Here is a 63,167-nt window from a genome sequence, read left to right as displayed (position 1 = left end):
GGTTCAACAATTCCTAACTTGGGGTTACAAATTACTGTAGACGCTCAAGCCCTAAATTAACAAATGTAGGGTCTGCTAACTTGAGTTCTACTAACCCTGGGCTTGCACTGCAGTGGAGACATACCCTGTGTGTAGACAGAAGGGGGCTCTGGGTTCAAGCTTGAGTCTGAACCTGGGCTTAAATTGCAATGTAGACAAACCCTTACTAACTAAAGAGTCAAAGCCCCCTGGACTGCCAGGGAGACCCAGTGCCGAAGGTGCGCTGCCAACCCGCACACATTGAATTAAAAAAAGGAAAATGGTGGTGAGGTGCCTTTTTATTTGCCCTCTAGTTTCTGAGTCTTTAGGCTCTACTTGGGTCACATTCTCAAGCTTTATTAATCTACAGATTATTGAAATCATGCAAGGCGGGAGACATGTATTTGCTAGGCCATAGATTTCAAAGGGGTGTAAAGGTTACAAAAAGGTGGGCCTCAGAGAAAGAGATACTGGATTTTAAGGGTACAAGTACATGGTCCTGATCCTGCAAACCCTTACCAAGTAGTCTCATTCACTGATATTAATTAATTGGAACAGAATCCAATCAATGCTTCTTGAACATAGGTCAGCCAAGATAGAGGGCACATTAGGGGAAAAGTTGATTAAAAAAACATGGTTGTATAACAGATGTTACAAGTGGAAGCAGAATACTTAGTAGAAAGTAGAAGCCACCTCTTACTTATACATTCTCATCTATTGACTGTCACTAGAGGTAATCCTATAGTCCTTAATCCTTTGAAATGTCTATAATTGGCACCATAATCTGCAGTCTGAACCAGATTAATTAGCTTGCAAACAGAATAAAAGACAATACAGTTCCAAAGATATTTGGCTGAGCAAAAATGAATCATTATCAGAATTATTTTGTAAAAATAAACTCTCATATTTTGCTATCTATACACACCTCAGAAACAATCAGACAGTTACATATTGCATAGTATGTAATGAATGTGGTTAAAGTTGAAACTACTAAGAATACATTTCTTGATGCATTATCAAATTAAAATAAATTACCCAGTAACTGTTTTTAAACATCTATTTAAAAACAGAGCTCTTATGTGACATGATTTCGTCGTAGGCTGAGTCTCAGGCACAATCAGAAAGATGAAAGTTCATTAACACATTTCATTGTAAATAGAAATAAGCCAAGTTGCTGCTGCTGGTAAAATGATGGTGCAGCTAACATCCTTGACAGGAACTTGTTTATCAATATACCTTGGACTGGTGTATTCCCTGTTTGTGGGCTCTGTAATAATGTGTAGCCTCACAGCACTACCCAACAAAACTGCACAGCCCCTAAAATCGGGTGTTTTCCCCACAAATTGCATTGCTCTTGTAACCCTTCTGCCAGGTGGAGTCAGCAGCAAAAAATGTAAGGTTCAAAATCTAGGGGTCCCTCTTAACAATACAACACAGAACTGGCTCGAGCCCCCACCCAGTAATCTGGGAAAATTAAACACCATTCTTGGGCGCCTCTAAGAGGCCATACTTCCCCTCTCGCAAGCACTGAGTCTGTGTATAGCAGAGAAAACTTTTTATAAAAAGTGGAAAGGAACCTTTGGAATTTGGAGATTTGGAAAAACACCACAATCATGATTCCAACACATCTCACCATGAGCAAAACTCCCAACCCAGAGTACATCAGGCAGTGTTCTTTGCCTCCGTTTCTCACCTTGCAGTGTGAAAGTCCAACAACCAGATATCCCTTTAACATGCCACTCCCCTCTCCCTCCACCGCACCCCACTCACCGCTGCTGTTCTTGGTCATCGAAGACCCAGAGTGCAGAGGTGCGTTCACATGAGTTCACCCGGGGGAGGGGCGGGCGGTAGAGGTTACAGGACCAGGAGGGCCTTGGCCCCCCACTTTTAAAAGTGGGAGGGCCATGCCTGCCCATTGTTTAACATGGGCATAGTAGCCTTGGGCAGGTGCAGAGGGTGGCAGCAGAGGCTACACTTCGCAGCTGTGGAGCTGATCAGGTGAAGTGCAGCCCCTGCCAGCAGTGCCAGCCTCTTCTCAGTTAGGGGCTGAGGTGGACCTTAGCCCCCCTCTTGCCATGGGACCTCACCCCTTGCTCCTTCTCTTCCCCTGGAGGCCCTGGCCCCTGGCCAGGCTGGAAGCCGGAGCCGGGCTGTGGTAAGAGCCACCTGGGGAGCCCCGGACCTTCCACCTGCCCTAGGCAGTACGCCACAGGGAGCAGGGACATGGGCTGGGGGCTGCTCTGGGCGGGCAGGCCCCAGGGGAAGAGGAGGAGCAGGGTGTGGGACCATAGCTCCAGCACCAGTGGCGTCATCTACTCCACCGCAGATGGCCCTGCCCAGTCACCTTCTGCTGCCATCTGCTTCTCTACTGTGACCTCTGTGAGTCAATCTCTTGAGGTTCTGCTCAATGATTTCAGCAGCTCGTGGGGGAACCTCACTGCTAATGCAGGCTGGGCAGTCTCTTCCACAGAAATGTTGTCCCACAGCAGGTCTAAGGCTTCAGCACTTAGACCTGATTATCAGTTATTTCTGCTCTAGTGATCGCTGAACAAAAGACTCTGAATTGAGCCTAATCAGCTCTGTCTTTAAACAGTGGAGAGGAGCGTGTCAAATGATGCCTATGACTTTTAGGCAAAGCCCACACTACCAGGCAGAAATACCTGTCATAGAATCATAGAATATCAGGGTTGGAAGGGACCTCAGGAGGTCATCTAGTCCAATCCCCTGCTCAAAGCAGGACCAATCCCCAACTAAATCATCCTAACCAGAGCTTTGTCAAGCCTGACCTTAAAGACCTCTAAGGAAGGAGATTCCTCCACCTTCCTAGGTAACCCATTCCAGTGCTTCACCACCATCCTAGTGAAAAAGTTTTTCCTAATATCCAACCTAAACCTCCCCCACAGCAACTTGAGACCATTACTCCTTGTTCTGTCATCTGGTACCACTGAGAACAGTCTAGATCCATCCTCTTTGGAACCCCCTTTCAGGTAGTTGAAAGCAGCTATCCCCCTCATTCTTCTCTTCTGCAGACTAAATAATCCCAGTTCCCTCAGCCTCTCCTCATGTCATGTGCTCCAGCCCCCTAATCATTTTTGTTGCCCTCCACTGGACTCTTTCCAATTTTTCCACATCCTTCTTGTAGTGTGGAGCCCAAAACTGGACACAGTACGCCAGATGAGGCCTCACCAATGCCGAATAGAGGGGAATGATCACATCCCTCGATCTGCTGGCAATGCTCCTACTTATACAGCCCAAAATGCCGTTAGCCTTCTTGGCAACAAGGGCACACTGTTGACTCATATCCAGCTTCTCGTACACTGTAACCCCTAGGTCCTTTTCTGCAGAATTGCTGCCTAGCCACTTGGTCCCTAGTTTGTAGCAGTGCATGGGATTCTTCCATCCTAAGTGCAGGACTCTGCACTTGTCCTTGTTGAACCTCATCAGGTTTCTTTTGGCCCAATCCTTTAATTTGTCTAGGTCCCTCTGTATCCTATCCCTACCCTCCAGCGTATTTACCACTCCTCCCAGTTTAGTGTCATCTGCAAACTTGCTGAGGGTGCAATCCACGCCATCCTCCAGATCAGAAGATATTGAACAAAACCGGCCCCAGGACCGACCCTTGGGGCACTCTGCTTGATACTGGCTGCCAACTAGACATGGAGCCATTGATCACTACCCGTTGAGCCCGACGATCTAGCCAGCTTTCTATCCACCTTATAGTCCATTCATCCAGCCCATACTTCTTTAACTTGCTGGCAAGAATACTGTGGGAGACCGTATCAAAAGCTTTGCTAAAGTCAAGGAATAACATGTCCACTGCTTTCCCCTCATCCACAGAGCCAGTTATCTCATCATAGAAGGCAATTAGGTTAGACAGGCATGAATTGCCCTTGGTGAATCCATGCTGACTGTTCCTGATCACTTTCCTCTCCTGTCCCCACCCTCTCTCCCTTCCACTGGGATCTGGGATCTGAACCCCCTGCTTAGTGAGTTCAGTTCAGTTCAGGGTGACCCCCTCAATCAAGACAAGCTAAGTATAGTCTTGCTGCTCTTTACTCATGCAATAAGGATAACAACATTTCATTACCCCTGCATTCAATACTAAAGGTGAATTATAATCCAACACCAGCCAAAATTGATCATTTGGGCAACACAGCTCTGTCTGTTGTTTACCTAAGTAGAATAGGTTCATGTAAATATAGTTTGGCCCTGAAGTCTTCCTCTCCTTACCCCCCCCCCCCCCCGCCACCCCCACAGCTCATCACTAGATGTCAGGGGAGAGCTCATTCAGACCTTGCTTACTCCCAATGGATACCAATAATTGCTATCCCCCTATAACATATTCACACTCGGTTTGTTAAGTCAGCCCACACCTTTGCAGTCCTTTTAGATTCCTCAGTGTTATTGGTTGCCCAAATAGCCATGGAAGCAAAAAATGCCAACTCCCAGTTCCAACTGGCCAAAAAATCCTGCCTAATCTTATCATCTTCAGACTTGGCCACGCACGGATGACTGCCAGTCTGGATTACTGCAACTCCTGTCTAGAAAAGGAATCAAATGCCTTAGTATAAAATGCAGCAGCCTGTCTGCATAGCATCACACATCACTGGGAGCACATTCCCCAATATGCTTTTCTCTGCACTAGCTCCTCACTGAATATAAAATCTAGTTCTAGGCCTCTGTTCTAATATTCAGCTGTTGGATTCAATCTAGCAAGCTAAGAGATAGCCTCTTCCAATGTGACTATAACCACCTGTGAAAGTTACATTTCACTGGAACCATGGAATCCATTCATCAACAAAGGGAGGCACATGAGCACGGGATACAGAAATTTCAAAGGAGCTGGACCCATACTATGGAAGTCATTCATGCAAAAGATAAGAATGGACAGAGGACTCACCAAATTCAAAACTAAGTGCAATGCTCACTTATTTGACTTTATTTTTCTTCATTCAGGTCTTCAGATGCACACTCACACAAAGCAAAATGCAGTTAATCAAACTATTGCTCTTCCAGGCTGGGAAGGAAGAAGAATGAGATTATTATTTTCTGAACTGGGAAGTTCTCAAATAAGATTGTGATGGAGCCCTTATAAACACCTAGACAGGTAAGACAGATAGATAAGATCTAGTCCTTAAATCTAGAGTCCAAACACCTGCAATACTTTTTTCTTACCTATATTATTGGTTTAATATACTGTGCAAACCTTAATTTTTAACTCCCATTCCAAGTAGATGGCAAAAACATAAGTGCAAGCAAACAAAACTGCAAACCTTGTAATGGAAAACACATGTGAACCAGGCAGCATTGTGGCAGGGCTTTTCAATAAAAGGTGCGTTGAATAGTTGAAGTAACCTAAGGCCCTCATCCTGCACCAGCAACTTGGAGGGGCTCCAGGCTGGTTCTGGAGTCTGCCTATCTGGTTCTCAGTGCAGAAGCCAGGCTTAATACTGTAATTCATTTTTCATCAATATCCTCTCCTGCAATAACAACATGGTCACAGTAACATTTTGTAGACCAAGATTTCAAATGTTGCTTTGCAACAGAGAGAAGCCTTAAGACATTCAAAATGCCATTAGAACACATAACATTCTCAGTCTTATACTTCTTCAATATATATATGAATGCTAAATGCCTTTTATTAAAGGATCTCAAACAACTTTACAGACATCAGTGAATTGCAACACACTAGTAAAATACATCAGTATTTGGCCTCTTTTATACAGATGAGAAAACTGATGCACAGAGAATTTAAGGCCATGTCTACCCTGGGGAAACTTAAAAAATAATCCTGCAGGTTCAATTGAACTCATGTTAGCAATAGTGGAACCCTACTATAGACAAGGCTCCTGCAACCAGACATTTTTTCACCACCATTTTAGTTAAGCCAGTAGAAAGCTAATGCTAATTGAAGCATTGGTAAAAATGGGCGTCCAACTGTGGGAACCTTATCTAAAATGGGGCTCCCACCATCACTTCCACTAATTCAGCTGAATTTGTGTTAGAACCAGTGGAGATTTGTTGTTGTTGTAAATTTCTCCAATATAAAAATGACTTTAGTGACTTGTTCAAGGCATACAACAAAACTGTGGCAGAACCAGGAACAGAATCCATATTTCATTCTCACTCTTCTGTTCAACAATGATTCCATTTAATAACATTTGGAATCATCATAAGAAATGAAAGCGTAAAATGGTCTCCGAAAAGTGACAGGTCTGTCCCAGTCTAGCCCAGTAATGGAATCTCATGTGTTCATAACAAAATGTTAAGATTTGAAGAGCAACAAATTTTAAGCTGATGAAGGGAAATACTTTTTACACAATGCATAATTAACTTATAGAACTCCTTGACACAAGACATTATGGATGTCTGGGCCCAGATCTTCAAAGGGAGTTAGGTGCCTAAATAACTTTGAGGATCTGGGTCCACATGCTTAGTAGGATTCAAAAAGGATTAGACGTATATGGATAAAGAGAACCCAAATTGATTAGTAGGGATAAAAAAAAGTATAAAGGAGATAAATTCTCATTTTTCAGGGCATAAAACAATCACTACCTGACAAGGATTAGAAAGAAACTTCTTCTCTCTGAGCAGGTCAGTTCACAATTGTCCACTATGGAGTTTCTTGCACGTTCCTCTGAAGTATCTGGTACTGAGCACTCTTGGAGACAGGATATGAACTAGATGGAGCACTGGTCTGATACTGTTTGGCAGTGCCTATAAATGTATCATGCTATTGCTTCTTTTGAAGGAGTAGATAAGTATTATTTAATACTAAACAGCAGAAACTAAAGTGTTAGCAATGGCAGGAAATTATTTGCCCAAACCCCTAATATAGACAAGGGCTCAGAGACTAAAATTCAGTTCTTAGGTAGCACTGAGACTTCTGAGTTTAGGATTACTACATTCTCCCTTGCTGTGACCCAACATTAAAAAATACAGTGTCATGTTGTTTAGCTTTTATCTAAAGAGGGGAGTTGCAGGAAGATGGGATGGAGAGGGGGATAGAAGAAGGTTGATTGCTTGCAGTAGATGCTGAAAGCAAGTGGATTGGATTGTCTGTAGAAAAAAGAAAGGAGGGGTGCATTTGGAACATGTTGGTTCACTCGTCCTCCTGTTTTCTCTCCCAGTTGATAGTTTCTCCTCAGATCCCTTCCTTCTCTTCACTACTTACTAGCTATAAAGTGGAACAAGATCTGAGAGTGCAGCTCAGTGCAGACCCACTCTCTCACACACAAAGAAATTTAAGGGTATTTTCTTTGAATGCCTTTGATCAGATAAATCACAATTCAGCAAAAGCTGCTGTATCTCACAAAAATGTAAAGATGCCAGACATGGTATAACAACTGTGAATAACATGGGAAGTACACCATGTCGTTGTTAACACTCATGTACTGTCCTGTCTATCAAAGGTACTCCAAAGAAAATGAAGAAGTGAAAGAGTTAATAATTTGTTAGTTTTGCCTAAGTGGCCTGTTAACATTGCAAGCTCAATTTATTGTTATTTCTGTTGTAAATTATTAGGGGTTTCTATAAAATGAACAAGCTGTCAATATTTGCTATTTTCAAAGGTTTCATAGTTCCACCTAAAAACCTAGCCTCCTAGCCATAAAAGATTGTCAATTTATGGCTCTGTTCGACTTCTCCCACAAAATATTAACTGAGAAAATACTGGGAAAGTACTGTGTTAACTGCAACATAAATATACACTAGTGGTATTCATATAACAGAAATATTCCAGTACAAATTTTCTGACATGAAAAAATATTCCATTATTTCAAATCTAACCCAGTTTACTGAATCATAAAGAGAACATTAGGGAAATGTAAATATATATTTGGAGCCTAAACTGTAGTTATGGAGGTTCAGTATAGTTCAATGTCTACTACAGTACAAAATACTGTTAACAGAATTTCATCGATGAGCAGTAGTGGATTAAAGATTTTGCAGGGTTCAGTATGAAAATGAGTAATATTAGGCAAATGGGTAGACAGCTGCATTTTTATGAAAGAAAGTGAATGTTTTCATAAGCAATAATCTATGAATTCCTGGCTGTCTTGCAAAGTCAGACTCCACTGACTTCAGCAGAGCTACTCCCTATTGACATCAGTGTGAATGAGAGCACAATCAAGCCCTGGATTCAAAACAGTTCCTTCTGCAGTGGCCTGTTCAGTATTGTAGGCTTTGTCCAGAGCACAATAAGAGCTGTGTTGTTAGCACATCTGAGGTACCTAACATGGTCAAAGTGTAATGTAGACAAGATAAAATATAAACACATGCTAAAGTGGACAAATTAAAGTCTAAGCTTCGGCTACCTGCACTTTAACTTGACCAGTGTCGCCCATGTGAAGGTAGTATGTCTTCTTTACACTAGACTTAAAGCATGTTAGCACCAATTAGCTAATGTGCTCACATCACACCTTTAAATCCTAGTCTAGACAAGACCTTACAGGTAAGTGTCATCTGGAGCTTGTGTTTGCTGTTCCTGATGTTTTTCATTGCCACGAGCAGGTGGGCTTATGTTATTTCTGTCGGTGCACAAGTAAGCACTGTTAATAGCATTTTGGATGTTCTCAGAAAACATAGGCTGAAATTCTGGCCCTGTTGAAGTCAAGGGGAATTTAGCCATTGTCTTCACTGGGACCAGGATTCCCCCCCTTTCTCCCCCCACCCAGGGTCCTCATTTATTTTGTTTAGATGCAAGATCAACCTTGAAAGATCATTATGATGTATAACTTTGGTGCAGATGGTAAAGCTGTTACCTTGGCTGGCTGGATGCCCACCCCTTTCTCTTCAAAATCAAACATTCTCTCCCATTTGCAATCATGAGGCTCCTGGGGACAGCCCTGCAAACAATTACAGTGTAAACAGTTGAGACAGACCAGCTGAGTCAGTGTCTACCTCTGCACCCTGACAAACCATCTTTGCCTTGCTGGACCCCTAGGGACCATAACAAAAGGAGAAGTTAAAGGAGAACAGACAGTGAGTGTACCAAAGGTGGAGTCATACTCACCAGAAGTAAAAATCCTTGCTAATGAGATCCATTAATCAATATAAGAATTTTAGTAGAAGTAACATATTTCCACACCATGTGGAAAATATATTGGGTGGGCATAGGGGGCATATTACTCCTTTATTCCTGCTTACATTGATTTTGCCCAGACTCAGTCAATACTGAAGATAGATGTGCCTGGTGAGAGGAAGCACCAGCAGTGAAATTCTGGTCCCATTGAAGTCAAAATCAAAATGCCTATTTGATGTTAATGGGGCCAGGTTTTCCCCCTAGGTATGGAGCCAATGAGTAAATTGAATAATCCCATGTAGCCTCACCCACACTACCATCTCATAGCTCCAGAGCAGTAACTGTATGCCGAGAGAGGGCCTAGTGGGACCTTGGCCACCTGGGAGTTACAGAGGACAATAGGCAAACTTCAGTCCAAAGGGATGCTGTCCTCTCCCCAGAAAATATTTCATTTAGGAGCTTTCAGCTGACACAGAAGTGTCTTGGAGCCAGTCAGTCTCTCCCCAGCAGTCAGACAAAGCACCCTGCCCTTCCTGCTGGCACAGAGGGGAGCCAATGCTTTCTCTGATGTCAACCCCTAGTGCTTTGTGTCAGCTGGATGACTCTCTTCACTCCAGCTCCCCACCTGCCTTCTGCTGGGGTGAATCACACAGAGACAGAAGGAGCCTCTCTGGTACCACATTCCATATGTCAGCTTCTTGTGCCTGTGTAGCAGTTCCCCTGTGTGGGTGTCCTAGGGCAATAAAGGCGTTGTCATGATGGACAACAATGCTATCGGCTAAAACATAATGTTTATCAAGGCACCAAAGTCAGCACCGGTGACTAGAAAATGAAGCGTATTTTGTTAAAAGGGCATCACATATCAAAGTGTTTCTTCATGTGGAGTTACAGTACCCTAGCAATTAATCTGTTGAGGCAGCAGGCTTTATCCTGCATACAGAGTGCATTTGTGATCCTCTGACATATTTTACCATATGACTGCTGGAGATAAAGCAGCCTACTTTAAAGTATATTCTATCACCCACAGTGAGTGGTGCTAAGCACAGCGGTATCTCTCTTACTGGAATTACTTTTAATTATTTCAATCCCTCTCACTGAAGAGACTACTAAACTTCATGGCAGCTCTTTACATATTCATTTTAAAGAGTCAGTGGACAGCTTAATTATACAGCTATCCTATGTTAATTTGTTTAAGAGTTGTATAAAGCCGGTAATCCCAATGGCAAGTGACTGTATGTAAAAAAAAAACCAAATGTTTTATTCAGAGAAAAATCAATAGCAGCTGCTATTCTCTGCTACTGCAATTTGCCCAATATTTTAGTCATTTCTTTTCCTTTTCCATGAGAAAACTCTTTCAGGTTTCTCAGACCTTGGATACTTAGAAACCCACTGGCCTTGTTTACACTGGGATGAATTTGGACATTATTATTATGCATTATTTGTATTACATTCACAGCTCGAGACTCAGTCCAAGATTGGGGCCCCATTGCGCTCTGTACAAACACAGAGTAAGAATTAGTTCCTGCCCTGAAGAACTTAAGAGGAAGACAGTAGAAGGAGAAATGACTTACTCAAGATCACAACAGCTGGCACATGGCAGAGCCAGGAAGAGCTCTCCAGGGTCCCAGTTTAGTGCCCTATGCACTGGGCCACAGTGCCTTTCTTACCTCCCCCATTGGTAACAATAGTGACCATGCTAGTATGGGCTCAGGCATTTTTACCACTGTGTTGTCTAGATTTGTTCAGAGCAGGCTAGAGCACTTGATGGTAAACTCTCCATGTCCTGTACACTGGTGATGCTATTACAAGTCGAGCTGCCCTTAAGGCAGTGCAATAGTAGGAGGATTACCCAGATGAGACCTCTATGGAACTTCTCTCATTTATAAGCTCACGAGAAAGGAAGTACTTACACTGTGCACTCCAGGGTATCATTGCAATTATAACAGCTGAGGCGGCCTATGGAGGGATATCAGAGAATGGACAAAGTGATATAGTTAAAATATTCATTGCAAATGTGAAATAATTTATATACTTAGCAAAATCCAACCTTTCTATTTACTCTTTCAGGAGTACAATGTGTATAAATAGAATTCCTGATTCCTATCTGGCCACTGACACCTTATAAAAATAACTGAGTGTGATACTGAGGTGTAAATACCTTAAGCAAAGTGTTACAAATCTATCATGTCCTGATGTTGCATTCATTTGAACTAACGTTCCCTAATAATAAGACTACAGGTTTTTAATTGGCTACAAGGTATTCTGCTGATGATAATTGAGACATTTATTTCAGTTCTTAGATACTAAGGCAAAAGTATTTATGTGTTTATATTATAGTGTTGTTTTGCAGTGTAGCAGGCAGTAGTTTGTAGGTCCTTGTCCCCTATTATGGGATTTTGAGACTTTACTATAAAACTTGGTTTAACCTAATAAAATTGTGACCATCCTTGTGTCTTACCATGGAATCTGGTATTCACATATCAGAGATGAGAAAACAAAAGGAAAAACCCTTGCAGAAATTTCACCTTCTCTCGCTTGCAAATTTGAGGGCATAGATAAATCACTACACATACTATTCACATTCCACCCAGAAACAAACTACTATGTTCTGCATCCTTATGTGGGCTCAGCACTGTTTTCACTGAATGAGTGGCACCTTCACCCTTAGTCAGGCAAAACGCACATTGAAGCCCCAGGCTTTGTCCCTCGCCCATTGAAAGCTGAAGGCATTTCCTAACATTGTATTAAAAATGCTTTTGGTGAACTTCTATAACAAGTCCTTGGTGGGAACAGGGTCAGATGGATCGTCATGGTGCTGTGATTGCTTTCACAGCCCTGCTATAGTGTGTGAGCTTTTAGTGAGCACCTGAAACCTGCTGTTAATGACGAGTACGAATCACTGAGATAAATCTAAAGCAGAAAAGCTGTATCCAAATATGAAGATATTTTAAAGTTTAGCATAATGGGACTAAAATCATGAAGGGTCTATGCTTGCTTCTGGTGGAGAGGCCCCCAACTGTGGTAAGGTCACTAGGCAGGGACTTTGGAGTGGCACAACCTCCCATGAACCAGAAAGGCCTTAGGGGACCAACCCTGCCTAAAATGTGAGTAGTAGTGTCTGGGAAAGGGTATTGTCAACTTGGTCAGAGGATGCACTGAATCATTGTATCCCCTCAGCAGCCTCGGCTAGCAGGGTTCCTGCAGAGCTCTTTTTGCCTCCCTCGGGTGTGGCAGAGTGGGGTAGGGGGAGGGTACCCCGAGGGAAAGCAATAGTGAAAACACCTCCTGTCTTTGGGATGAATCCTCCCCGGATATAGCAAACCTCAGGGGTACAGGGAGATGTACTTACAGCTCTCCATGGCAGTTTCAGTGGATCTGCACTCTGGAAACTTTATTTTATTTTATTTCTGCCTCCAAAATTGTAAAGTTCCAAGTCTGTGTCTTCTGAAAAACTGCACAAAGCTAATGGAGCAGTCTCAGCTGCTCATCTCATTATATGAAAATATTGGAGCGCGCCCTGGAAAACCATCTGACACCACCTGTCCCTTATTAGTTATTTAAGTAGTGTCACTTGTGCTCAGTGCTTAATTTGTAATGAAAGAGGTGCCGGGGCTCAAGCACTTTTTTACATTTATAACTGATGCAGCAAGCCCAGAGGTCCTGGGGCTATGAACTGCCAAGCCTAGAGGTGCTGGGTCTCAGCCCTGGCAAGCCCTGGCGCCAATTAAGCACTGCTTGTGCTCAAAGAATCTACTAAAGGGCCTGTTTCTCAAGCAAACTTAGGCCTAAGTAATTATTATAAACAGCGATCTTATAATATCCTCTTTGTTAGGAGCTCTCCTATGAAAAGCGGTCACTCTAATAGGATTGGGCAGTATGTTTTTTCATGCCAGACCATTTACTGTTAAAATGCTTTATTATATTTCACCATAGCCCACTGCCTGCCCACAAAACACACACGCCACGCAGTAATGTCTTTTGTGTTTTGACATCTAAGGGTATGTCTACACTACGAGAGTAGTTCGATTTTAGTTAAATCGAATATGTGCAATCGATATTAGAAAGTCGAACGTGTGTGTCTACACTAAGGACAGTAATTCGACTTTGTCAGTCCACACTACCAGGGAAAGCGTCGACATTGGAAGCAGTGCACTGTGGGCAGCTATCCCACAGTTCCCGCAGTCCCCGCTGCCCATTGGAATTCTGGGTCGAGCCCCCAATGCCTTCTGGGTAAAAAAATGTGGCGAGGGTGCTTTTGGGTAACTGTCGTCATCCGTCAGTCACTACCGCCCTGCCTCCCTCCCTGAAAGCGCCGGCGGGAAATCAGTTCGCGCACTTTTTGATCAGTGACAGCGCGGACGCCACAGCACTGCGATCATGGATCCCGCTGCGACCATCGCTGCAGTTGTGGCCGTTCTCAACGCCTCGCACCTTATCATACACCTTTCCCACAGGCAGATGCAGAGAAATCAGGCGAGGAGGCTACGGCACCGCCGTGAGGGCCTGAAGTCGGAGAGTAGCACAGAGCTGTCAGAAACCACGAGCCCCAGCGCCCAGGACATCACGGTGGCAATGGGGCATGTGGATTTTGTTGAACGGCGATTCTGGGCCCGGGAAACAAGCACGGACTGGTGGGACCGCATAGTGCTTCAGGTCTGGGATGAATCCCAGTGGCTGCGAAACTTTCGCATGCGGAAGGGGACTTTCCTGGAACTTTGTGACTTGCTGTCCCCTGCCCTGAAGCGCAAGGACACCCGCATGCGAGCAGCCCTGACTGTCCAGAAGCGAGTGGCCATAGCCCTCTGGAAGCTTGCAACGCCGGACAGCTACCGGTCAGTCGCGAACCACTTTGGCGTGGGCAAATCTACCGTGGGGGTTGTTGTCATGCAAGTAGCCAAGGCAATCGTCAAGGTACTGCTGTCAAAGGTAGTGACTCTGGGAAACGCGCAGGCCATCATAGATGGCTTCGCCGCGATGGGATTCCCAAACTGCGGTGGGGCTATAGATGGGACTCACATCCCTATCCTGGGACCGGGCCACCAGGCCAGCCAGTACATCAATAGAAAGGGCTACTTTTCAATGGTGCTGCAAGCACTGGTGGACCATCGGGGACGGTTTACAAACATCTACGTCGGATGGCCGGGCAAGGTTCATGACGCTCGCGTGTTCAGGAACTCTGGTCTGTTTAGACGGCTGCAGGAAGGTATTTACTTCCCGGACCACAAGATAACTGTTGGGGATGTGGAGATGCCTACAGTGATCCTCGGGGACCCAGCCTACCCGCTAATGCCCTGGCTCATGAAGCCCTATACTGGCGCCCTGGACACAGAAAAAGAACTCTTCAACTACCGGCTGAGCAAGTGCAGAATGGTGGTGGAGTGTGCTTTTGGCCGTCTCAAAGGGAGATGGAGAAGCTTACTCACTCGCTGTGATCTCAGCGAAACCAATATCCCCATCGTTATTGCAGCTTGCTGTGTGCTCCACAATCTGTGTGAGAGCAAGGGGGAGACCTTTATGGCGGGGTGGGAGGTTGAGGCAAATAGCCTGGCTGCTGATTACGCCCAGCCAGACAGCCGGGCGATTAGAAGAGCCCAGCGGGACGCGCTGTGCATCCGGGAGGCTTTGAAAGCCAGTTTCAAGGCTGAGCAGGGTACCCAGTGACTTTTAAGTTTGTGGACACAGAGGCAGAACTTGCCCCCGTTTCTTTACCCAGTTGCCGTCGACTATCCTCTCCACTTACATACCCCCTTCGCCCCCTTCCCAAAAAATAAAATCTGTTCTGTTTTGTTCATGGACACCGTTGTCTTTATTACTGTTTTCGCGGGAATGTTTTAAACCTGGGACGCAGACTGTGGCGGGGGGCGGGTTTAGGGTTGTGATGCAAATGATGCTTCTAAACTCCAGGAATGACAGGCTCCGCGGTGGTGGACTGGTTGTTTCAACGGAGCCTGCCAGCCCTCCTGGCCGGGACTGCGTGTATATGTCGGCTATGTGACTGTCTTGCAGGGGGAGGAGGGTTACAGATCCCCTGCTGCGCGGCTCTGTGATGCAGGGTAAGGACCGCTGCATAAGATCTGTAACTGCCCTCCCCCGCCACCAAGTCAGAGAGCAACACCACCGCCCCCACCACACAAAACATGAAAACCACCTCCCAGACTAACCAGGATAACTAGTCACTGCACTGTATATGTGCCCTGCTGCTGCACCTGCCCCCTGCTAAAGGTGACTGTCCTGTCCAATGACCAAGCCCCTTCCCCCCCCTTCAGACAGACTCCCCTCCAAAAGAAGAGGATGGAAACAGAAATGAACAGAAACGTATTCTTTATTAACAACCGCACATGGAACGGGGGGGTGAAACTTGGACGGGGTCTTGTGTGAGGCGGGTAGGAAAGGACTTTTCAAATTTTGGGGAATGAGAGCCTTCTAGTGGTAGAGCAGTCCGCAGGGGTGGAGTGAAATTTTTCACGGCCCCTTCCACCCCTCCGTGTTTGGACTTTGGGTGAGGGGGGTATGGGACTTGGTGGCGGGGCAGGGCAGTTACAGAGAGACTGCAGCGGGGCTCTCTCCTCCTGCCTCCGGTCCTGCAGAACATCCACAAGGCGGCGGAGCGTGTCCGTTTGCTCCCTCATTAGTCCAAGCAGCGTTTGAGTAGCCTGCCTGTCCTCCTGTCGCCACCTCTCCTCCCGTTCCATGTTTGCCCGGTGCATTTGGGACAAGTTCTCCCTCCACTGTGTCTGCTGGGCTGCCTGTGCTCGGGAGCATTCCATTAGTTCAGCAAACATGTCTTCCCGTGTCCTCTTCTTCCTCCTCCTAATGTGCGCTAGCCTCTGGGCAGATGTGGCTGTGGGAATTGGAAAAAGGGAGTGAATTCCTGAGACAGAGCAATGTATCTGTGAACAGAGAACATAGTCTTGCTCCGTGAACAAGACCATGCAGAGCACCTATCACACGCGCACTGAGGACAAGGTCGAATTTTCGGCCCTCGCCTACAGTGCCTGCGGTCTTGCTGTGGCGAGCTGAGGAGCAGGGCAGGACACCGGACTTTGTCTAGATGGCAAACATGGTAAGCCGTAGACTTGTGGCCGCTTAAAACTTTAAGAGTGGCACTGGCCTCCTTTCACATAGAAAGCAATGCGAGTCTCTGCTGGCAGCAATCCTGCAAGCATGAACTCTGGCCCTGTCCCACCCCCTCGCGGCTGTAAACCGCGTGGCTGTAAACCGGCGGTTGCAGTTCTGTAAAGGGACGAGCAAGCAGTCCCAATACTAACTTTCCCCTACCTAATTCACAGCAGGGAGTCATGCCTGACATCACCCTCCTGAAGGTCTCCGAGAGCCAGAAGGAGAAGATGCTACGGGACAGCCTGCAGAAACCGGGGCCATTTGCTGCACTGCTGTGCAAGGCCATGATCCCGGAGTACCTGCTGGCGTTGTGGCAGGGAAACGTGTCCTACCACGGGGGGCCTAATAAGCTCTCCCTGCCCAGGAACCTGCTGATGAGGCTGGAAAAACACCTGCAGGAGGTGTATGAGGAGTTCTCCCCGGAGGATCTCGCCTCTATCCCCGGTTACATTGACCAGTTCCTGGCTTAGGTGCCCTTGGAGGGACAAATGACTGCAGGGTTTTGGGCACTATAATCATGAAGCGGACATTGTGCAATTTTTTGAAAATGGTTCGGACTATATATTGAGGCGCCCAAAAAAAGACAAATCATGATACACTTTGCACTGATTCCCCTTTTGTTTGACTTTCCTGTTTACATGTTTTGAAGCACTTTACCCACTGTTCATATTTTCAATCTTCCTGTTTTGTTGCAAATAAATGTTTACATGTTTTAAAGCACTTTAGCTAATGTTAATATTTTAAATACGCCAGTTATGTTGTAAATAAATATTTAGATATTTAAAACACTTACAGCTTGATCCTTCCCCTGAATCTGTGTCTGGGGTAACGGCTGGGGAGGGTTGGTAGGGGATCTCTGTCAGGGTGATGAAGAGCTCCTGGCTGTCGGGCAAATCAGCGTTGTAAGCGCTGTCTACTGCCTCGTCCTCCTCATCTCCTTCCTCCTCTTCCCCGTCCGCTGAGGAACCGGTCGCGGACAATATCCCATCCTCAGAGTCCACGGTCACTGGTGGGGTAGTGGTGGCGGCCGCACCTAGGATGGAATGCAGTGCCTCGTAGAAACGGGATGTGTGGGGCTGGGATCCAGAGCGTCCGTTTGCCTCTTTGGTCTTCTGGTAGCCTTGTCTCAGCTCCTTGATTTTCACGCGGCACTGCGTTGCATCCCGGCTGTAGCCTCTCTCTGCCATGGCTTTAGAGATCTTCTCATAGATCTTTGCATTCCGTCTTTTGGAGCGCAGCTCTGAAAGCACGGACTCATCGCCCCACACTGCGATGAGATCCAAGACTTCCCGATCCGTCCATGCTGGGGCCCTCTTTCTATTGGATTGCACGGCCATCTCTGCTGGAGAGCTCTGCATCGTTGCCACTGCTGCTGAGCTCACCACGGTGTCCAAACAGAAACTGCGCTTCAAACTGCCCAGACAGGAAAAGGAATTCAAATTTTCCCGGGGGAGTGGCTGGTCAGAGCATCCGAGCTCGGACTGCTGTCCAGAGCGTCAACAGAGTGGTGCACTGTGGGATAGCTCCCGGAGCTATTAGCGTCGATTTCCATCCACACCTAGCCTAATTCGACATGGCCATGTCGAATTTAGCGCTACTCCTCTCGTTGGGGAGGATTACAGAAATCGATTTAAAGAGAGCTCTATGTCGAACTAAATGGCTTCCTGGTGTGGACGGGTGCAGGGTTAATTCGATATAACGGCGCTAAATTCGACATAAAAGCCTAGTGTAGACCAGGCCTTAGTGTCTTCTGTCCGCTATTGTCAAAGAGGAAAAAGCAGATGATGATCACAAATCATTTCCTTCAGAGACAAGTTGAATTAACAAAACATGCTCCTGAATCGCTTTGTACATATTGATGGGACTCAAACAAGAAAAATCTCTCATCAGAAAATATAGCTTTCCCTACAGGTCTACACAGCATCTTATTTCTCTCGCCCTCTGCTCTATTTTATTTCACTTTGCAATCATCTTGCTTCATTCTTTTTGTGAAAGATTCTATGAAGAATCATGGAGCACTGAATGGCATCCTCCTAGTCTCTCATTGTGTGTCATGTTTCACAGCTTCCTGTTAACACCATGATTCCTGAAAGACAGAGTTCATCTGACCTTAGGAGTGGGGAGAGAAGCTCCAATCATGCAAAGATTTAACTTCATTGCCATGAGTTGATGCATTGAAAGCAATGGAACGAGTGACTCATGGGAGTAACACAAAACATGTTCATAAGACTCTGTAGGATTGAGGCAAGACTGATCCTCTTTTCTGAATCTCAGAGAAAAATGCTTCCCTCTTATTTGTTCCATTTGGGGGGACAGAAGGAAAGAGGTGAAAGGTTTTGGTGCCATCCAAACCATTACAGAGACTCTTCATACAACTCAAAGTGGATGGCAAGTGGAGTTATAATTATAGACTAGAAAACAGCAAGATCAGCAGCTGCTGTTGCTTGCGTCTGTTCCCTGCTGTAACTGACAGCAGTGAGGGACTTGGCAAAAACAGACTTCCAGAAGTGGAAAGACATTTTAACCCCTGTGCTTGTCAGTCCACTCCTCCAGGGTCTCAGTAGTAAGCAAACCCCCAATAGCCTATGTTCCTAAGGTGAAGAAGGAGCAAAGACACTATTTCATACCTGAAGGCTTCTTCACTGGGGACATTTGAAGAAAAGAAAGGGTCTGGGATTTTCCTTCATGGTTGGGCTGCCACATCAGAATAGCAGGTTAGTGTACACAGAATGTGCTTAATGTTTTTTTTTTAATTGGACTTAATCTGTATATTTGAATCCCTCTCTCCACCATAATATAAAACAGAAAATAAAATGATAGAAATTTGATGGTTAATTTTGCACGTAGGCATTATTTATTTGTATATACTGTAATGTATCTACAATGTTATTAATTGCCATCCTTTTCTACGGTGGTTTCTATTTTAATTGTAATGCTTCCAATCCTGAAGTCTGTACCTGGACAAAACTCCCATTAACTTTGGGAGTAATGTAAATAGAATATTCTTTTATTTTTAGGCACCAATGCCAAAGGACTTCTGGTTGCCTTAGCAAAAGTACAATAAAATATAAGTCACAGTAACAGAGTAAATTCCAGAGAGGTAACCAATATTGAAGGGAAGGAAAAGCAGGATTACAGGTATGGGTCAAATTCTCTGTTGATGTAAATTGGTGCATCTGCAGTGATATCAATGGAACTGTGCCAATTTATACCAGAAGAGAATTTTGCCCTATATCTGCTAATGAGGTAAATAATAATAAAATATCTATATAAGGTATTTTATAGCACCAATCGCCATAGTATCTAGTGCCTAGTATCTGCAAGAGTAAAGCCATGAACCAGGAATATAGATCTTATTTATACCATGTCTTCCCATTGCTATGTATTGTATTTTATATATTAAAAAAGTATAATGGAGACTATGAACATGTTCCCAGAAAACCACACAAGTAGAGCACCAAATCTGTGCTTCTTGTGTTGTGAAACATTTATTCCCATATGAAGCGAAAGAAAATAGATATACTGTGATCATTCACTCTCCACTGGTCTAAAAGCAATTATGCTTAGTTTTACTAACACAAAAATACTGTGATAGTGCTTTTTAGCTAATATCCCTGAATTTATTGTGGCACCTGCAGTACAAATCCTCCTGGGGGTACTCATAGTTTCAGTCCTAGCTAGGGCTATAGCTGTGCTAACTTGGCTTTCACAATTCCAATAGAATTTCACTGGAGGTTCCCATTGGAAATATTTGTTGCCCTATTCATACTAGATCTCTTCTCATCATAACCATTTGGTGAAGCCACCTGTTCGGTTGGGAACTAGAATCGAGGCTGTTGACTTTTAATCTAGACTCCCCATGCTGACCCCCAAGCATTCTGGCATGCAAGACGTCACCTCTATCCACTGACCAGCCAGGATGTGAGCCCTTAGTTGCACTTATCAGTCTTCAATCGAAAAACGGATGTGGGGGGGAAAATCAGCAATAGCACATCTATCATTTAGAAGCCAAGGAATAATAACCATATATTCTAGGATTTTACAAGCTGCCAGGCCATTCTTCACACAAATCAGAACTCTCAGGAGAGACCATCGGTCAGAAATGGAATTCTTATGGGTGTCCCTTCCCCCTGTTTACTCCCCCTATGAATAAAAGAAGAAATTAGCAATTTTACAGCTAAATTTTCATGGTTTATTTTTATGCTCAGCATCAGAGGCCTAGCCAAGTTGTACACTATCAGGCAGCCCTTATGGTTTGATAGTTTCTCTTTTAAATTAAAGTAAATAGCCTACAGTGGCATAAAGAAAACATGCAAGAGTGGCATTTATGCTAGAGCAATGCAAGTGACTTTATACAATCATTAACTGGAGATTACTGCTACTTCCTTCCTAAAATGCTGAGCAAAGTTCTCCTCTCCATATTTGTAGTTAAAGTACACATCTCACCAATATCCCTAGGTGCATAAACAACAAAAAGAGCCATATAGCACTTTGACAAAGTCAACAGGAAAACATTTTTACCACTACCAAATATAAGCTAAATTCCTAGCCCTCCACTCAGGCTGCTAGGGTTGCCAATTTTGGCTGGACATATTCCTGGAGGTTTCATCACATGACATAATCTTTAATTAAAGATTAATCTTTAATTACTGGAGATTCCAGCACAATCCTGGAGAGAAACCTACAATGTGCTCTGTGAAGATCTGAGAAAAAAGACGGTTACTCACCGTTGTAACTGTTGTTCTTCGAGGTGTGTTGCTCATATCCATTCCAGTTAGGTGTGTGCGCGCCGCGTGCACGATCGTCGAAAGATTTTTACCCTAGCAACACCCGGTGGGTCGGCTGTGGAGCCCCCTGGAGTGGCGCCGTTATGGCGCTGGATATATACCCCAGCCGACCCAGCGCCCCCTCAGTTCCTTCTTGCCGGCTACTCCGACAGTGGGGACGGGGGGCGGGTTTGGAATGGATATGAGCAACACATCTCGAAGAACAACAGTTACAACGGTGAGTAACCGTCTTTTCTTCTTCGAGTGCTTGCTCATATCCATTCCAGTTAGGTGACTCCCAAGCCCCACCTAGGTGGCGGGGTCGGAGTGAGACATTGCTGTGTGCAGAACCGCTGACCCGAAAGCAGCATCGTCTCTGGATTGTTGCACCAGCGCATAGTGAGTAGCGAATGTGTGGACCGATGACCACACTGCAGCTCTACAAATGTCCTGGATCGGTACTTGAGCCAGGAAGGCAGTCGAGGAGGCCTGGGCCCTCGTGGAATGAGCAGTGAGGCGTGGCGTCGGTACACCGGCCAGGTCGTAGCAAGCACGAATGCAGGACGTAATCCAAGAGGACAGGCACTGTGAAGAGACCGGTGAGCCTTTCATCCGGTCGGCTACCGCAATGAAGAGTTGCGTCGTCTTCCTAAATGGCTTTGTACGCTCAATATAGAAAGCCAGGGCCCTGCGAACGTCTAAAGAATGCAAACGCTGGTCTTGACGAGTAGCGTGCGGTTTCGGATAGAAGACCGGGAGAAATATATCCTGGTTTACGTGGAAAGGTGACACCACCTTCGGAAGAAAGGCAGGGTGGGGGCGAAGCTGCACCTTGTCCTTGTGGAACACCGTGTAAGGGGGCTCGGATGTCAGCGCCCTAAGTTCCGAGACGCGCCGTGCTGAGGTGATGGCTACGAGGAAGGCTGTCTTCCAAGACAAGTACAGGAGTGAGCAGGTCGCCAATGGTTCAAACGGAGGCCCTGTGAGCCTGGAGAGGACGAGGTTGAGGTTCCACGTCGGAACCGGCTGTCGTTGCTGTGGGTACAGCCGGTCTAAGCCCTTGAGGAATCTAACGACCATCGGGTTAGAGAAGACCGAGGACGTGAGTTCTCCTGGGTGGAAAGCGGAAATAGCGGCGAGGTGAACCTTGATTGAGGATGTCGCCAAGCCTTGCTGTCTTAGGGACAGGAGGTATTCCAGTATCAAGGGGATAGGAGCCTGCGAGGGAGACGTAGCTCGTTGCTCACACCAACAGGAGAACCTCTTCCACTTGGCTAAATAAGTGGTCTGCGTAGAGGGCTTTCTACTTCCCAGCAGGACCTGTTGGACGGCCTGCGAGCATTGCCGCTCTGAGCGACTCAACCATGAAGCATCCACGCCGTGAGGTGGAGCGACTGCAGGTCGGGGTGACACAACCGGCCGTGGTCCTGAGAGATGAGATCCGGACTCAAGGGGAGCGTGATCGGCCTCTGTACTGACAGCTCTAGCAGTGTGGTGTACCAGTGCTGTCTCGGCCAAGCGGGAGCGACTAGAATTACCCGTGCCTGGTCCCTGCGGATCTTGAGCAGCACCCTGTGGACCAGCGGGAATGGAGGAAAGGCGTAGAACAGATGGTCTTTCCATGTCATGAGGAAGGCGTCTGACCGAGAGCCCGGGGCTCGCCCGTGTAGGGAGCAGAACGCCTGGCACTTCCTGTTGGCCCGAGATGCGAACAGGTCGATCTGGGGAAACCCCCACCTCTGGAAGACGGAATAGATGATGTCCGGGCGAATCGACCACTCGTGCGTCTGGAAGGACCTGCTGAGACGGTCCGCCAGCGTATTCTGGACTCCAGGCAGGAATGACGCCGTGAGATGTATCGAGTGGGCGATGCAGAAGTCCCACAGGCGAATGGCCTCTTGGCATAGGGGAGATGAGCGGGCTCCGCCTTGCTTGTTGATGTAAAACATGGCCGTGGTGTTGTCGGTGAGAATCAGCACGCAACGGCCCTGTAGGAAGTTGAGGAAAGCCTGACAAGCCAGGCGCACCGCCATCAGCTCTCAGACGTTGATGTGCAGGGTTAGTTGGGACGCGGACCACAGGCCTTGGGTATGGTGCTCCCCCAGGTGAGCGCCCCAGCCTAGAGATGAAGCGTCCGTAACTAGGTGGAGGGAGGGCTGTGGGGCGTGAAAGGGCACTCCTGCACAGACCGCCGTGCGATCCGTCCACCAGGCGAGAGAGGCCAAGACCGAGGCCGGAACCGTGACCACCATGTTCAGGTCGTCTCGATGAGGACGGTAAACCAATGACACCCAAGTCTGCAGTGGGCGAAGTCGCAGCCTGGCGTGCCTGGTTACGTAGGTACACGAGGCCATGTGGCCCAAAAGGGCAAGGCATGATCTTATGGTGGTAATTGGGAAGGCCCTGAGTCCTTGAATGACGCTTGAGATGGTATGAAAGCGGCTGTCTGGCAGGATGGCTCGGGCACGTCTGGAGTCCAGGATTGCTCCAATGAACTCTATCCTCTGAGTTGGTACTAGAGTGGACTTCTCTCTGTTGAGTAGAATGCCCAGCTCGTGGAAAGTGTGTGTCACTATGTGGACATGAGCCTGCACTTGGTCTCTGGTGCGGCCGCGTACCAGCCAGTCGTCCAAGTACGGGAACAGCTGTATCCCTTGTCGACGAAGGAAGGCCGCGACGACTGCCAGACACTTTGTGAACACCCTGGGAGCCGAGGACAAGCCGAAGGGAAGGACTGCGAATTGGTAGTGCACTGTGTTTACTACAAATCGCAGGAAGCGCCTGTGGGGCGGATAAATCGCTATATGGAAATAAGCATCCTTCATGTCGAGGGCGGCGAACCAGTCTCCAGGATCCAGTGAAGGGATGATGGTCCCCAATGACACCATGCGGAACTTCAACTTTACTATGAATTTGTTGAGTCCGCGCAAGTCTAAGATGGGCCTTAGACCCCCTTTTGACTTGGGTATCAGGAAGTAGCGGGAGTAAAACCCCCTGCCCCTTAGCTCCGATGGAACCTCCTCTATGGCCCCCATAGCGAGGAGCCCAAAAACCTCCTGTGTAAGGAGTTGCTCGTGAGAAGGGTCCCTGAAGAGGGACGGGGAGGGGGAGTGGGGGGGGGGGGCGAGGAAAACTGGAGGGCGTATCCCCTCTCCACCGTGCGAAGGACCCAGCGGTCCGATGTTATAAGAGACCAAGCACGGTGGAAACGGGAGAGGCGATCCCGGAAGGGGGGAACCGAATCCTGGAAAACGGTTGAGGTGCCGTCCTCGACCGCACCTTCAAAAGGTTTGCCTAGGCCCTGAAGGTGGCCTAGGCTGGCCCTGGTTCTGACCGGGTTGAGGGCCGGTCGACCTTCGCCTACCGCCTCGACCCCGCCTCCTAGCAAAGTCCTGTCTTGGACGAGGCGGGGGAGGGTAGAACCGCTGAGGCTGGGGCCTGAAGGGTCTGCGCTGAGGCCCTGGGACATGCATCCCCAGGGAGCGCATCATTGTCCGGGAGTCTTTGAGATTTTGGAGCCTAGAGTCCGTCTTCTCCGAAAAAAGGCCCTGGCCCTCAAACGGAAGGTCCTGCAGGGTCTGCTGCAGTTCAGGTGGCAAGCCTGACACCTGGAGCCAGGAGATTCGTCACATTGCTATCCCCGACGCCAGGGTCCTAGCGGCCGAGTCCGCTATATCAAGGGAGGCCTGCAGGGAGGTGCATGCCACCCGCTTGCCCTCCTCTACCAAGGCCCCGAACTCTTCCCTCGATTCCTGGGGAACCAGCTCTTTAAATTTCCCCATCGAGGACCACGTATTAAAGCCGTAGCGGCTCAGGAGCGCCTGCTGATTCGCCGCCCGCAGTTGCAGCCCGCCAGCCGAATAGACCTTGCGTCCGAACAAATCGAAGCGCTTAGCATCCTTCGATTTGGGCGCAGCAGCCTGCTGGCCATGGCGCTCCCGTGCATTGACTGATGAGACCACCAGTGAGCACGGTTGGGGGTGAGTGTACAAGTACTCATATTCCTTGGAGGGCACAAAGTACTTCCTCTCAACCCCTCTGGCCGTGGGCGGAATAGAGGCCGGGGTTTGCCAGATGGTGGTGGCGTTCGCCTGAATAGTGCGGATCAGCGGTAATGCCACCCTAGATGGAGCATCCGCTGAAATGATCTGCACAATGGGATCATGGACCTCCGCAATCTCCTCCACCTGGAGGTCCATATTGCGAGCCATGCGGCGTAGCAGGTCCTGGTGGGCCCGAAGGTCTATAGGAGGCGGCCCAATGGCGGATGTACCCGCTACGGCCTCATCAGGCGAGGACGAGGAGGACGCCCCCGGTGGCAAGGGGTCCAATGGCTGATCCTGCTCCAGGTGTTCCTGGAGTTGGGCATCGCCTGCCCCCTGGTCCAGGGCCTCTGCTGGTGTGGGCACTGGAGCCTCCACGTCCCTTGGAGGAGGGCGGGAGATGGTGGACTCTGGGGCCCTGGGCTCCGAACGGCCCGAGCGGGAGGCAGATAGCGGAGCTCCTTGTGCCTGATGGTAGGCCCAAAGAGTCCAGAAGGACCAATGCGCAGGTCCTTGCATAGGGTCGTCGGTCTCCTGCAGGTGGCCGGCCTCCACTGCATCAGACAAGCGCGACGCCGATCTCGACGGCCACGGCGGTGCCGAGCCCGACGCCGTCGGCACCGGATGGTACGGTGCCGATCGGTGCCGGGCGTAAGGCAATCTGTCCCTGTGCGGTGCCGGAGAGCGGTGCCGGGATCTGGATCGGTGCCGGTAGTCCCTCCGGTGCCGGGATCCCGATCTGGAACGAGACGACGATCGCGAAGAGGCGTGGTACCGGGAGCGGCCCCTCGAGCCCGAGTGGCACTCATACCGGTGCCGGGAGCTGCGTCTCGAGCCCGATCGGTGCCGGTCGTCGCGACGGCGCCGAGATGTTGAACGGCGCCGCGAAGAGGATCTGGGCCGCGAGTACGACCGGTGCCGAGGTGATATTCGGCACCGGGACTCCGAGCGGCGTCGGGACCTGCTCCGGGATCTGGAGCGGTGCCGAGAGACTTGAGCTGGCGACGGTGGGCGCATCAGGGCAGGCTTGCCTCTGGACTGCGGCACACGTGGAGCCACCGGTGCCGGGAGTTGAGACGGCGCCGGCTCCGTGAGGGCGATCAGGTCCCTTGCCGTAGCAAAAGTCTCCGGGGTGGAAGGGAGACAAGGTTCCACCACCAGCCTTGGTGGTGAAACAGTCCGCACCGGACTCAACGGCCTCGGTGCCGGAGTCGACGGTGTGGCTGCCTGCCTTTGGCGGTCCAACTGCAGACGCGGCTCTACCCCCGGCACCGGGGGAGCCGGTATCTTCACGGCAGCAACGTCCAGCGCCTTGCTGGCCTTCTTATGTCCCGGAGAAAGGGATTGGCGCCGAGGCTCTTTAGGCGGGCGCGGTGCCGACGTCGGTCGGTGCCAAGCTGTCTTTTCCGCCGCACGGGTCGGGCCCGCCGGGGCGCTGCGCACCGAAGCGCTCGGTGCCGGGACAGGGCGCGCCGAGGGAGGATCCGGACTCAGAGCCGCCTTCATCAGGAGCTGTCGGAGTCTAAAGTCTCGCTCCTTTCTTGTCCTCGGCTTGAAGGCCTTGCAGATAGGGCACTTATCTGCGGGATGAGCCTCCCCAAGGCACTTCAAGCAGGAACTATGCGGGTCGCTTGTTGGCATATGCTTCCCGCAGGACGCGCACGGCTTAAAGCCAGGAGCCTTGGGCATGGGCCCGGCTGTGCGCCGGGGGGGAAAAGGGGAAAAACACCCCCTAAACCTCCGATAACAATATTACAACTATATATACACTACACAACTAACTAACTAAGAACTTGAATAACTATATATACAACTAACTATAATAACAATAATGAGAAGCTAGGGATAGTGAATAGCAGCTATGCCGCGGTTCACTGTTCCAACGACCGTCAGGGGCGGTAAGAAGGAACTGAGGGGGCGCTGGGTCGGCTGGGGTATATATCCAGCGCCATAACGGCGCTACTCCAGGGGGCTCCACAGCCGACCCACCGGGTGTTGCTAGGGTAAAAATCTTCTGACGATCGTGCACGCGGCGCGCACACACCTAACTGGAATGGATATGAGCAAGCACTCGAAGAAGAATAGCTAGGTCTTGGACTGTGACCTAACTTGGGAACTGCACTGTTGGAGTAGAAGAAGGCACCAACAAGACTGTCCTACCACCAGCCACTCAAATATCAGGGCTGTTAGAAAAGCCCCCAAGGTGATCTCACTTGCTGCAATGACATAAAATAGGAGAGGCAGTCCCTAGATCACATTGGGGTGTATAGATCATACCAGAGCTGGATGAAAATGGGGCAGGGAAATTCATGATTTTGTCCTTCTGTTTTTTCTGTTGAAATTTTGAACAAAAAATTCAACAAAATTGGAAATTTAGAAAAATGTCATGAAGTCCTAGTCAGTCACTTGAACCGCAGCTTGGAGCAAGTTGGAAGCTAGTAGAATCTTTGAAGAATAGGTGTTGTATGCTCCAGGTAGCTGACGCTGCCAAGCAGGCAGACGGGAAGGTACATCTGCCCTGGCTGGAGCTTCTGGATGGTCTTCAAGAGTAATCCCGTTGCAGTAATCCAATCTGCAGGTCACAAATACACTGCTAACTATAGCTATATATATATATATGGGTTAAGATACACTCTAAAACACTGTCAATTTCTTGCTTGTTTTTACTTTTCTAGAAACAACCTGCCAAGACAATGACAGTCACTTACTCCAGTAAAGTAGCAAATGCCACCTTCTTTGGATTTCACAGATTACTCCTCAAGTGGAAAGGCAGCATCTACAAATTGCTGTATAGGGAATTTATTGCCTTTGCTAGTCTTTACACAGCAATAAGTGTGTTGTACAGGTACATGTGTTTCCATGTGACATATTCATGTCTCCTTCTTAATCAGAATCAAATGCTATGTAAAAGGCACTGTCTCACTTCAAATCCTTTGGCTGATGACTGATTTTGTACTAAATAACATGACCTTTTGCTTAGACCTTTTTAATGTCATTTATATCTCACATGATTTTTGGAATGTTAAATTACTATTTAACCATCATCTTCAAGTGATTCTAATTTTAGCCGCATGCTAGCTGATGATTGTTGTGTATATGTCATCTTCCAAAAATGTTATGCCATATAAACATCTGCAGGACTCCTATGTCATTACATGGTTTTTGCCACTCTAACTCTGCACTGACTAAATGACCTGTTTTGAACTGCGAAGTCTAGACATTGTCATACTTATGCGTCTATATCATCACCTGTTAATAGATGGCAATTTAATAGGAAATGCTGAAAGGTGATTATTTTATGGTCCATTTATGTAGCCCTTTCTCAGGAAATAGGAAGTTGAGGTTTGCCTGAGTAAGGACTGCAATAAGAGCCCATAGTTTTTAAGAGCCCAATCTCGCAAGGTGCCAAGCATCTACTCAGTAGAAATTGGAGGCACTCAAGTCGGGATCCATTAAGAGACCTAGGTATTGCAATGCTGAGAGCCATGGCACCTTACTTTTAGGCACCTAGAAAATCCAGGAGCACCACTCTGATCCACAAAGCCGAGTTAGGCGACCAGGATCCCTATACAATAAATGGAGAGAGATAGGTGCTTAAGAATGTGATCCACAAAAGCTCACACACTATGCCAGGAGTCGCCTGAGTTAGCCAATGGGAAATGCTGATAAAAGGGGTGTGTGCTAAGTCCTGCCCATCCCCTCAAGGTAGGAACCTAAATCTGGGCTGCAAGGAAGTGCCTATTTTTGCTTAGCGATTCACAAATGGGCATCTTCCCCCTGCAGTCAGACAGCCTAGGTGCCTAACTTAAGGCATTTCTTAAGGCACCTGCCTTGCTCTACACAAAACAGCTGAAGAAGGAGTTGGTGATCCTGCTGCACCCCTGAGTGACATAGTAATGCCATCCTAACCCCAGGCATAGACAGCTTCTCCCGTCGACATACCTCTCTGGGAGGTGGAGTACCTACACCGACGGGAGACGCTCTCCCATCGGCATAGGTAGCGTCTTCATTAACCACTACAGCAGCGCACTGCACCACTGCAGAGCTGTACGTGTAGACAAGCCTTAAGTCTGGGATTTAGGCACCTAAGTTCTTCTGTGGATCCCTCCCTTACTACCTCACAGGAGAGTCTCAACAGCAGCACCTTGCAGGATCAGTGTGTAAGTCAGGGTGAAATTTATCCCTGTGCAAAAGGCCAGCACAAGACCTATGTGACACTTAAGTCCCAATTAATTCCTCAAGTGTGACTTAAGCGGGGTGTATGTAGGGTGACCAGATGAGAGGAAGAAAATATTGGGACACCGGGGGGGGGGGGAAAAAAAAAAAACCCCAGTGCTGCCAGCAAAGCAAAAAAACCCACAAACTGCCGGCGGAGTGAAATATCGGGACAAATTGCGTCCCAACCAGAGATTGGTTGGGACGCAGGACAAACAGCTAAAAATCGGGACGGTCCCGATTTTATTGGGACGTCTGGTCATCCTAGGTGTATGTCTCATGCTAGTCCTCTGCCCATGGTAAATCTCACCTCGGTGAAGACAAAATTTCTTAATGGAATGAAGACTTTCACTGATAAAATACGTGGGATGACTTCAAATTACTTTTCAGTCCCTCTTTAGAACTAGAACTGGAGCTCAACATTTTTTTTTCCATGTAAAACAAGTTCTTTGGACTTACTTTGTCTATATGGGCAATCACTAATCTTCCAAGATATAGAGGCATACAGCACGGTATAGCTGGTAGCAAGACTAAATCATTGGTATGTAAAGAAACAACAACAAAAACCTTTCATTTAAAAAAAATCTATTCTTACTTTAAAACTGTACATAAAAACTCTCCCCTTTATTCAGTGTACACTGTGGAAAGCATTCTATATGAACAGCAGATTTTATTTTACAAATGTAAAACAACCCCAAATATTTGCCATGTATATCTTTTATATGGGATAAGATAACTGTAAGATGTTATATATAAATAAAATAATTGCTTATGTTTAAGAATGTTGTATTTCATTAGCTATCATTCTACACTGTGCTCCATTCTTTTTTCTGCCATACAGCTTATAGTTGCCTTAGTTTAAATATATTTGATTTTTTGTGCATTTTAACTTATGGCCAAGACAAATTTCTTAGTAGTAAATGAGATATACCCCCTGATGTGGAAACAGTAGTTTTCACAAAACAGCAAGTACAGATTAGTGCCCCTTTCCAGTTTCAGAAGATCTGATCAGATCACTTTTATTAAGTAGTCCAGTTGAAAAATGGGACAAAAATACATTTGCTGAAGTAGTTTGCACCAAGACCATTGATTTGTGTTAGGTGGCATGCTACAGGTGAATAGCACAAGTGGTTTTTGTCACTTCAGTAATGAGAAATATTTTATGACTAGCGAATAATATTCCTCCACCTGTCAGCTCCCTTATTACATGCTACAAATATTAACACCCTAAATGTTCATCAATTTAACTCAAAGATTCATCTGTGCACATTAGGCAAGATCACTCCTAGTTTCAGTTATCTGGTTATTTATACTTAATTGTCTTCACTTTATATCCGAGGTGTGCAGCGGTATTACAAAGGGATATATACATTTTATTTTTGCTACAGATTTTTTCTTACAGGAAACCAAAAACGGTTCTTTGAAAAATTATCAATTTACTGTGACAAATATGCTGAACAAATCCCAGTCACCTTTGTGCTTGGTAAGTACAGTGTACCTATGGAAAGAATCCACAAAGCTGCCTCCATTAGGATGTCACAAATGGCAATGCATGGAAGTATTTCAGAGCTGAAAGGCATGTTGGAAATCTGTCTCACAATAAAACCACTGCCATCCATTAAGGTTGCCTTAAAGTCAATTTGCTTTTGTCAAGTCAACACCACATATGCTTGAATTATTATTTCACTATTGGAAGATTTACGTTTTTATTCACTAACTGTGTTTGTTTAAATAACTATCTGAGCCTGATCCTGTGAGGTGAGTACCCTTCACTCCCATTTCAGTGAATGGGTGTTGTGAGTGCTCAACATCTTGCATGAGGCACTTAGAACCTTACAGGATTCGGCCTTTGGAATGTAATAGCTACTTAATAATTGGCTTTAACTGTATCATTTTGTGCATATTTTATAACAATTATTCTGGCAAATGAAGTTACCTTACAGCCTAGATAACATCCTACAGAATGAACTAAAACTCAACATTAGAGGATCTGAGTGTATGTCAGTTTTGCAGCAAGAACAGTGATGTTGATATACTTTTTTAACATGCAGGATTCTACGTTACTTTGGTGGTGAACCGCTGGTGGAACCAGTTTGTGAATCTGCCGTGGCCAGACAGACTTATGTTCTTGATCTCTAGCAGCATTCAGGGAAGAGATGAATACGGGCGCTTACTTAGGAGAACTCTAATGCGTTATGTGAATTTAACTTCCCTGATCATCTTCCGCTCAGTGAGCACAGCTGTATACAAAAGATTTCCAACCATGGACCATGTGGTAGAAGCAGGTATTGTCAATTTCCTTTCCCCAATAAGCTCTGTCCTTTTGACTACAGATGGGGATGTTGGAGAGCTGCCTTGTATTTTCTTCTCTTTAACCCCTTATCCCTGTCAGACCGCCCCATGTCAAAGCCACCCACTGTCAGAGAAGGATTAGATAAAATGCTCTTAAGAGTCCACCATTGCTAAATTCTTTATCTAGGTCCATTTTAGAACAAGATGAGGCCCTTATGACTGAGCATGCTACATCTCCTCTGCACTCAGCCTTTCTCAGCCAGGGGAGTGAGAGGATGACAGAGTGAATTTAAAAAAAAATTTTTTTTACAAAAATTTTAAAAAGATTTTTTTATTTAAATTAAACATGAGTTTATTTTTAAAACAACCGAATTTACAATTAAATTTGAAATTCTTACAACCTATGTTAAGGCCTAAACTTACTATAATCTAATAAAATCATTTAAATTCAGTTAAATGAATAATATTAAATATTACATCCTTGCTGCCAAAGTTTCAAAGAAAGTCAAACCACTGAAGTGGTGGAAGTGACTGGTGGAAGCACGAGGATTGAATAAGGACTGGGAATGGCTGAGCCATTACAAACATTGAATCTATCTCCCCTTGTAAGTATTCTCACACTTCTTATCAAACTGTCTGTACTGAGCTATCTTGATTATCACTTCAAAAGTTTTTTTCCCTCTTACTTAATTGGCCTCTCAGAGTTGGTAAGACAACTCCCACCTGTTCATGCTCTCTGTATGTGTGTATATATATCTCCTCAATATATGTTTCACTCTATATGCATCCGAAGAAGTGGGCTGTAGCCCACGAAAGCTTATGCTCTAATAAATTTGTTAGTCTCTAAGGTGCCACAAGTACTCCTGTTCTTTTTGCGGATACAGACTAACACGGCTGCTACTCTGAAACCAACTAGTGAGAATTAACCCTTCTTTAGGAAAATAACTAAAAATTCCAAACACTAAACAAGATTAAAATCATGGTTTAACCCATGATTTTAGTCTGTTTGATTTAAATCAATCCATCCTGGAAGCTGAGTTTGGGAATGGTACCTGGATCTGTTGCCTGGTAGCGTACAACATCATTTATAAGCAAATAGGCCAGCCCAATAGGTATTGTCATTTTTGAGTGGTGCACGGAATAATGAGATGGCATCTTTTATCCCTTCTCTTAGGAAATGCCCTTTTCTAATGTTCTGGTGACTTAGTTCCCATGACCACCACTACACCTCATAAGAAATGGGTTCCCCCCCAACCCCTAAGAACATGTATTATCCCAATGTCTACCAAGGAGCATACACATGCTTCAAGGCAGAAGCTAGTCACTAGCTAAGCCAAAATAAATTCCCTTTCCAACCTCCCTGCTGCACAGTTAAGTGCCTGGTGTGGTCTTATACCTTCTTCTGAAGTATTTGGAATTGGCTGTTGTCAGAGACAGGATACCAGACTAGATGATGATTGGTCTATTCCGACAGGACAACTCCTGTGTTCTTTCTATGGTGTCTTGTAAACTGTATTATTTTGGGAAACAACAGTAAGTTATTGATGTTATGCTATGTTAAAATATGCTGTTTATATACACATGAGAGTTTTAGAATATTTAAGAAAAAACTCCCAGCCGATTACATCTTTCTTATTGACAGAGCCAGCTCAGGTTGATGTCTTCCTTTTTCCAAAATTATGTTTAATTTTTAAATCCTTTTCCTAGCATTTTTCAACAGCAAGTTGTTTACCTGAGCCTGAGAGGTCAGTGAAGCTTTTGTCATTCCTCCTAGCCAACTACTCTGAATACACACAGGAAAATTACAGCAATTCCTGCAAGCTAACCCACCTCTGCCTCTCTTTGCTAAAGACAGCCTGTTCTTAAAGATACAGCATATGAGTACTGTACATACATTGCTGTAGATTGGTGTTTCTTAACAGGTGGAGAAAATATTCTACCATAGTGTCCCTGAACAAGTCATGACAATATAATCAACATGATACATCTGAATATATCTTATCCCACAAATATTTCGCAGCTACAGTACTGAACACTTGAGGTGAGATTCTGCTCATCTTTCTCATGTTGAGTAAAATACAATACTCCATAATTAGTCCCATTCACAGTTAGCTATGGCTTTATGGAACAGAGTACTTGTTGATCCTGCATTCAGTATAATCAATGGTGGCAGAATCTAACCCTTAAAGAGCATCAGTAATTATGGAAGCCACTTGTGCCATTTTTTCACCTCGCTGTCAAACTGAAAATTGTTAAAGCAAAAATATTGCTACACATTTGCTTTTCCTGCAAGCATATTTCATAAATTCATAGACTAGATTTTAAGGCCAGAAGGGACCATTATGATCATCTACTCTGACCTCCTACATAACACAGGCCATAGAATCTCATCCAGTGATTCCTGCCTCAAGCCCATAACTTCTGTTTGAGCTCTAGTGTACCTTTTAGAAAGATCTAAAGACTACAAGTGATGGAGAATCCTCCATGTTCCTAAGTAAATTGTTCCAATGCTTAGTCACCCTCACTGATAAAAATTTGCATCTTATTTCTAGTCTGAATTTGTCTGAGTTCAGCTTCCAGACATTGGCTCACATTATGCCTTTTTCTGCTCGAGTAAAGAGCCAAAGAAATCCCTTCCCCACCGAGGTGCTTGTAGAGTACAAGTAAGTCACCTCTTAACCTTCTCTTGGATAAATTACACAGACTAAGCTTCTTAAATCTCTCACAGTAAGGTGAATTTTCCAAATCTCAAATCCTTCTTGTAGCTCTTTGTTGAACTCTTTCCAATTTTTCAAGATCCTTTTTGAATTGTGGACACAGTATTCCAGTAATGGTTTCACTAATGCCACAGACATAGGTAATACGCCCACCCTCCTCCTAGTTGATATTCCCCTGCTTATGTATCCAAGAATTGCGTTTTCTCTCTTAGCTACAGCATCACCCTGGGAGCTCATGTTCAGTCAGTTACCATGACCCTCAAGTCCTTTTCCATGTCACTGCATTTCAGAATACTGTATCCCAACTTGTAAGATCTACAGTCTTTGTTCCTAGATGTCTGACCTTGCATTTCAGTGTGTTAAAATGCATGTTGTTCAAATGAGGGCACCTCAACAAGTGATCTAGATCACTCTGTATAATTTACCTGTACCCACCATTATTTACCAGCTTTGATTTTTTATTTTCTTCCAAAGCATTGATAAAGATATTGAATAGTTTTGGACCAAAAACAGACCCAACTATAAACATCTCCACTGAATGATAATTCCCCATTTACAATACTTTTTGACATATATCAGTTAGCTAGTTTTTAATCCATTTAATATGGGCTACAATGATTTTGTATGGATTTTGCTCATGGGTGGTGCATCACGGAGGCTGGGGGAGGCTAAGCCTCCCTAAACCTCCACTAATGCTCCCTGCCATGGCCCCAGACTGGGCCACAGTGGGACTCAGGGCTCCTCTGACCGACCAGGGCTCGGGGTGGCTCAGGCGAACAAAGCAGAGATGGCTCAGGTGGGCAGGCCAGGGCTCAGATGGGCCTCCTCCAGCCGTGGTGGGGGACTCAGGGCTCCTTTGGCCCCAGTGGACGAGAGCAGGGGGAGGGCGGGAGAGGGGTGGAGTGGGAGTGGGCTTTGGGCAGAAGGAGCGGGGCAAGGGGATAGCCTCCCTGAATGGGGTGTTCACGCACCACCCATGATTTTCCTAATTTTTCAACAGACTGTCACACAAGACTAAGTCAAATGCCTTACAGAAGTCTATGATATCAATACAGTTACCTTTATCCACCAAACTTTTCTTCTCAAAAAAATTACATTGTTTATTTGAAAAAACCTATTTTCCATAATACCATGTTGATTGACATTAATTATGCTATCATCCTTTAATTCTTTACTGATTGCATCGCATACACCTTTCCATGCTTTTACCCAGAATTGCTATTGATGCCAACACTGTACTTCAAAAATACGGGACAGACCTCAGACGTCCCAGTCTTGAATTGAGCTTCTGGGGCAAGTCTCTTCTCCTCCCCATCCCTCCGAGGGCCTCTGAGGGTATGTCTACACACAACTAGACACCCAGGGCAGGCCCATGCCAGCCGACTCAGGCTCATGGGGCTCGGGCTGTGGGGTTGTTTCATTGCTGTGTAGGCTTCTGGGCTTGGTCTGGAGCCCGGGCTCTCCAGCTCTGGGTACTGCAGAGAACACAGGGCTCGCTAGGCCAGGCAGCCGCTGTGGCTCCTATTCATGTTCCATGTGAGTGCCAGGAGCTGAGTCAGAGACTGCAGTTGTTGGCCTCTGCCTGCAGCAGCACTGTACACTGCCGGGGGTGGGGGCTGCACGAATGGTATGGCCTGAGGAAGGCAGCAGCAGAAGGAGGCTTCACTGCAGCCAGCAGGGGCACTATTTCAGATTTCAATGGGGGGGCAGTTGTCAGAGGGGGTCCAGAGACAAAGGGGCAACTGGACTAAATTTGAGTGGCGTTGTGACTCCGTGCACCAGGTCAAGTTGCCAACCGTTGGAGCGCCACTCCATCCTGGATTTCAGGTGCCAGAGTGCCACTCCAGACCACTCCAGTGGCACTACTTCCCTGGTTGAAATATGGGATAAAAGGTGTCCCATACTGATTTAGTAGTAAGGGAAGGCAATTTTTTATTTAAATAAGGGATATCTCTTATAATACGGAACTACTGGCAACCCTAATATCAGCTTAACTGGCCTATAGTTACCTGGGTCATCCTGTTTACGCTTTAAAATATTGGCACAACATTAGTTTTTTTCCCAGTCTTCTGGAACTGTCCCAGTATTCCAAGATTTGCTAAAAATCAGTATTAATGGTTCATGAGCTCCTCAGCCAATTCTTTTAATACTCTTGGGTGCAAGTTACCTAGTCCTGCCAATTTACAAATGTTTACCTTTAATAGTTGCTGTTTTACACCCTCCCTAGTTATTGATTGAACAGAAAGTATTTCCTTTATCACTGTAATGAAAATAACTAGTTCGGGACTACTTGGAGGCTTGTTTCACCATAACCTTCATCAATGATTAAACATGTTCATACTGTAGCAATCCAGTGCATTCAGTGATAAGGACAATGCTCCCTGCCATTAATGTCCCTCAGACAAACTGTTTAATCATTAATGGATATAAGCATAAATATCTTAACTTTAAAAATAATGGCTGTGGCACATAATAGTCTAGTCTCCAGTGGTCTGTAACACTTTGGTCTAATTGTGGTTGTTGGGTTTCGTGTGTGTGTGCTGGGTGATGTAGGTAGCCTGTGATATCGAGGATGTCAGACTAGATCAGGGGTGGGCAAACTTTTTGGCCCGAGGGCCACATCGGCATTGCGAAACTGTATCGAGCGCCAGGTAGGGAAGGCTGTGCCCGAACAGCCTCACCTCTGCTCCCTATCTGCCCCCTCCCACTTCCCGCCCCCTGACTGCCCCCGTCAGAACCTCCGACCCATCCAACCCCCCCGCTCCTTGTCCCCTGTCCGCCCCCTCCTGGGACTCCCGCCCAACCGCCCCCAGGACCCCATCCCCTATTCAAGCCCCCCTTCTCCCTGCCCCCTGACTGCCCCCGGAGACCCCCTGCCCCTTATCCAACCTCTCGCCCCCTTACCATGCTGCTCAGAGCAGCAGAAGCTCGCAGCCCCACCGCAGCCAGCCACGCTGCCCGAGAGGAGCGGCAGGCCAGACAAGGCTGCGGGGGCGGGGGGACAGCATGGGAGGGGCCGGGAGCTAGCTTTCCCAGCCGGGAGCTCAGAGGCCGGGCAGGATGGTCCCGCGGGCCGTAGTTTGCCCACCTCTGGACTAGATGATCATACTGTTCCCTTCTGGCCTTAAACTCTATGGGTCTGTATGTTAGTCTCTATCCCTACTGACTGAAACATCTTTTTCATTATCTTGTAGCGGCAAGCAGGGCCAGCAGAAAAGCAGAAGCTCTATAAAACGTTACAGCAGCTTCCATGATTGTGCCATCACATTTTTTTGGCCACGGCTGCTTTTTTATGATGATGATCACTAAAGCTGGCAACAGAACTGCACAGGCACTTTTTAAAAGTCTCGCTGTGTTCCGTTGTTAACTGGCGGAACAGTTCAGAAGAGCTGCATCTTTCTGTTGAACTCTCACTTTGTTGACTCACTTGAGGATACCGGATACTTTTCCTTTTTACTCATCAAAATCAGTAGCACGTCTTCTAGACACCTTTTCAATACATAGCTGGAATATTACTGTTCTTTGCGTTTTATTACAGTAACTGTAAAAGAAATTTAACGTGCAGTTATGCCCAGCAAAACACTACTTTAAAATCTCATGTTCTTATTCAGCACAGCTACTCCTATCTTATCATCTTACTTTACATACATAACTACGTTTTTAGTATCTCATTTCTTTTTATTCTGTGTTGATTCATGTACCATTAGGAAAATTGGAAACGAAGATCTGATTGCAAAATCTGTATTACTAGTGAGAGTCAAGAAAAAAATACAGCTTGATTTTCAAATTCCAGATTGAATTTGCAGCATTTAAAGTCTGAAAAACCATCATTTTGATTTCAGCTAAGAAGATTTTATATGGAAATCACTGAGAAACAATAAACCTCATGATGGCATATTTAACCAGTCACTCCTTCAAATATCTCTGCATTTTAAGATTGCCAAAATACTGATTATATTTATAAGTTTACCCAAAATACTGTAACCACATGACTTTTATAGACTAGGGCACAGCTCTTTGCTATCTCCTGTATTGCCAGGTTACCAAATGCCTGTCCTGTTAGTGATTGTCTTAGAGTCTGGGTCAGCACAACAAAAGAGAGTTTACAAAAGGCTCTCATGTTTGAGCACAAATTACCCTCTCAGCAAAGAGCTTTATATCAGGCGTCCTGATTTAACCCAAATTGACACAAACATGGCAAAAGTATCTGGCAGCATCCCTTCCATATATCTTCATGAGCAGTAAACTCAAACAAACAAACAATACAAACCAAACTGAGCAGCTCCAATGTTACCCCAGCCACCTTGTTTAAAGTGTTCATCCTACATAATCCCATTTTACCTAATTAGCTTCCACATGGAGTACCTCCTTAAATTGACTCTGAAGCCTGGCTGGGAATTAACCCCCCTTCCACCTCCTCCCAGGGACACAGAAAAATCTGTTCACCCTGTTACAAAAATATAGTGACACATTAACCCTGGGATACCTTCAATTGTGCAGTTATCTTGTGCACACGGAGAATGTGCTAATAATCAGTTCAAGACACTTCACCTCTCTGCCTCTGTTTCCCCCTCTATCCTTGTCTGTCTGGTCTATTTAGGCCCCAATCCTGCAAACACTTAAGCACGTGCTTAACTTGACTCCCAGTAGTAAAGTTAATCATGTGTGTGTAATTGTTTGTAAGATTGGAGTCTATGTGTTTGTACAATCACTAGCACAATAGAGCCCCAGATAGCAGTTGGGACCTCTAAGCATTACTATCACACAAATATTTAAAATAACAACCACCTTTTTTGGTTACTTAGTAAGACTATTTTAGCTGCAGCATTTTGAACGGAATGGAAAGGTGAGAGCTAGAAAGCGGGGATATTGCAATAGTCAAGGTGAGAAATAACTCAGGCATGAAGGAACCAAGGAACCAATCATTTCCTTCATGGCCAGTTGTTTTCTGAAACTCTTCAAATGTTTATAGTTCACTTTTGTTTACTGTCAGTTTCTAGTAAATTTCACCATCTGGTTCTCAGGCAGTAGCACAATGCAGGGATGAGGAGGTTACAAATGCTGCAGGGGGGTGTTTACTAGTATAAAAATGGTTTATAATTGTAAATTAATGGAAACAATTCTATTGTTCCTAGGATTAGTAAAAAATTGTTTTCCCCAAACCTACCTTTGGGACCAGCTTTTACCTGACAGTGGCCAGAGCCAGATCACCCCACTGCATGGGGAAAATGCGAGGTTCCCAACCCATTAATCGAGTAGGTAGAAGTGGGGAGAGGACAGTGGAACAGGCATGGAGAGGTCACCTCCGTAACCCAGAGTATCCACTTTCTGAGCAATGTCCCCTTGTCTCTGGGCCAGCTCTGGGGCTACCCTGCTCCCACTTCCACTATATGCACAATGCTACTCCAATGAAGCTATGCTGCTAGAGACAACCCTGGCTCCACCTCCTTCTGCCCCTGGAATCCCAATATCCTTCTAATTGGTGGGGGAGGGTAAAGTGAACCCAGAGATTTGGGATTTCTGAGCAGAGTTCTCTTTCCCTCTTTTAACACTACTGAATAAACCAAAAGAAACAAAATCCTGCCGAGAAGCATTTTAAGGGCGGTAAATCCATTCTCCATTGAACTTGGTTTACTAAACACACTTTTATTCATTATTGCCCATTCACTCTTTGAAATTTTAGTGAAAATGTATCCGAGTCAGAAGCTCCTGTGACCCCACTATAACTTTCAACAAGTTTTAAGACACCACAACAAGCAATTAGTGTTGAATGATAATCTTTTGATATTATTTAGTTTCTTCTTGCCTAAAAATAGAACATTAAATCAGAGTGATGTGTGTAATACTAGTATAGTACAACTGCAGTACTTCAGCAGCATATAAGAAAATAAGTTATTTTTAGACTAATGTATATTATCTGAGAGGTCTAGCTTTCTATATAAACCTGGAATTTTATTTAGGTAGATGTTGCAAGGAGGCTGATGCTCTATATCGGGAAGCTGGGTCCACTACAGAGAAGAATGGGAGAAGGAAACTAATGGGGAAAGCTATGAGTAGAGTTCAGTATAGTTTTATATAAATACCACACACACACACACACACACACACACACTGTTCAGAATCATTCTGGTGCATGGAAATTAAAGTTCCATAAAAATCTATTTTAGTACTTGAGCTCTCAACATAGGAACCAATAATTTGCAAACTAACTGCACCTTGGGACACTATAAACCAGCTATTTTTCTTTTGTAAACAGGTTTTATGACAGTAGATGAAAGAAAAAACTTTGATCATCTTAAGTCTCCCCATCTTAAATACTGGATTCCATTTGTCTGGTTTGGAAATCTAGCATCTAAGGCACGAAAAGACGGTAGAATTAGAGATAGTGTAGACCTTCAGACACTGATGAATGTAAGTAGGAAAAATAAATCTACAGAAACAGATACTGAAATCACTATGCATTGTCTGTTCACCTATATAACTTTATCTATTACATACAACTTTCCAATCTTTTCCTCCCCACCTCAGTGGACTTACTCTAGATTTATACCAAGTGTGTTTGTCTACGCATGTACTATGCACAAAACCAACTCCACCACCAAGTGCTTAATGTGACAATATTTATATAAATGAGACATAATTGACTGAAATACCAAATCAGTGAGCAAAATTCTGCTCTCACTTTTACTGCTATAAACCAAGAGTAACTCCACTGTAGTTAAAAAAAAAACGCAAAAGATGGAGAAGTTGTTTATCTTTAGGGGGCTTATTATTTTAATTTAATATTTTTTTTTTTAACAAAAACAGTGCCCAAATGTATCATGAAACAATCAATAACCCTTTTTTGTAATGTAAAACATATCCTCCTGCCAATATCTCTGGACAGCATACAAATTTGAAATAATGGAACAAGAGATAATTTGTTAAGAAGCTAAGCATTCCACCAAGCTTCTTAAGTCCATTGTACAACTGAATTTTATAATGTGTTGATGATCTACAGAATATTATTTATCATATCCATTTCTAATTCATCAAATTTGGTGCAGACAGAGTATACTGTTTTACAGCCTTTCATTTATGTGAAATGAATTGTGACAAACCCATTATTATTTTTGAGCGAATGTCACACATTTTGTTTTGTTTCCTATTTAGGAAATGAATAAGTACCGGTCTTGGTGTAGTCTTCTATTTGGTTATGACTGGGTTGGAATTCCACTGGTCTACACACAGGTACTGAGATATTACCATTCCCAAAATTTGGATCAAGATTTTCAAAAAGAAGGGCTTAACGTTAGATTCCTAAGTCCATATTTAGGCACCCACATAAGTGACCTGATTCTCAGAGATGCTGAGCACTCTGCAGCTGCCATCTTGGACATGGTCTCTAGGATGATTGGCCAGATATTTTAAGTTATGTTTGATGTGAAGGTGCTGGGTGGTTTGGGAGGCTGGGAAGATACTGGGAGGTTTAATAAGTTGAGGGTGGGTGGGTTATGAATTGTTGTTTTGTGTTTCTGCTATATGCATTCCCTGGCTACCAATAGATCATGTTGCCATTTTATTTGTAATGTTTATCTATAATATTTAAAATACTATTGTGTGAGGCACCCAGCAGCTTTTGGGAATGTGGTGCCTTATACATAAAGAATGATTATTATATTATTTTAATGTAGCTTTTATTTGTTGCAGGTTGTCACTCTTGCGGTCTATACCTTCTTCTTTGCATGTCTGATAGGACGTCAGTTTTTGGATCCTGAGCAAGGATATGTAGGACATGACTTGGATCTTTACATTCCAGTCTTCACACTGTTACAATTCTTCTTCTACGCAGGATGGCTCAAGGTAAGCTATATTTGTCAACTACAACAACAAATAATTGATTTGGCTACATCTTTGGGGAAAGGTAGTAGGCGAAATCCCCCAAGTCAGCTCAAGTCAAGGGGCCAGATTCAAATTTGTTGTAAATTCATTGAAGCTGAATTGTGTTACACCAAAGGATAAATTTAGCACAAGGTGTCCAGTGGCTGATCTTCAGGAAGAGCTTAGAAAATCATCCATTACATTTTCAATCCACCCAAGGCGGGTCTTACAATAAGTGTGGTTGCAAGAAAGGGTCAGGATCCTGAAAGTACCTTCTGCGAGGAGGTGAGCACTGAAAACTCCCAATGAAGTACGGCCTGGATCCACAAAGAGACGGAGGTATTGTAATGCTCAATTTTAGGCACATAGAAAATCACAGGCACAACAGTGTGATCCACAAAATCTGAGTGAGGTGCCTCGGCTCCCTATACAATGAATGGGAAGAGATAGGCACCTAAGAATACTATCCACAAAACCATCATGTTAGGTGAATCCCTACTAAGCTAGCCAATGGGAGATGCTGACAAGAGGGGTGTGTCCGTCATTTCTTGTGGGAATACATTAGGCACCTGCCTCACTCCAATAAAACAGCCTGAGGAGGAGGTGGTGCTGATGCTGACATTATACGTTTTAGCCCAGTGGTTAGAGTACTCACCTGGGATGTCAGCCTGAGGGGGAGAAAGGATTTATGGAGGGGTCAAAAGAGTGCTTTAGCCACTGAGCTATTCTGATGTGGGGTTCTCTCAATCTCACCCGTCAAAGCTGCTCCACTGTGGCTAAATAATGACAGAGTAATTGGGGCCGGGGGACTGGCCACCGAGTCTCCCACCTCCCAGGTTTGTGCCCTATCCACTGGACTGCAGTCATTCTCTCGTTCTCTGTCTCTTTCTGACCCAATGACTATTTAACTATGAATCCAAATTAGAACAACTTCAACAGGACAGACTGAGGGAGCCCCAGATCAGAATATTCCATAGCTCAGTGGTTAATGCACACTCCTGAAAGGTAGGAGATCCCAGTTCACTTTCTTCCACTCTGCCTGAGGGGGGAATTGAATCTGGGTCTCCCACACCACAGGTGAGTGCACTAACCGCTAGGCTAACAGTTATAAGGGTGGTGGTAGGAACAGCAGAAGATTTTGAAAGGGCCATGATCCGGTAGATGGCCTCTGAGTAGGGTGACCAGATAGCAACTGTGAAAAAAACGGGACAGGGGTGGGGGGTAATAGGTGCCTATAAAAGAAAAACACCCAAAAAATGGCACTATCCCTTTAAAAACAGGACATCTGGTCACCCTACCTCTGAGCACCATTACAGGGTCAGGCCCCATGGGCAAGATAGGTGAGGAATACCTAGCTGCTCTCAGTTCATGGGTCTCTCTGGTGTTTAGGTGGGAGATGGGTGTCCAAATACCTAGAAGGAGGCATCAGTGCACGTGTCCAGAGGCAGAAACTTCAGCATCAAGGGAAATTTTACACACAAAAATTAGGCATTGAGTGAATTTAGGTGCTTTCAGAGTTCAGCAGCAGCCAAGCCGGGTTTTTCTGGATAACAGTGGTGCCTAAAACTAGGACTTAGGGCCCAGATCCACAGAACTATTTAGGGTCCTAGGTGCCACTGAAATCAATGAGAATTAGGTGTCTAAATACCTCTGAGGATCTGGGCTATGTGCCTAAATCTGGGGATTAGGTTCCTACGTACCTTTGTGGATATGGGCCTATTATCCTTGCAGAATCCAGACCTGGGAGTTGGACAATAAGATGGCCAAAGAAGGGTGAAAATTTAGGCCATGAATTTCCTCCCTCTCCAATTTTGTGTCCAGTTGGGGAGATGGTGTTGCAGAGGTGGAATGGGGCGCAGGGCTCTAAACCACTTGTTTTGCTTATGGTCAAAGTCAGCCTGCCTTGTAGAAGCCAAATGGAGTTACCCACTTTCGGGTGGCAATGAAATAGTGACAGCTAATATTGACTACACTACTAGCACCACATGAAGCAGTTCATTAAAGAGCGGAGTTGCAAAAGAAGTTGGATTTTTTTATGGCCATTGTTTTGTTTTGTAACAGATCAGTTAACATCTCCTCATCAGGTGTGTAATTAAACAATTAAGCAATATTCTCCCTATTGATTCTTGCCCCTGCAATTAATAACAAACTAGATTAATTCAAAGGGAAAAAACTGAAATGAAAACTCAACCAGGCAGTATTAAGCAAATTCATATATTAAGCCCAACAGTCATGTAAATCTCACTCTTGCTTCGTTAAATCATTACTGTAAGCTTTGAAAAGCTAGTTGGCATTAGCACAATGATAAAAATTGTGCAAAACCAGCCAGTTTTAGGGCCTAATATGGGAAGCCCTCTGGGGGAGTTCTGTAAATGGAGAGAATGCAGGGTCAGTCCCTTTGTCTGGAAGCATTTTCTTTGATTTTGATTCATGCAGGTAGGCCCATGCCTATGTATCAGGTTCAGAAGGACCCTGAAACACAGAGTCAAAATCAGTCAGAATTGTCACATTGTACCTGGTTTCATGTTGAAACCATGTGAGACTGAATCTTTCCATAAATCATCCCAGGTTCACTCCAAAGGTTCACAAACCGTTTGTAACCAAACCACGCCAAGTATTTACAGTTTCACTGTCTGTCATGCACGTTTTGTGCAATTCTGTGCTAACACATATACCGAGCTGCAATGTAATAATAAATACCAAAAAACCCCAACACCTTATGACACAACTCAGCAAAACTTTGAAAATTCAGAATTAAGTCTTACATTCATTCTTAGAAGAAATAGCCAAACAGTGAGTGTTGGGGGGGTTATTATTGGTTTATGCCATGAGCTTAATGCTACTTTAAATTTAATGACTGGGATGGCATTTATGTTCCTTATTTCCTTAAAAATATATTTAAAAAAAAAAAGAATAAAATCGTTCATTGTATGTTATCAAAAGCATGGACTTCGTTCTCTTACCTTGGGAAAAATCCATGGCAGTTAGTCTGATCCTGCAGTGGGAGAATCAGGTACCTTTTGTTTTCAAAGGTATAAATAGTTGTGTATGTATGTTATAATACACACTTAGGAGTAGAAACACAGGCGTTTTTTGAAGGTGCAGAAACTCACCCTGTTAAATGCATTTATGGGACTTATTCTCTACTGGGTGTTCTTCAAGATTTTATTGATAGTATACCAAGGTTAGTTAGTATATTGTTAGTATATAAGGTTTCGTAGTATGTTGTATACTACTGTTACTATACAAAGGTTTTATTGTTAGTATACAAAGCTAGACTGGGCCAGTCTTCCTGAGTCTGCTGCACTGCTTCTAATTGTGACTTATGAACAGTGGAGTTGGACCTCTAGATTGTCCATCCAACAATGTAATCATAGAAGATGAGAGATGGGACCTTCAGTTTTGGAATGCTCTTTCCCTTAATCTATACCAAAGTCCATCTATAGCACCTTTTCTAGTTGGGCTCAAGACCTCTACCAGCTTGGCCCTGGCAACTTCAGATATAATTTTCATAATAAAAATCACTTTATATCAAAACCCAAAAATGCAGTGACAGTCTGCATAAACTTAATTTAATAACAGAATAAACAAAAAGAGGAGCCATTGGACCGCTTTTACAATTTAAACAAAGCTGCCACTGAATTTCCAGTCTGCTGCTCCAAAAGTGCCATAGAATTCAGGAGTTTGGCCAAAAATCCTGTTTGCGACAAAGTCCACAAGGCCTTCAACAGGATTGCAGATAGAGTCTCGAACCACTATTTTGCAGTTCAATAACATAAACATGGCTAAACTGGTCTCCATTCTTAGGCTGTGCATCTGATTTGTTACACATACCGTACATGGGACAAGATTTCCCATCACATGAGATGCTTGTCTCAGACTAATTTATAAGCCATTCAGCTGTGATAGCCAGCAATCCAAAAATAGATCTTCGCTGTACTGCACTGCATTCATTTTCAGAGGATGATCTCATGGGCTACATGCTGGTGGCAGGTCAGCCAGTCAAAAGGCCACAGCTGAGGTTTTCCCGGCCACTACGCCTGAGTGTGCCTATCAGCTTCTGTTAGGTGCCGTGCGTGCTGTGGGGTCGCTGACTTAGAGCTAGCGGAGGAAGTGGCTCCACTTAGAAGCCACGAGACAGCTTGTTCTCTGGTTTATTTCTATCCAAACAGCAACATAGTTATTCTTGCAATGTTAATGCCACGTACCAAAGGCACCTGTCCCCTCCTCCCTATCTGAGTCTGGGCTTTTAATTCTCATCTTCTCCTAGCTAGTGAATGAGACCCAGCTACAGTTTTCCTGTGAATACTGAATGGCATGATGTAGAAAAATCTTTAATATATCGCAAATACTGTACACAGGAAGTGATTCTTATTACTACTGTTAGTTATTTGTATTATGGGAGCACCTACTGATTAGAGCCCCACTGAATGGGGGCTGTACAAACACTTAGGAAGAGACCCTTTCCCCCAAAGAGCTTCCAATCTAAGCCCTAACTCTTGCAATTTACTATGTGCAGTTTGAGTACTGCACCCACACAGAAACCCATTGATTTCTAAGGGGCTCTGGGTGGGCCCAGCAATTCACCCCCAAGCTGTAAATTGCAGGATTGAGATCTAATTAGACATGACAGACAAATAGTGGGAGAAAATAAGTATTTGTCTCTCCATTTTACAGATGGGGAATTGAGGCCCAGAAAATTAAGTGACTTGCCCAAAGTCAAATGAAATCTGTGGCCGATTTGGGAATTGACTCCCAATCTCCTGGGTTGAGGGCAGGGCCTTAACCACAAGACCCCAATACACTGTTATAGCGCAGAATCAGTGGAGAGGTTGAAAGGGGGAAGAGCCTTCTCCACACAGCCCAAGCAAGCAAGATTTGGGAGAGTGACGAAGACCATTGGAGATCCTCCTGGTTCATTTATGACACCAAGACCCCTAAGACTCTCAGTCACTAACACATCCAGTGCTCCCCCACAGAGAACAGCTGAAACACCACAGTGCCCCTATGATAAACATAGATTATAGATAAACATACCTGTTCTGTTCGTTCCCTCTGAAGCACCTGGCATTGTCCACGATCGGAAGACAGGATACTGGGCTAGATGGACCATTGGTCTGACCCAATATGGCTGTTTTAATGTATACAGCCCTTCTTTGTAAGTGGAGCATTCCAAAGAAAACAAAGGCCACACTGTGGAATTCTTTCCAACGTTAATACAAAACCTGGCCCTGCCCGGGGCTTTCTGGGATTGGTACGACTTCCCCCAGGGATTGTTCACAAAGGCTTTGCCAAATTAAAGCCAGATGTTTGACAAGAAAGAGCAAACATAAGGGGGAAATGATGTGTCATTTGCCCCTTTCTCTAGGAGAAACCTCTCTGGTTCTCTCCTTGCTCTGAGGGAAGGAAGCATTATATGTGCCCAGTCGTCTTCCCAGCAAAGCTGTCCATAGCCCTGTACTGCAATCCTGACTTTCCCGTGGGCTACGGGCTGTTGAAGGAGAGGCTGGCAGGAAACACCCCCAGCTTTAGGGCAAGTTCCAGCCCATCCTATTCTTAAAACTTCAGTCTCAGGCCCTAAACCCAGTCTGAGTTTCCCACAAATTTCAAACCGTCTCCAGAGATCTCTTCCTCTCCCTGTGACCATGTCCCCCATCCTACAGATAAATCTTTTTTCAGAAAAAATTGGAGAAAGCTATTGCCAGCTCAGGCGGGTTCCTTTACCAGCCAATTGCAAAGACCTTGTCCCAGCCCCCAGCCTCACACTGCCCAGTTACCATCACTACAGAATGGGATCCCCTGCTTCCCTGAAGGCCAAGCCTCCTTCTCAACTTAAATGATTTCAAAATAAAATTTAAAATAATTCGGTCTGAATATAAACAAAATGTAGAGTCTGTTTTCTGTTTGCAATAAGCAAGGTACGAGGACACCCTGGCTTTCATTGCATTTCATTTTTAAGGCGGCGTGCTTTTCTCAACTAACACCAGGCTAGAGAGAAACACTCAGTATGACTCGGGTGTGGCTGTGAGCTCAACAATAGAATCATAAAATATCAGGCTTGGAAGGGACCTCAGGAGGTCATCTAGTCCAACCCCCTGCTCAAAGCAGGACCAATCCCCAGACAGATTTTTACCCCAGTTCCCTAAGTGGCCCCCTCAAGGATTGAACTCATAACCCTGGGCTTAGCAGACCAATGCTCAAACCACTGAGCTATCCCTCCCCCAAAGCTAGCTCATCAGGGGGCCATGCTAACCAGATTTAAGAATGGAAAGGTGATGTGGCTGATTTCCAAGAGATTCCAGCTGGGTCGTTTTGAGCAGGGTAAAAGACTATCATAGACAGTTGAGAGGGCTGGTCCTCTGAGCTGCTTTTTAGACAGTGAGGCCATCAATCGGCATTCAGTCACCACGTTGATAGCATTGATTGTTCAGGGAGGATTGCATGAAGGTTGCCATCCTCCTCCCCTTGAGCAGGCTAGTAATGGGATGCAAAGCCTTTAGCTGCAAAATCCCCAGTTCAAATCCAGTCCAGGTCACCACTAATCAAATGTTATTGCAATCATGTAGGTGTCGGGTGACTGTGTTGGGGCACTCCCCCACCCCAATCTGGAGAAAGCTAACAAGCCCCTCTGGGCTCACCTGCTATCAGACAGGCACACCTGCAGGGTCTGCACCAGCTGGAGGAAGCAAGTTTAAAAGGAGCGCTTGTCACAGGAAGAAGTGCAACCAGGGGGAAAGCTTCTGTGCCCCAGCAAGCTGATGCTTGTTCCAGAGTCACTGAGAGGGGAAACAGCTAGCAAGCCTCTGCTGCCCACAAGGACAAAGCAGACCTTTATAAGGAAACCAAGAGACTGAACGGCCCCTTAAATGGGACCCAGAAGGGCTAGACTAAAGCTCCCAAGTGGGGAAAGGACTTTTAAAGGGAAAGAGACTCTAATAGCCTGACTGTGACCCTAGAGAGAGGCCCAGTTTATCACAGAAACCTTCATGGAATGAACAGGGGGTCTCCATATAGTTCCTAGGGCATTGGTGTCCGCTTTAGAACCACCACAGTTGTGAGTGACAGTATCGCAAGGAGAGAATAGCTCAATCTCATCTCTAAACGTGGTCCCCCCAGATCAATTTGAGATGCATTTGTTGGGCAGTGTGGGAAAAGCGTCCACTAGCATTGCCTAGGTACTGTATATTTATTCTACAGATCTACAGATGACTTCATTATCCAGCAAGACAAGGTGGGTGAGGTAATATCTTTTATTGGACCAACTTCTGTTGGTGAGAGAGACAAGCTTTTGAGCTTACACAGAGCTCTTCTTCAGGTCCTGAAGTAAGTAAGCTCAAAAGCTTGTCTTTCTCACCAACAAAAGTCGGTCCAATAAAATATTACCTCACCCACCTTGTCTCGCTAATATCCCGGGACTGACACAGCTACACTTCATGATCCAGGACAGTCAATCAAACAGCTTTCATGACAGCTAAATTCAAAGCTGGGACCCAAAGGTGAACGTTCCCTGTGTTCAGAGGAGTACAGATCTGTTTTGGTTCAGGCCTACCTTTATGAAATATAGACACTGATTTTCTTAAAGGTACCTCCTGAAGGTGTAGTGACTTAAGGCCGACTCTGCTGCCCGATAGGAATAACTTTGTTAGTTATTTGGTGCAGAAGCCTGAGATATGTTAATTCTATCAGTGCAGCTAGACTGGCAAAACATCACAATGGAATTCATGTTGGGGGAAACAAGGGGCATGGGAGAAAGAGAACATGAAATCTTAACAGTCAGCCTCTTCTAAGCCCTTTTAAGGCAACAGCATTAAGCGTTGCATATTAGCATTTGTTCAGCCTATGATTTTAATTGTAGGTTGCTGAGCAGCTTATTAATCCATTTGGGGAAGATGATGATGATTTTGAAATAAATTGGTGCATTGATAGAAATTTGCAGGTCAGTATTTTTTGTCTCTACTTTCCTCTCTTCTGTTTTACTGCAATATATTATAAATGTATTCCTTATAGATCTGAGACACTAGCTAATGGGATGGACTGAGAGTTATACAAAATGATTCTTTACCCAAAGGGGATCGTATCTCCAGAATCCTCCATGTTTTGTTTTTAGAGACGGTATATTATTAATTCACCATTTCATATGCCTTGTCTGCTGGGGAAAGGATGCAAAGTGAAGACATCTGAGCTGCCCTCTAACCACAAGTTCATTTCATGTAACCCTGCCTGTACTCACCAATTCAGCCACATAGGATATCCTGGAAAGACTACTCTGAACCAAATTCTGTTCTCATTGACACCTTTGCAAACTCACTGAAGTCAATGAGGTTGTGCCAGTGTAATGGGTAGCAGATTTTGGTCCTATATTTGTACAGAGCAGGTAAATAATTTACAGGAGAAGTCAGCACTGCCAAATCTGCAGTTGAAATTATTCCTACATTTCTTATGGCACAAGTGTGACCCTACACCCAGGAGAGTAAGGGCACATGAAGAGTTCCATTACTTCCCTGCATGGGCAACTCACGTTGCAGGTAGCAGAACAGGAAGATGACCAGTCTCCATGGGGTCACCACTCCAGAGCAGGTGTGTAGCGAGTGGGGGTGGAGGAAGGAGGCACAAGGAGTAAGGGCAACTGTGGCTCCACCCCTTGCAGTGTGCTGGCCAGCTCAGCTGAGCCAGCATCATCAGAGAAGTATCTGCACCTGATACAGGGCTCTGAGTCACAGTCTTGGCCATTCCTGGGGGAATGCAGCTAAATACAACTTGTTACAAAGTCACAGCTGAGCCCTTTATTTTTACATATGTAAGTCAATGGTACAAGGCTGTTCACGTGCTCTGTTGGGAATATTTTTAAAAATATGGACAATGTTTGCTTAAAGGTTCCTCTATGTGAACTTCTGCATAAGAAACATCTCTACAAATAGCACAATAATAGTCCTCATACATTTCCTGAAAACATGGCACATCAGAGAATCACGTGACCATTTAGCTAAATAATCCAGTTAATAAGAATGCTTGCTGGAAAAGTTAATTCTTTATCATTTGTGATTAAATGTGATGTAATATGAAGGGAATTGTTTAGCAAACATATGGGGCTCTATCCCATTCTAATTAAAGTCAATTACATTTGTTGCCGTTGTGGGAGCAGAAATAATCTATTTTAGCTTTTTATATAGTGCCTATTAACATGGAGCAGGCCTGTAGCCACTATGTACATTTTACATAATTTCATAAAACATATTTCCTAAAGAATATTTCCCATATAGCAGGAAATAGTATATTATACACAAAACCATATTTAAAGTAGTGTAATTACAACTATGATCCCAGGTCTCACTTCTGGCTGTGGATGAAATGCACATGAACTTACCAAAGATGGACAAAGATATTTACTGGGATGATTCAGCTGCTCAGCCACCATACACACTGGCAGCTGCCGATTACTGTATTCCATCTTTCCTTGGATCAACTATTGAAATGGGGTAAGTAAAGCTGCCATCTTTTCATGATGTCATTAAGGCTACAAAAATGTGTATCCAATCATCTTAAAGGCCTATGGATCTTTAAATGTATATCATGCATAAATGTGACTTCAAAGTTGAAGTTCAACATTTAAAAATATGTGATGGTTTCTTGTCATGTGCACAGAAGTGTACAAATTCAACACCTGGGAAAGCTCAGTGGCCATTAGAAAACTAGTGATTTAAATGATCCTTTTAGGAGAGCGACACGAACTTAGCCCTTTGTTTTTTTTGTGGTATTGTAGCAGTATAAAACAGCATAAACCAAAGAAGCAGCAAGGTTTTTCATAGAAATTTTCAAGGTACTAAATCCTCTGTGTACATGATACAACAATTAACACAATACCCATTTATTTGCTTGTTTCTTGTGCAGACACTCCCTTTCTTCTTGCTGGGTAAGATCATTTCAGACCTTTGGGAGATAAACTATAGAAATGGTTTTCTGACTTTTCAATTAATAATAATCCAGAATTGTTTTCTTTCATGTATACCAACCCTATTGCAAAGAACCAGCCAGAGTATGTGACATTGCTCGTTGTTCTGGCACTCTGCGTCTACACCGCTGGCAGAGGCGTGTAGTGTACGGGCAGCTACCCGCCACAGTGAAAAGCAGGCTGTGTCCACACTGCGGTCTGTAGCTACATGTGTCAGCGAGGCTCTGGCAGAGGGGAGGCAGCGGAGAAAGGCTGTTTTCCCTCCTGCCAGACCTTTTCCGCACTGGCGGTGTCTTTTCTTGAAATGGAGAAAGGCTCTGGCAGTGGGACACTACACTGGTATTTTTAGCAGTGTAGATGGAAAGGCATGACTTGGGTGAGTAGAAAGCTGTGTAGGGTGTGTATTCACATACACGCCCTTCAGGAGTGTTTATACTTTACTCACCTAAGCCACGTCCCTCCATCACCGCTATTTATACCTGTGCTGGGCAGTATGTACACTACACACTGCCAAAAGAAACATGCAATATAGATGTACCCTCATAAAATACGGTGACAGGCCAGACAGAGCATGAAAAGCTGAGTTAAAACGCATATGATGTGCTCTAGTGTAAAACAGATCGGTGAACATGAAGAATATCCTGTCCCTTTAAGAAGCAAACAAATACTAGAGCTGGTAGAAATTTTTCATTTGAAACTTTTTTTAAAAGCAAAAGTGGCTTTTTCAAAACCTAAAACTTTCATTTTTTTTTCAAAAGTTTTTCACTGAACCCAGAAAGGTTGACATTTTTGGAGGGGTTAGTTTTTTCTCCTTAATCCTCTTTCTCTCTTCATCTACTTTTTTGCCACAAAATACAACAGAATGATGTTCAGGATGTTTTTTCCTACTTTTCCTTCTTCAACTTTGGAAAAGTTACAGAGTAGCAAAAGGAAAAACGAAGGGAAAAAACACACGTTGGCCATCATTTGATGTATTGCATTCCGTGAAGAGAAAGGGGGAGGAGAAAAAAGAGGAAAGGAGGGGACCCACAATTCAAACTTCCGACATTTTTATAAAAAATATTTCATGAAAAATATAAAAAACATATAAATTGTTCCATTTTAAATCCTTTGAAATCATAACAACTTTGAAATTCTATATTTTTCCCCAAACCATTTCTCCATTTTTTTCCAACCAGCTGTAACAAATATAACAAGGTGTCCTTCAGCCAGAGTTCAAAACCAAGGTCTAAAGGTATAGCTTGTTTCAGCCAAGTCCAAAACAAATATCTCAAGCATGGCTCACGTCAGCCAAATTCCAGAGAGGAAGAAGATTCACCACTCTCGGACTTCATTCTAGCTCTCCTCCTAGGGACAAGTCTATCCTCCCTGGTGCTCTCTGCCAAACTAAATCCTCTGCTGTCACAGAGCATCGCATTTATAAGTAGTGGAAGGAATTAATCAATCCCATCAAAGTTGCCATGGCCATACCTGAAATCCCTGCTCTCAGGACAGTCAACTGTGACTCTTCTTGTAGTGTTCCCTCCCATTGTCTTTACACCCCATGGCAAGGACTAAATGTGCTCCACTCCCGAAATGGTGTGGCTGCATTAACTCATCATTAACCTCAGAAGCCAGTCAGAAAAGCAGAAGCTAATGGGTGGGATTTTCAAAAGGACCTAAGAGACTTGGAGCACAGGGCCCATTGACTTTCAATGGTACTTCTGCTCCTAAATCACTTAGGCACTGTTGAAAATCCTACCCCATGCTCAGTGCTTAATTTGTAATGCGAGAGGTGTCGGGGCTCAAGCAATTAAGTGCTGGGGCTCAAGCAGTATTTTTACTTTCATAACTGAAGCAGCAAGCCCAGCGGTGCCAGAGCTATGAACTACCAAGCCTAGAGGTGCTGGGGTTATGAATTGCCAAGCGTAGAAGTGCTAGGGCTCCTGGCACAAATTAAACACTGTCCACACTTCCAGGAGCACCATTAACTTTTGCCTGAGACTCTTCCTGATAGAATGAGGAATATACTGCACAGAGCAACTGTTCTTCTCCTGCCCCCGCAAAGCTCTGATCATGTGGAGCTGCCATCAAGGAGCGCTCCACTGTTCTGAGACAGGAGGGAGAACCAATCAGCATTGACTGTGCTCCTCACCCCTTTCAGTGTATCTGAAGATTTTCAGACACACTTCGCTCTTATTTGCTCCTCCTATACCTCGTGGAGGCCCTTTATTAGGAACACATTTGTTCCTTAAGTTCTCTGACTCTCATCACTCACTGTTAACGTAGCTCTGTTCCGCTAATGACAGGCAGACAGAAAATGGATCATTATATAAACCATATTTTCCATTTAACATGAAACCTTACTGCAAACACTACACCTCTTGTGACTCTAGAATAAAAGAAATACAGAGTGACACACCCTGCATCGCTTTATCTTACAGGCTGTCTGATACAGAGTTCCTCCGTGGGGAAAACCAGCCCTGGGATGATGAGAAATACAGGCGACAGCCCTCAGTGCTGAGAAGAGTTAAGCGATTTCTGAGTGTCCATGAAAACTCTCCTTCCCCAACCAGGAGGCGCTACAGCAGACAAACAAGTGAGAACTCGGTGTTTTTCCCTGCTCATGAAAAGGGTCACATCAGCAGTTTGCAAGAAATGCATTCTAGAGGGAGACATTTTTCCTCAAAGGTCAAGAAGAAATATGAGCTGGCTGACAGGAATCCCCGACTGCATGCTAGCATAGATCTAGCAACTATTAGTGAAACTAGCAGAACCAACATTTTAGAGAGCTACCAATCTAGTGAGAATGACACAACAACAAAGATATCTTTGCCAGTCCCTGAAGCAGTTGTTGCTACTACTGAGGACAGAACACTCAACGCGTCAGACAGCCAGACTTTACAGACAGACACCTCCACAAACATGTCGACAGAACAGGCTCCACCAGGCAGTCCAACTGAGCCACATTCTGATCCTGTGGATGCACCACGACCTCATTCAGAAATGGCTATGTCTTTTACAGATTCTGGGCAGCATAAATCATCCACTGTTGTAACAGAGGAACCAAAACCTGATTTACACAAAAGTATGACAGCAGATGATAGCAAAGATCAACACAGGAGCTCTGAAAGATGTTCCCCAGACTTCCATATGCTCAGTATTACATTGCATACAGATGCTGCACCTCTTTTATTGGATTTTGGAACACCCTCTGGACAAAGCACCTTAAGTGGTGAAAGTAACATTGCTGCTACGTCTGCTGCTAGAGATACCGTTGATATGCATCACTTATTGGAACATCTGGATGCTAAAGAAACAGCTATACTAGAATTCATTAATGAGAAGAATGAAGGAAATCTCTGACAAGGTTGTCAGAATCTTCTAGATTCCAATTCTATTCTATTATTTACAGTGGGGGGAAATGTTTAAGAGCCCCTGCAGCCATTTGGGGGTTCCCCAAACACAGAAAACTTTCATTTTGCAAAACAATTGGAACTTTGTCTCTTTTGAAACCTGTTCTTATTCAGATTTTCTGAAAATACAGAAATACAAACACACTGCTCAGACCACACATACAGTACGTCGTACGGCTGATCTTATTTCCAAGGAAAATTACTCAGATTGCTATGTTAAAGCTTTCCTCTCTCAATGAGGATTCTGGCAGGGCAATATTAAATTTAAATTAAAACAAAAATCTCAGCCAGCCGGGAGCCTCATTCCCTGGATAGATCTCACCAGCTGGTACCCAGCTTTGGCAGTGTTCTTCGGCCTTTCTCTCAGCACGGACTCCACCTTTGAACATGGCTCGGGAAAGGGAGCTCATGCTGTCCATGGCCATGATGGAAAGGGGTGTTTTCCCTCTCTTTCAGCAGTGGGAAAGGAGATTTCTCTCCAGCACATACACGCCCAGCCCTTCTCTCTTGGAATCCATCCTTTTGCAAATCAAATTGCTTTTATAACACAGCCAAGTAATTATTTCCTCATCAAGTCTTATTGAACTGTCACGAAATAGTAAGGATAAGTGTTAAGGAATCATACTGATGTCCTGCCAGTACAATTCATTAACAACACATCCCTCCTCCACCATCCGGCAGTGTGGATGGCTCCAAAGGCAATGGAACTAATGCAGTTACTCTACTCATGGCAGGAGGTGGAGCACCCTCCCTGGGAGTGCACAGCTCCCATGTGCCTGAAGCACTGCTCTGTGGCTTTCTCTATGGTAGCATAGGAAGGCCTGAGAAGTGTGGGGTGTGACCAGTGGATCCACAGCTCTGTAGGTTCACTGGCCAAACTCCCCTCTGTCCTGCATGAGGAGAAGGATGGATGTAGCTGCAGGAGGGAGTGTATCAGCAGCCACAAAGCAGTTCCACCATTTGGGTAAGAGGATTCCATAGCCAGCCCCCAACAGAACACAAGCCTGAGGAAATGGGAGTCTCTCAGGGGAGAGGATTTGAGCCAGGGATTCCAGGCCATTGTTTCTTTTGTCTCTTTTCTCTCTGTCTTTTCTGATCGCAGAAATCTCGCCTAATCTCCAGGGTCCAATCACCATCTTGCCACCATCCTCATCCTCAGAGAAGAATGAGGGGGGATTTGATAGCTGCTTTCAACTACCTGAAAGGGGTTGCAAAGAGGATGGATCTAGACTGTTCTCAGTGGTACTAGATGACAGAACAAAGAGTAATGGTCTCCAGTTGCAGTGGGGGGAGATTTAGGTTGAATATGAGGAAAAAAAATTTCACTAGGAGGGTGGTGAAGCACTGGAATGGGTTACCTAGGGAGGTGGTGGAATCTCCTTCCTTAGAGGTTTTTAAGGTCAGGCTTGGCAAGGCCCTGGCTGGGATGATTTAGTTGGGGATTGGTCCTGCTTTGAGCAGGGGGTTGGACTAGATGACCTCCTGAGGTCCCTTCCAACCCTGATATTCTATTATTCAACCTCCTTTCTCTCTGCTTCCAACAGGCTCGTAGTTGTACTGGAACAGAATAATCATCTGCTCCATCCCAGACTTCAGTTGGCCCTCCCTCCCCCACAGTACTCAATTGAAACAAAACTGAGCATATTTTCCCCACTCTTTAATTGTGTTTATCTTTCATTGCCTGCCTCTCTAGTAGGCTCCACACCACATCTTTTACATCAGTGCTTGATCACACAACTTCTGATCAATGATTTAGATGCTTGGCCTCCTCTTTCTTTCTTTCACACCTGTTCCGCTAACCTCAAGACCAGCTACTGCATCCAGCTGGTTGGCTGGACAGAGTTGTCATTCAAATTCTCTCCCCTCTCATTCGTAGCTGAGTAGAAGGCTTGCTTTATAGCCATGTAGTAGGCCTGCTTTATAGCCACATAGTAGGCTATAGCCGTGTAGTAGGCCTGCTTCCGTTAATGTTTCATTCATGCTTCCATTACATGTAGCCACGCACCAAACCTGGACCAGCAGTGTAAAAGCTTAGCGTCCTCTCACAGGGCCTCATAACACTAGAAAAGGATACAGTCCAGTGGGAAAATGCTTACAGGTGTTTCACAAATAGCAACTAATTACAGGAATAAATATAAATATTCTGTCCATTACTTGTACAGAATGGGACTTAGTTATGGCCATTTTCAAAATTTCCTCTTATTAGTTAGTTTGTGAGCCCACTATTGCATTCATCTGGGTGCTGAATTATCTTTTGAACCAAGTTGGTCACCTAAGCACCTCTTGCTACAATTTTTTTAACATTAGTTTAGTCAATTGACTAATTATAACACTAGCAGCCCCAACAGTTTATGGTTCACGTTTACCAGTATAAACAATGTAAGCGATTTATTACATAAAAAAAAGCTTTTTTTTTAAATGAAGTTGCTTTGGCTGTATTAAACTATGTCAAGATATGTCACAACAAGGACCTGACCAATAGTGTAGGCCACTTTGGAAAACAAGAGCATCAGAGGGCAGGAGCTACAGATGTTTGTGAAACTGGAAAAGACTGGGGAGAAAACAAGGGTAGAACAGAGGCATATGTCAAAGCAACAGTTTGTTACCATCTCCTGGGGTTAATCTTGGAGAAGGTGGGATATATGACCATAATGTCTGTGGTATGATGAGCCAACCAATACTGCAGCTTTCTAGGTTTTCGCATTCTAAGTCAGAATTCAAGAACCCAGAATGTTCACATTTTATGGAACTTTCTGGCAACCCTCATTCATATATGACAGAAATGTGAGTTGACTGTAATTTTCTGTTAGAATAATAATTTATGTATATCTATATAAAGGAAATGTACAAAATGTAATTCAACTACTTGTCTAAGGAAGCAAAAATATCCAGGCTGCTGCTAAATAAATGATACAGCTTTATAATGTCTTATTTTAGGACCAAATAAATGAAGTTTATCTAAACAGAAGTTTGCTTATGAGCACTTCACATTTTAAAAATAAAATTGAGAAAAAAGCATATACACAAAATAGACGTGGAGTAAATCATATTTGTATAGCTTACCCTATTCTGCAAAAACTGCTCAATGGCAACTGTATCTTGTGGTCTGGGCCATAGCCTGTCAGATCAAATATATGAGGTATAGTCCTTTACTGATGAGTACAGAGCCATGACATTATAATACTGGGAACTATAAATACCTACTATAGTACACATTAGAAACCAAGACCAATATTCCAGAGATACCTGTGCATAGACTTTCTAGGTCTATAACAACAAAAGCTTCAAGTCTAAAAGTCCATGTGTCAAACTTTGTCAATGCCAGAAATGGGTCTTATATTTGTTCAGAACCATTAAGCTTGTCCTGAAGTACAGCATTAGCAAGTTTCTCAACTGATACTGCTCCATATTTGTTGGGTCCAGTGCTCTTCTTAAAGGATTGGTTTCCATAAAAGGGAGACTACATGCTGTGCTCCCATATCTGGTAACTGGTCTGGAGTATTGCATCTAAAGGCAATCAGTTTATTGGGCCCAAGGCTTGAGTAGGAATATGGCATCCCCAAGAATATGTCCTTAAACATGGAGATTATTTTGAAGTATATTGTTAACAATTGGACCTGCTCACTTTGATGTGGGCTAGGTGCTCCACATGTCAACCCTTACAACCTCAGAATTGCTATTCTATAGGATTGGGTATCTGGGCATCCTATGCACTAGCCTGCATAGTAGGTTTCATCTGGCAGAATCTTCCAAACATTAGCCCAGATAATTCAGTTCTGACTAATCAGAACATAGTTATCAGAGGGAACACACTGAACGCATAATCCTGTCATTCAAGAGAGTGATGGAAGGAAACTTAAGGAAGCTTGCTGTAATACCTGTACATTTCCATAGCCCCAGAAGTCTCTTTTGAATACAGCTGATTGTTTTTGCATTCCAGAGTTTAAAGTGAGTGTCAGAAGTGATGGCATAAAGTCTCATTTGTAAATGACTGTGTCTGTCATTTCAAACATGTATTTATCATGGAAGTGCCCAGGGGACCAAGTGATATACTAAGCACTGTACAAACACAGAATAAGAGTATGTCCACACTGCTATGGCAAGTGTGATTGCAGCTCTGGTAGGCATAGCCTTGGAGTTAAAACCAGCAGCGAAGACGCAGTGGCATGGGCTTCAGTTTGGGCTAGCAAGCCGAATATGGAGCCAGAGGGACCAGGCAGGCTTGTAGAGCCCATGATGTGCTAGGTCAGAGGTGGGCAAACTATGGCCCGTGGGCCACATCTGGCCTGCGGGACTGTCCTGCCCGGCCGGCCCTTGAGCTCCTGGCTGGGTAGGCTAGCCCTCTCCTGCTGTCCCCCCTCCCCTGCAGCCTCAGCTCACCGTGCCACCAGCGCTCTGGGTGGTGTGGCTGGCTCCGGGCACGGCTGCCAGTCCTGCTGCTTTGAGCGGCATGGTACGAGGGTGAGGAGCGGGGAGGGGGGGTTGGATAAGGGGCAGGGAGTCCTGAGGGCAGTCAGGGGATGGGGAGCAGGGGGCGGTTGGATGGGGCAGAGGTTGTGACGGGGGAGCGGTCGGGGATGAGGAACGGGTTGGGGGTTGGATAGGCGTGGGAGTCCCAGGGGGCCTGTCAGGGGACGGGGGTGTGGATAGGGGTTGGGGCATTCAGGGCACAGGGGGGTTGGATAGGGGGTGGTGTCCCGGGAGGGGGGTGTCAGGGTTGGGGGTTCCCGGTAGGGAGCAGTCAGGGGACAAGTAGCGGGGGGGGGTTAGATGGGTGGGAGAGTTCTGAGGGGGGCAGTCAGGGGGCGGGGGCCAAGCTGTTTGGGGAGGCACAGCCTTCCCTATTCGGCCCTCCATACAGTTTCGGAATGCCGATGTGGCCCTCAGGCCAAAAAATTTGCCCAACCCTGTGCTAGGTAGATTAAAGCTATAGTGTGGGTATTCCGAGCCGAGCTGCAATCACACCTTCCATTGCAGTGTAAACACACTCTGAGACAGACCCTGCATTGAAAAGCCTCCAGTCTAAACAAACAAGACAGACTGGGCAGGGGAAAGGGTAGAACACACAAGCTGAGTGAGCAACGTGACAATGGCAAATGTCATGTTACTTCCACAAATTTTGTTTATTTATTTATTTGTGTATTTAAATCTTCTCAGTGGTGTGCTGTTACGCGGGGCATAGCTATCTGGAAAGACAAATGAAGGGAGAGAGTTGGTGCAAACAGCCAATCAGCACAGGGCAGAGCGTGGTCAGAATAAGAACTGCAGAAGGCAGTCTGGGGAAATCATCAGTTTCTGTCATTCCCTGCACAAACACATGCAGCCACTGCTCTGCTGCCTTCAAGTCTCTGGCTGGCTCCGCCTTGCCATATGTCCGTGGGGAGAGGGACACCACATGGTCCTAGTCCCCCAGAACAAGAGGTCAATATAGTTCTGGGGCCAGGAGGCTCTAGGGGTGGAAAAGATGGCTCCAGCTGGGACCCATTTTACCCCCTGCCTGCCCAGAGGAACAGTACCTACTTAAACTGCCAGCAGCCAGTGGTGGATTAACGCACAAGCCCACAGGGTCTGTGCCCAGGGGCCCTGGCCAATTTGAGGGGCCCCCATAGGAGCACCAGAATGTGTGTGGAAGTGGAGGGGCCACCTGCACTGGAACTGTAGCCCTGGCCGCTGTTCCTCCTCTGCCCCCTGGCCAGAAGCTGGAGCCACGCCATGGTAAGAGCCGCCTAGGAAGCCCAGACCCTCCACCTGCCCTGGGCAGGGGGCTGGGGTGCCTAAGAGCAGCATGTCCCCACCCCCCGGGGAGTGCAGCCCATGGCAGGTGGAGGGTCCAGGGCTCCCTGAGCAGCTCTTACTACTGCCTGGCTCCAGCTTCCGCACTGGCCAGGGAGTCGGGGCTGGGGGGGGGTGTCCCATGGTGGGGGGGGCTAAGGCCCACATCAGCCCCCCATCAGGAAGAACTAGCAGGGGCTGTGCTTCATAACAGGGGAGCTAATCACCTTATCAGCTCCCACACTGCAAAGTGCAGCCCCTGCCACCGCCACTCTGTGCCTGCCCAAGGCTACTATGCCCATGTTAAAAAATGGGGGGCCATGTCCCACTCCCCCCCCAGTTCTGGTTCCCTCTGGGGTCTGGGAGTCCAAACTGTTCTTTGTGACCAGGGCTCCAATAAATCTTAATCTGCCTCTGCCTGCAGCTGCTGGGCCACCTCTCTGCGGAATGCTTCCCACATAGGGTGTGATACTAGTGGGTGCAGCAACCACAGAGAAGCTGCCCTGACCGTGTCAGGTGGCAACCAAGAAAGAGAAGTCAGTGTATGAGACTACTCCACGCTTCCTGTTCAAGTGGGAGCCATAGCACATTTAGAACCCACATAAACCAGCCCTTCACAATACTTAATCTTCTAGACCAATAGTTAGACTGCATATCAGGAAACTAAAGTAACAAAGCTTTACTTACGCTGGGCATACGCTGCAGGCAGAAAAAGACTGAAGGATTTATGTAATCCTTGAAAATCAACTTGGGGCCGGGTATCCTTCTGTTTGCATGAGCAATATGCTACCTACAACAGCTGTCCTGCCCTACAGCCTGTCCCCACAGAGTCCTGATCATCCCCAGCAGACTCTGAGCATGTGGCATTGCCACAAATGGACATTCAATGGCTCTTGGGGGAGAGGAAGAGCCATTTGGAGCATGTTGCTTGGGCTATGTGCTTCCCTCCCCTCCCTTTTGGTGTCTTTGGGATTTTCCCTTCCTTTTTTTCATTGATTTCCCCTCCGCCATGCCTCACAGCCGGGGGAAGTTCCGTCTACATCACAAACAGTAACATGTTCTGCGTAACCCTGGGCAGAACACAGCCCTGGTTAACTTATTTTCCATTGAAAGAAAAGGTAAAATGAAATGAAAAAAGCACCAACTCAAACCAGTTTTTCTTGATCAAATTTTATTCATTTGTATGTTAATAACTAGAATCAGATCTAACAAGCAAGATGAATAGTCAAATAGGTATAAATCAGATGAATTCATTATTGTTCAATCAATTACACAACAGAGGACAGCTTGGCTCCCCATGGCTCGGAACTATTTTGCATCTCAGTCAAAACTGCTGCTAATGATGTCTCTCAAAATGAGGAACAGCACAGGCCTACATTGGGGTCCTATTTTTGTATCTTTCATGGAACAAGGTGATGCTACGGTGTCATTCCCACATAACAGTCTCTCTCTTTGCAGCGATTGTGCAATACAAGCTTCACTGTCCGATTTCTTGCCATGCAAGTGGATGCCAACCCCAGCTGTTTCAATTCATCAAAGTGTGGAGATGTCAGGCACTAAAGACAGCATCTGACTGACAGTGGTGCTGGAACAATTTGTATAGTGGGGACGCTGAGAGCCATTCAACCAAACTGTGAACCCTGTATATGATGGAAACTACTTCAAGCTGGGGTTACTGCACCCCTAGTTCCAGCAAGAAAGTGTAGAAAAAGAGCATGTACCTGAGGGAAAAGACAAGTCATAGAGAATAAGTAAGGAGCAGGAAATCACATTTAAGTGATGGTAGTAAAAAGAGTCGGGATTGAGGCTTGCTGCACATAAAGAGCATCTATAAAGGACAGATTTCAGAGTAGCAGCTGTGTTAGTCTGTATCCGCAAAAAGAACAGGAGTATTTGTGGCACTTTAGAAACTAACAAATTTATTTGAGCATAAGCTTTCGTGGGCTACAGCCCACTTCTTCGGATGCATAGAATGGAACATATATTGAGGAGATATATA

General features: G+C 45.2%; 1 protein-coding gene across 3 annotated transcripts; it reads left to right on the top strand.

Annotated features, from left to right (window-relative positions):
• The first annotated feature begins 18,727 nt into the window (after positions 1–18,727).
• BEST3 (bestrophin 3) lies at positions 18,728–56,626 on the top strand. 3 transcript variants are annotated; one of them, XM_024212659.2, is made up of 9 exons: positions 18,728–18,873; positions 27,644–27,813; positions 31,235–31,468; positions 40,449–40,603; positions 41,345–41,422; positions 41,882–42,034; positions 49,908–49,988; positions 51,377–51,528; positions 54,425–56,626. In XM_024212659.2, exons 3-9 carry the CDS (start codon positions 31,306–31,308, stop codon positions 55,344–55,346), a joined length of 1,704 nt encoding a protein of 567 aa, XP_024068427.2. In that variant the 5' UTR covers positions 18,728–18,873; positions 27,644–27,813; positions 31,235–31,305; the 3' UTR covers positions 55,347–56,626. The 3 variants fall into 3 exon arrangements, with proteins under 3 accessions (XP_024068427.2, XP_024068428.2, XP_026504580.1); XM_026648795.1 differs by lacking the exon at positions 18,728–18,873 and adding an exon at positions 30,572–30,666 and having other exon boundaries at positions 27,648–27,813; XM_024212660.2 differs by lacking the exon at positions 27,644–27,813 and having other exon boundaries at positions 18,835–18,873.
• The last annotated feature ends 6,541 nt before the right edge of the window (positions 56,627–63,167 follow it).

This window comes from Terrapene carolina, unplaced genomic scaffold (genome assembly GCF_002925995.2).
Source record: "Terrapene carolina triunguis isolate 2854851 unplaced genomic scaffold, T_m_triunguis-2.0 Scaffold68, whole genome shotgun sequence".
Classification (NCBI taxonomy): domain Eukaryota; kingdom Metazoa; phylum Chordata; order Testudines; family Emydidae; genus Terrapene; species Terrapene triunguis.
This window is presented reverse-complemented; position numbering and strand designations above follow the sequence as displayed.

Bases quoted from the DNA above. Each gene is read 5' to 3' on its own strand.
- BEST3 (XM_026648795.1), top strand. From the start codon at position 27,662: ATGACAGTCACTTACTCCAGTAAAGTAGCAAATGCCACCTTCTTTGGA. The intron at 30,667-31,234 runs GTAAGTACAGTG...TTTAACATGCAG, and splicing joins CCCAGTCACCTTTGTGCTTG to GATTCTACGTTACTTTGGTG. The intron at 41,423-41,881 runs GTACTGAGATAT...TATTTGTTGCAG, and splicing joins TTCCACTGGTCTACACACAG to GTTGTCACTCTTGCGGTCTA.